Source organism: Pinus tabuliformis, chromosome 1_2, assembly GCF_031772625.1.
Source record: "Pinus tabuliformis cultivar Carrire ecotype Pingquan chromosome 1_2, CPIR1, whole genome shotgun sequence".
Taxonomy (NCBI): Eukaryota; Viridiplantae; Streptophyta; class Pinopsida; order Pinales; family Pinaceae; genus Pinus; species Pinus tabuliformis.
This window is the reverse complement of record NC_142298.1, coordinates 975,919,409-975,991,497: the sequence shown is the minus strand read 5'-3', so window position 1 is coordinate 975,991,497 and position 72,089 is coordinate 975,919,409. Positions and strand designations below refer to the sequence as shown.

The window sequence follows — 72,089 nt, the reverse complement described above, 5'->3', positions numbered from 1 at the left end:
ACCTGCTGCAATTCGTCTCTATCTTCTTTAATAAGAAACTTCTTTTTACACTGGTTCTGTACTGGTGCAGTTTTATACCAGTACGCAGGCTTCTACTTGCAGAAGGCTACAACCTTCTCTCGTTCTCCAGACTCTCCTGGAAGGGAGCTACAACCCCCTTAGCTCTTGTACTAGCCGATCCATTTACTAGTACGCAGGCGCCGACCTACTGAACTCTACGATCTTCTTTCTTCCTCCAGGGACCACGTTTCAGAAATTTTCATACTGGATACTCCTGAAGCACAACACTATAATCTGAAGGCCACGTTTCATCCAATTTTCATACTGGACCCATCAACAACATTGAAGCACAAAATTGATCATCACTGCAATACACCCATCAACTACACTTGCATCATCAATTTCTTTATCACCCAATACTGAAACACTGAAACCCTGTGAACAACACAGTCTCCAGAACACAGAACAGACAATAGAACTCTCCAGAGATCAGTCATGCCCAAATCATAACATTCATACAATAAAACATGCGTCAATAATTCAGATCTAGTCTATCCATAATCAAACCATATAATGATAAACATTCCAAGCCTTAAGACCTCGATCCATCTTTCATCATCATCCACATGAGAGCATCCTTGGTTCTGATCAAGCAAAACATCACAAACCCATAACCAGCTTATCAGATATTCATCACTTCCTCACTTGCCCCCTTGGCCTAATGATCTTCTCCTTATATAGGTTTAGGCTTCTCTCAATACCATGGTCCAAACCATTTAGAACCAATACTAGGGACCCAATACTTGGGTTCAACACTTCGGACGCAATACCAAGGACCAAATACCATTTCTAAATACCACGGACCCAAAAATAAGCTTTCCCACATGTACGCGCTTTTCCGTGCATGAAAGTGCATGCATACGCATGCGCGACTTTTGATCAGCAATACCGCATGTATACGTGCCTTTATATATAGTGAACCTGCGTGTATAACCTGCGTGTATACACTACTTGGTATATAGCGAACCTGCGTATATACGCGACTTGGTATATAGTGAACCTGTGTGTGTACACGACTGGTATATAGTGAACCTGCGTATATACTCTTCTTTTTTCATTCTTTGTAGTCTGATCATCAATTCTTTGCTACTGACCTGCTGCACTATGATCTGTCATCTGAGTGAGTTGCCATCAAGGACAACACTTGTATCATAATGCCAACAGAAGTTACACCCACAGTTTAGATTAATACCCATTAATTATTTTAATTTCCTAAGTTTAGACTTAGGGTCCCATTAATTAATTATTTTAATAAAACTGTCTCCGGGTGGAATTTCCCAAAACGATTTCTGGGCTTTGGAGAATGCATGTGTCCTTGCAAATTTTGAGACTTAGAGCACATTCGATGCCACCAAAAATCAACACTATGAAGATAGGAGAGCAACATCTCCAACCTTATGGGTAACAGATAGGGGTCATACCCTATTGTCCAGATTCCCTCAACCCCAGGAGTCCTCTATCTCAATTCCTCACCCTGGGAGCTCAGACAGGGAGGAAAGGTTGGCTCAGTGTCCTCCATCAATGTTGCTCTCATCATACTCAAATTTGGTATCTACTTGTCTCAAATAGCAGTTGTTCCCTGTTCATACAAGACATTTAATCAAATATCACGTTAGATCATAAATAATCCTATATATCACAAAGGGATACCATAATCGTCCTCCCTCTCAAGGAGGTGTTAATCACAAGCCTAAGCTTGTCTCGAACAGCTGCACTGTCTCAATATATGAAAGTATCTCGCTCCCAACTATATATATGGAATTTTCTGCTAATCGGATCCCACTCTTTGTCATCACAATGTATCCATGTCATATCCAGATCATGCTCAGACAACTCTCTAAGGAGCTTCTTCATCCTGCTTCACAGCTAGCCATGGTAGCAACATCGTACTCAACCTCGGCTGTGCTATGGACCTCTCATTAAGATATAATGGCAGATCTCAAAGCAGCATCCAAATGTGCTCATCAACAATAATCTCAAATATCAACATTACATCCATGAAGTCACATATCATATAAAGAATATTTTAGATCATCTTATGTAGATATCTCAAAGGATGCTTGGTGGCAACTCAATGTGAATGAAGCAACTCAATCATGAACTCATTCAGGTTCTATGCACATCATATATATGGACGAATGTTCAAAAACAGAACATCAATGCTTCAATCAAATGTCGGATGCCATGTCAAGTTCAACAACATCTTGGACTTCAAATCGGAGCATCCAAGGATTTGCATTCCCATTATTCTAAAACATTTTTCAATAGCTTTGCAATATAGAATTTTTCCCCAAATTCCAGAAATCGATTCATCATGCCATGATACATCATTTCGAGCTTCAGAAGCCATCTCCCTCTTACTTAGATCATCAGAGGATCATCACTTGTAAGAGTATATAAAACCAAAATCATACTCAAAATCAAACCCATACCTTGGAACACATCATCCTGACTTCACCAGATTACTGTCATATATGGACATATATAGATCAGGGAGCTTGCTACAAGCAATTCTCTTTGTAGACATAATGCCTTTCTAAGCCAACATAATCAGCCTTACATAAATCAATGTTGAACCATCACATCAACAAAGTCATCTTATGAAAGTTTAGAAGCCAGATCAAAACTAATATCAAAGTCATCAATATCACAGTATCAATTCTTTCAACCAGGTGACAAGTAGAGCTCATACCAAGTTTTGACTTCATTTATTAACATGCTAACAAGTTGTCATCAACCATGCAATATCAATCCAAAACTTCATCAAGTCATTCTTATGATCATAATACAAGTCATTTCTATCACTAGATACAAAGGCATATGCAAGTTCCATCTTCATACTGTCAATTGTGCAAGGAACAAGGAGGCCAATACCAAACCATTCTCGAATACTCATATAAGTCATTGGAAGTCATTATTCTCATATATCATTGTCATCAAGGAGAATCATTAGTCTTCAAATCGAATCACTAATCATTAGATCAAAACTAGATTTGATATTATAGAGTTCAGGCTTCTGTGATCCATATCAAGATTGTGAAAGATTTTTCAGCGAAAATCAAAACCAGATTTGATATTGTAGAGAGATTTGTATTCCAAAACATATTTTAATCATAAAGTCCAAGTTCTAAGTCATTGTCAAGCATCATGTCAAAGTTCCATACATTGCTCATCTATATCAATCAAGGAAATCATGTCAAACTCTTGTAACACAAACTATAAACATAATGACATATCTGCATCCCGTTCACCTGCAAAAACAAGTTTAGTCTACATATTCATATTATAGCAAACATTCAAGCTTTTCTCGCTTTCAAATCTTTCTGTTATCTGCAACACATCTGTAGTATTGACACCCTCTAGGTGAACCTCTTATTTCATGCACAAGACTTCATTTTTCTGTGATCTGCAGGCATAGACATACCCATAGGCCTTCTTCTATGTGACTGGGAACCACAATCGCACTCTTCAAGATGTTATGCGAGGGACTGTGGTTGAATCAACCCAGAGCTTATCTCAGGGCCTTGGACGCACCCTTGAGCTTGTATCCGTGCGAATGGGAGGCTATAGTCGCTCTTGTAAGCTTGCTTCTGTGTGACCGAGGCTTAGAGCAAGGGAAAAATTTCTTTCCACAGATCAGAAATTTGATGTAGATTAGCAATGTCAGATATCTATCCATTCATGCCCATAAACCATATTTCAACAATGCAAAATATCTAATGCAAATGACAATTGGAGAAGGGATTTGACTGGGAATCCACTTCAGTGATCTTCATCATGCCATCAACCTGTCTAATATGTAACAAAAGATCTGTTAGATCATAAAGTCAAACATATAACCATCATGGTCATAACATGCTCACATCAGCTACTACATCATCACATCATGACATCAATCTTTCATCAAGGGTTAGAGTCAAGTGATTAGGGCAATAGATAGATGTAACATCATATTTCAAAGATCATGATCATAAAACACTTTCTATCAAGTCACTCCACCAAGTTAGGGCACTTGGTTTTACCATATGCCATCAAGACATGACCACAGGTAGTAAGAGATCTAGAATATCAATCTCATAGTTATACCTCTATCATCATGGTTACCATGCTTATCATTATTAATAGGATCAAGTTAAGTCATTCAATAAAACTTTACCAAAACAACAGTGTCAAATTGTTAAAATTGGCAACTAGGGCCAAACTCCACATGGGTCATCTTATTTATGACAGCTGATATTTTTCTTGGATTCTTCTCTCCGAGAGGTGTAGGATTGGTCTAAAGATCATCCCATTTTGACATGTACAAATGAAGTTATGAATTTATTTTGATTATGGACAAATTGTCAAGGTCGGTCAACAATCTCATGTAGGCTCAGAAGCTCAACAGTCGCGTCTATTCATCCTCAATGTTAGACTATAAAGACATGATGCTTCATCCTCATATCGACATCACTCATCTTCACACATCTATCTCATCTGATTGGGTACACATTTCTAGGTAGCTTCTCTCTCCACACGTGCGAAGGAAAGGAATTGCAATTTTCTGTATCAACGTTGACCAGGTTTGACTGAATTTCTAGAAGGCTGTTTTGGGTTGTGTCGACCAAGCATTGACCTGTTTGATTGCGTTTTTGTGAGGGTTATCTTTGATTGGGTAGGCCGCATTTATGGGCACAAAAATAAGGGAAATCCGTTGATTGTTTGACCAACGTTGACTCTGGTAAGGGCTGACTGCAGGTTGACTGTTTGACCAGACTTCGACTGGACTGAATTTCACTGTTTTGAGGGCTGTTTCATCTTGTTGTTTGGAGGCTGAAGTTGATTGAAGTTGACCAAATCTTTGAGGGTCAAATCTGCCCTATTGACCAACGTTGACTTTTCTGGTCAGGGCTCTTTTGCTGCTGTTATAAAATATCAGATTTTTAAATTGTACTATCTCTCTCTGCTGAACTATTGAAGACTAAAAGAAGAATTGATCAAGGGTTTCCCCACATTGTGGTTTGTCCTTGGCTGGTGCCACATCTTGTGTCCTCTTGTCTTGGCTTGTCTTCTATTGTTTATGTTTAATGTTCCTATCAACATTTTTCTTACATGTTTATGTGATTGCTAAACTGAAATTGATAGTGGGCTCATAAAGAAATTGAAGTAAAATTTCTCTAAAGTGTAGAACATATCATTGTTGCCTAAAATTAACACAATCTCTCTTACCATATGCTTTCATCATGCTTATCACAAGCATTATCAATAGTATCATGTATAAGAATTAATGAGCTAACTTTCAATGTGAAATCCATCATGTCTTACGTATGGCAAGTATTAAGAGTACTAGAGTCAAGGTGCTAACCTTCTTTAGGATCAAGATATCCAATAGATAGATGTTAGCCAAAAATCAAGTATATTAATGTATCAACATTAGGTAGGCTCATAGAATTCAAGAAGATCAAAATGTTCAACACCATGTGCACCATATGCATGGACCATAGGAAACATAAATCCAAGTCACTTTCATATGCATGGACCATTTGAGAAGGAGACATTCTCATCATACCTTAGGGGCTTAATAGTTGAAACATAACATTGAAACAATACCTTGTAGTGTTCAAATACCTGTGCACCTTCTCATTAGACATAGGCAGCTTGTGTCACTTGTTCATATAATGTCTCTTTGCCTTTTCCAGTTCTAGGAATTCTCATTAGACATAGGCATCTTGTGTCACTTGTTCATATAGTGTCTCTTTGCCTTTTCCAGTTCTAGCCATCTTTCCTGCATTTCATCAAGGAGGTTAGAAAACATCCATATATTCAAATACATATGAAGTATAAACAATAAACATAATAATCAGATCCATAAGTCTAAACAAAAGTAAGAGGCATCATAAGTCAAGAAATACTTATCTTGAATGTGGTGATCCTCTCCCTCTTGAACCAGCGAACACAAACCATTGTTGCTTCAATCAACCAACCAGGCCTACTAGGGATTATCCCATCTAGGGCTTCATCAAATCTTTCACAAGTGCCTGAGCATCTTCACATTAACGATGCTAGATTTCATATCTCATATTGTTTCCATAAACTAGGGTTTTTATCAAACCCTATCCCTAATAACCAAGTTGCCTAGGGTTTTCTTTAAACCCTAGAATTCTTTTAGGTCTCCACCATCCTCTTTTTGCTTCCATCAAAGGTGTCGTCATCGGGGTGATCTCCATGACTTTTCTTCAGCCTAGCTTTGAAACCATGTTAATTTTTTCCGAGGGCTATATTGTTCTTTGCTTAGATAATTTCATTTCTTCATTAACACATTAAGTTCACCCCATATCATGATCACATTATTCAGATTTACATCATTATTCATTGAAGCAACAAAACTTATAGGTTGTTGGCTTTAAAGTAAAAATACATGAGGTATTTTGTAATAATAATTTATTATATATAAAAATGTATAAGCGATGATTCAATGTTACAATGAGGGCTTGCTTTATATACCTAGGTAGGTGTCCCTTTATGAACGGTCATGTCCTTTGGGGACACACCTCTTCACTAAACTAATCACTAATTAATCATTGTTTGATGTAGTGTTATTATCTATTTTTACATAATTTATGTTCATAACATTCATCAACATATGCAACTATGTAGAAAAAACATCATTATCATCAATGTAGCGGAACATAAAGGAACAATAGAAGAAAAGCATGCACACATAGAGAGACTAGGATTGGTCCGAGACCAGTGCAAAACCCATTATGGGGAGAAAACTCTTGCAAATTCTTCTTCTTTTGGATCATCATAAAATGTTTCAGCAGAGAGTACAACGAGCTCAGTACATAAACTTGCAGCAGAGATTTACATAACAGAAGCAAACTGCAGAACTACAGAACAACAGAAAGAAATGCTTTATCCATCAGACTGTTGAAGCCAACTGAAGGCAACTGTCAAACCTTAGATCAAAACTCTGGACGCTCCCATCAAGGCAGACTATGAGTGACTAAAACTTCCTGGACGCTCCATTAGCCACTGTGTGCAAGCGTCTGTGTCTAGCTCGGACGCTCCCTGGAAGACTGTATGCATGTGTCTGGGGACAAACACACACAAAACTGCTCCAAACACCAAGTCGCTCCGTTCCTGCTACTGTGCAAGCGACTGAGACTGCTCAATCGCACTCTTGACCTCACTGTGTGAGCGTTTGGGGACCAACACTCTTTGATCTACTCTAGAAACCCCAAATGCTCCCTTCAGGCTTATGTGCAAGCGTCTAAGACTTCCCAGACGCACCCTTGACCACTTTGTGTGTGCGTCAGGGGATGAAAATACTCAGTTATGTGCGTGTGACCAAGAAACAAAAAACCTAAAGCCGTGCGAGCTTCAACCTTGTAGTTTCAGACCCTTGTGTGAAATTTCTCTGTAAGACCTGTGCGAACCAAGACAATAGGAGAGAAGAGAAGATGGCTTGATCAATGTGTCCAAATGAGCTTGAGGTCTCTTCTATTTATAGCTTCCATGAGGGTCCACTTGATGTTGAGGACGACCTATCCAATTGTACATATGCATAGGGTTGACCTGATCCAATATACATGAGTGGGAACATAAATTCAAAAACCAACTTTTGCTTGTCCAAATGAAGTGATCTTTAGGTCGATTTTGGTCCTCTCAAAATGAGGATTCTATTGCAATTATTATCTTCATCATATGAGTTGTCCAAAGTGGAATTTGACTGCAGTTGCATAATTTTAATAGTTTGAGGTAGTATGATATGGTTAATGGGTGTGAGATTCAAGATTTTTCCTAGAACTTTGTTATGAAAGAAATGGAAAAGTTATATTGGGGTTCCCATGTTCAGGGCTTATTGTTTATGATTGCCATTGCTATAATATTAGCTAAGGGAGGGTAGGCATGTGTATGGTTGATTCATCACTCTGTGTATTTGTTATTTGAGCTCTCATGGTTTATTCGTGATCTAATATATAAATCTTACTTTGTGTAGTGATTACATTTGTAGTGTTTGGGAGGGTCTAGTGGAGAAGATATTTCAGGCAATGTACATGCAACACATAGGATAGGCGAGTCATGTTTGTTTTCCAATAAAATAGTGTTATTATTATTTGTTTGCTTGATGTTTTCTTCTTCTAGTATGGTTCTAGAGTAGTACCACTCAATTAGTGGTTTGACATATACATCAAATGGTATGTTTAAATTTATATGTTTTTTTGCTCGACATCACACACACACCCCCACACAACGTGCCCTAGAGAGCAGGATGGTAAGGTCAAGCAAGCAGGCATATTGAACCCTTCAACTAATTGACCACTGTGGTAATGGACAACATGGACAACACTACTGCCTTGTGACCCCTATGATTTTGGGTGTTCAATAAATTTAAAATATGCTTAGATCTCTCTTACAAAAGAATTATTTCTCTTATGATAACATTGGTTGCATTGTCACTAGAAGAATAACATCTAGTTTAGAAAATTTACATATTTTTAGATATAGCATGGAATATAAGTGGGCTAGAATCAAGTTGGATGACAAGTTTATGCCTTCAACTCTCTAGTTTAACTTTTGTTAGAATTTTAATATTTTATTTTGTACTATAGAAGATGGATACATGAAATACAAAATGGATTATCCCCCTTTATATAACAAAACTCAAAGACAAGTATGTTTCATATTATGATTAATTATTGCATTCAATTCTCTAGTTTAAATTGTATATTGATTTTAATATCTTATTATGTATTTGTTGTAGATGTCTTGTTCTCGTGAGCACGAGTAAGTGGAATACAAAATGGAGTGTTTATCATTATATAACAAACTCTAGAGGAGGTGTGTTTGCTATTATGAATAATTATTGGTTTTGAAATATGCTTACCATTACTATTTGTGTTTGTATTTTAATCTTATTCACCCCACTTTTTTTGGTTTTGAAATATGCTTACCATTACTATTTGTGTTTGTATTTTAATCTTATTCACCCCACTTTTTTTCCTTTCAGCTGAGGAAAGGACAACGCAATAGAGATAATGTGCAAAGGGGAAGTTTGCAATTTTTTGTTTATTTGCAATTTTTTGTTTGTTGTTGTCTACATCTTTTGTTTATGTTGATTTTAAGCGTATTCATGTTTGTTGTTGTACTTGTTTAGCTTTGTTTTACATCTTTTTCTGATTTCTTGTAGTTTGGTCTTGGTTTTGTTTATTGGATGTGCAATGGGAAAGGAAGGCAACAAGGAGAGAAAATGAAAGAGATAAGATGGAGGTTATCATTCATAAATGAAGGTGAATCACCTTAACTATATGTAATGCATTTCACTCACAATTAAAAATGAAAGAGATAAGTTGGAGGTTATCATTCATAAATGAAGATGAATCACTTTAACTATATGCAATGCATTTCACTCACAATTACTTTTTGCTCATTTGTGAATCTTTTTGTTTGCTTTTCAATTTATTATATGTTTTATATGTGGTCTCACACTCAACTATATTGATCTGCTTTGTGTAGTGAGCAACCACAATTGTATAGTCTATGAAGGTCAAGGTGAAGATACCCTAGACATTTTACCAACACAACTTGGACGATTGGTGAGCCATATTTTTTCCTACATAAGAATATTGTCCTTTAATTGACTGAAATAATTGATTTTTGGGAATCAATTTATCCTTTTGTCATGGCTTCATGGTAGTATGATCTTGTTAATGGGTGTGAGGTTTGAGATTTTCCAAGAAATTTGATACAAAATAAAGGGAAATGTTATATTGAGGTTCACAATTTCAGGGCTTATTGTTCATTGTTGTTGCTGCTATAACACCAAACAACGATGATCATGTATGTGTATGATTAATTTATTGCTTTGTATATTTGCTATTCATTTTCTCTCATGGCTTATTTGTTATCTCATATATAATATTACTGTGTAGTGAGTGACTATAGTTGCAGTGTTTGGGATGGTGCAGTGTATGTTTTCTTGTTCGACATCACATGTACACCCCCCACAACGTGCCTTGTAGAGGAGGTTTGTAAGGTCGAGCAGGCAAACAAACTGACCCTTCAACCAAATAACCATTGTGCTAAAATACAACACTATTGCCTTGTGGACCCTAGAATTTTCGGTGTTCAATATGTTTAGATATGCTTAGATTCCTTCTTCGATATGCTTAGATTCCTTATTCAATATGCTTAGATTCCTTTTCTGAAAAAATAGCATCTTATGAAAACATTGTTTGTATTACAAGTAGTAGAAGGACAACTAGTTTAGAAAATTTATATTTTTTTTGAGATATAACACAAAATATATTTGGACTTATCAGAAACACCAAATGCTCTCTTCAGGCTTATGTGCAAGCGTCTGAGACTTCCTAAACGCACCCTTGACCACTCTGTGCGTGCGTCTGGGGACTAAAATACTCAGTTACGTGCGTGTGACCGAGAAACAGAAAAACTAGATCGTGCGAGCTTCAACCTTGTAGTTTCAGACCCTTGTGTGAAATTTCTCTGTAAGATATGTGCGAACCAAGACAATAGAAGAGAAGAGAAGATGGCTTGATCAATGTGTCCAAATGAGCTTGAGGTCTCTTCTATTTATAGCTTCCATGAGGGTCCACTTGATGTTGAGGACGACCTGTCCAATTGTACATATGCATGGGGCCGACCTGATCCAATATACATGAGTGGGAACATAAGTTCAAAAACCAACTTCTGCTTGTCCAAATGAAGTGATCTTTAGGTCGATTTTGGTCTTCTCAAAAGGAGGATTCTATTGCAATTATTATCTTCATCGTATGAGTTGTCCAAAGTGGAATTTGATCGCAGTTACATAATTTTAACAGTTTTGAGGTAGTATGATATGGTTAATGGGTGTGAGATTCAAGATTTTTCCTAGAACTTTGTTATGAAAGAAATTGAAAAGTTATATTGGGGTTCCCATGTTCAGGGCTTATTGTTTATGATTGCCATTGCTATAATATTAGCTAAGGGAGGGTAGGTATGTGTATGGTTGATTCATCGTTCTGTGTATTTGTTATTTGAGCCCTCATGGTTTATTTGTGACCTAATATATAAATCTTACTTCGTGTAGCGATTACATTTGTAGTGTTTGGGAGGGTCTAGTGGAGAGCCCTCATGGTTTATTTGTGACCTAATATATAAATCTTACTTCGTGTAGCGATTACATTTGTAGTGTTTGGGAGGATCTAGTGGAGAAGATACTTTAGGCAACGTACATGCAACACAGAGGATAGGCGAGTCATGTTTGTTTTCCAATAAAATAGTGTTATTATTATTTGTTTGCTTGATGTTTTCTTCTTCTAGCATGGTTCTCGAGTAGTACCACTCAATTAGTAGTTTGACATATACATCAAATAGTATTTTTAAATTTATATGTTTTTTTGCTCCACATCACACGCACACCCCCACACAACGTGCCCTATAGAGGAGGATGGTAAGGTCGAGCAAGCAGGCATATTGAACCCTTCAACTAATTGACCACTGTGTTAATGGACAACACTACTGCCTTGTGACCCCTATGATTTTGGGTGTTCAATAAATTTAAAATATGCTTAGATCTCTCTTACAAAAGAATTATTTCTCTTATCACTGTGTTTGCCAGCTCCTCAGCTTGCAAACCTTGTGGTAGCCCACGTACATGTTGGGGATGGCTTCTTTATGAAGACCTGTAGAGAATGCTACAAATTGCGTATCTCTGGTCGATATTCCACTAGCATTTGACCTAAAGTGTTGCGACACTCTTATATTGAAATAGGCACGCTAGGGCAATCACAGTTTGGGGATAATGGTGTGATACACATAGTCATGGAAACCGGTCTCTAAAATCTATAATTTAACTGACGGTGGAGGCTCTAACCTCTGAAGTCCCTCAGTGGCTAGCCGGTGGAGTAAGTGGCTGCCTTGGACTAGCCTCCCTTGACCAAAGTACTCAGATTGCAGTAGAGTTGCTATAACAGCAGATTGGATTCCCTGAATTGCACGAGGGTGGAAGTATTCACTTCTGGATTCCCTCATTGGCTGGTGGGTGGAGGTGACCCACCTCTGGAGTCCCTGGACTGGCTTGAATCTGAGTGCTTTAATACCAGGAGGGTGGAGAGTTGGCCTCTGGAATCCCTCATGGCTATTGGGTGGAGGTACGCCTCTGGAATCCCTGGGACAAGTGAGGGTGGAGAATGGTCTTTGGAGTCCCTCATGGCTATTGGGTGGAGGTACACCTCTGGAATCCCTGGGACAAGTGAGGGTGGAGAATGGTTTTTGGAATCTCTCATGGCTATTGGGTGGAGGAAGATTACCTCTGGAACCCCTGAACAAGCTTGTAACTGATTATTCATAGGCAAGAGGGGTGGAGGTGTGGACCACCTTTGGACTCCCTAGTGTGTCTGGTGGACTGGCCAATGGGACAGACTTAATATGCTAGGGGGTGACAGCTGCATTACTGGCAGACTGTCAATGGTTGGGAGGAGAGTTATGAGCCCGGTCCCTTGCCCATTCCAGGTCACACATTGTTGAGTGTTTTAATCACCAAGGTTGTTCAACACATCTAAAGGGTTCCAACTTACCTATCTGCACCAAGTTACAGGATGGCATGGATGACAAGTAGAAGTGGGTTATGCGTTGTTCTTTCTTAAAGGATTTATGGCCTAGTTGCATAATACTGGAAGCCATGAAATCCAGTGTCATATCAACTCTGCTATATCAACCTTTTGACTAGCTTAGCTTATTAACTGAGGTCACTATGGCTCTATTCATAAGGTCTGATTGGTATAAGCTCAGCATTGCATTCGATTAATATAGTAGCCCTCACATGCACATAGTAAAGATGAGAAGCTGGTAATAATTTCGTTGCTGGCTTCCTTTGCTAATTACACTATTATCCCGTGCATTCATAAGGTGTTGCAATGTTATGTATGCTGCCACCATAGCAATTTTTATTAGTTGCAAAAAGTGCCAATTGCTGATATGAATTTGCTGACCATGATAGGGTTAGTTTAACTATATGGTTACATAACACGCTGTCATTATTCTTGGTGTCATGTGGATCCAATCAACTCCACATTGAGTTTGACACGTGGTCACCTGAATTATGCAGCCCTTGTGTTCTCATTCAGCAAAATACATCTTTATAACATCAAGTTGCTACATACACTTACATGTAGGCACAACGTATGGGCACTGAATGTTTATGGTTAGGCATGGGGATATGTGTAGCCATTTATTTCAATATTGGGCATGAGATAGGGTGCAACCTTGGTCACATTAATGGGTAGAATGTGGTGGGTTAACAGAAAGATGTTGAGTACATAATCACAGGAAAAAGGCATTGTCACAAATACATACTGCGTATTGTGGTTGGATAATGTGTGCATGTAATCATTACTTAAACACAGGGCGTGTTGTAACACACAGCCCTCTTGTTCCACCACTGACAACAAACCGTTGTGTAGCTTGATATAATGTGTAGTAACATGTGAATTGGGTCTTGCACTCTCTTTCCACTATTCAAAATTTTCCCTTCAAGCAAACACTGCCTTGGCACCAATAGTAAAAGGGCCTACCTTACCTCGCTCCATTTGTTTAAAGTCTACCTCAACAAAGTATGTGTATCAGCCATAAGTTATGGTGGACTCTTCCTTACAGTTATCCACTGGTTGAGAGAGTTGATGAGGTTCACCATGTCAATCTATTGTTTCTGGTGTACCAGATTAAATATGTCCCCTTTCTTTTGAGCCTTTTAGACATAAATTATTGGCCTTGTATTCATTCTTAAACTAGCTGCAAATATCCTCCCCATTAAACATTGCAAATTAAATAACCCGAGCTTTTTATTTATGTTGGATTTAAAGGAAATTGTGTTGGAATGAATCCAACAAGTGTTCTTCTGGTTTTGGTTACCTCAGAAACAAGCCCTGGCTGTAACTTAATCAGCATTTGCTGGTCAGATCCCATATCTTACTCTTAGTCCAGGGGTGTTTTAGCTGTAGCTTTCAGTATTTTCCATCAAATCAAAAGCAGTAAGATAGTGCTAGGAGAATCTGCTTTTAAGGTGAAACTTTCACTGTTTTTCATCAAATCAGAAGCAGGGAGACGATGGCAGAAGGATCTGCCTTTTGTTCTGATCAAACAAATGTAGAGCTGGATAAAAGGTAAGAGCTTTAATACAATGAGATCTAGATCTGTGCAGCCCACCAGATATTAAATTATTATGCTGAATGCATTTGAAAATTTGAATTTAGACATGAATTTATGAGAATGCAATTTTATTATTTAAAAAAAAATGATTGCCACTCCTTGACTCTTGAAGGAGGATTGTTACAAGTGGTATCAGAGCCCACGTTTCAACACTGGGCCTCGGGGTGAAGATAATTAGTATGTTAAAATAATCATACATATGTGGGGTTTTCTCAACAAATAGTTTTCCATGCAGAACTATTCAACTTGGAAGGACCTTTACTTGGTCTTGGTATTATGATTAACGGAGTTCATAATAGGACTGTGACCATACTTAAGAATGAGGGTGGCAACAGGATATGCCATCTGGTACAGTAGGAAATATATTTGTGAATCCCAATTTTAATATAGCACTCCATGGATGGCTTTCCAATTCATGTATCACATCAATTTGTTCTTTTTCTACGAAGGATTTCAGAATGGAATCAGGAGCACATGCTTCTAGATCAAATCGAACAGATTCTTAGTAAGGACTAGAACCCAATACAACTACAAACTTGTGCCAAACCTACAATACAAAATTCCAGCATGAAGGATTGCCATAACCAATACACTATGTAAGGGTGATACTTAGGCCTGAGAACAAGAATACATCTCCAAATTTCTTACCTCCAACGAGAATTAACGCTTCAACTGGATCTTATCCCAAAGATGGATGTAATTTTCTTAGAAGAACCTCCAAATGGTTTTGACATTAGCATAAAAAGTGCAGAGATATTTCTAGTGTCCAAGTCAAGTTTCAAGTCCATTGTATCTGTGATACAAAAAATGGGTGCTATGTGAAAGGCACCGGTAACTTAATCCTAATGTGAAGCTAAGGAAAACAAATCGTTGTTCCCTCTGTTACCTGGATTGTAAAGCAGAATTGAACAGAATAATATATATATCTCTGGTTAATAAACAGGTTTCCTGCTGTAGTGATTAGGTGAAATCTACTACATTGATTGGAGCTGTAACAAGAGTGATTTTCGTGATGATGTTGCCAAATCTAGCTCACGTAGCAGTAGTTATATAAGCTTTGAGAGGCCAACTGTAGACGGGAATCCTGAATGCTCAATTTCTAACAGGGATAATGGCTGCCTGGTGCTGAGTGATGGGTTGCAAACAATGCTTGGTTTACTCTGGAGACCCAGAGAAATAAAGTTGTGCTCTACAGGAAAGACTTCTTTTCCTGAAGTTACCTCAGTGGCTTCCAAAATGTATACAGGTGATCCCGAGCCAAGTACACAAATTGTACCATTTTGCAATTCAAGTGCTAGTGTTCCATAACAAGGACACAAATTGCACCATTTTGCAATTCAAGTGCTTGTGTTCCATAACAATCCAACCGAATTCCTGAAGCAGTAATAACCCTAGGATCCTTTGCCAAAGAACTCCCAATCATCATTCTTTTAACATGAAAACAAATGAGAATGCCCTTAAAGAGAGAAGTGGATGCCCCATACTCAAAGCATGATCCCATACTAGTTAATACAACGAGGGAATATCTTGACAAATAGTTTCATCTCCAGGTTGTCTGCTGCCAAGAAAAGTGCCCAGAATGGACCTTTTCCTAATGCAGCAAGTCTCTTTACCAACTGTCATTCACTTCTTAGGGAAGGGCTACTCAAACATAATTAACAACCACAAATAATGAATTTCCCTGGAATATGTGCAAAATTCAGAGATTGTCTAGAACAAACTATTACAAAATGAATCTAGAGTGAGGACAAGTGGCTATCATGAGTCATGGCTACTCAGAGATTGGGGTGCTGCTGTTCAGTACTGTAATATTCTCCTTATTTATCCTGGAAACCTGCATCCCTGATTTTAATTGAGGGCGTATGTTCTTGTACAAAACTGGGCTGCCTGCAGAGGCTTAGCCTCACCTTGTACAAAACTGGGCTGCCTGCAGAGGCTTAGCCTCACCTTACGTCTGCCCTCTTATATAAATAGAGCAAGGAGGGAGCCCGCTTATACATTGTTTTGACCATATTATCTTAGAGATGAGTAGCACATTGGACATGCTCCTTTTCTTGCCACTCTTCATCACCATATCTTCCTGTCCTGGGATACTAGGTCTTGGAGCAGTTCAAAGTTCCACTATAGATAATATTTGATCCTAAAGGAGGCAAGGAAACTGTGATTGTGACAAACCCTAAAGGATCAGAAAGCATAGTTCTTTTAGCTCTTGTGAGAGAAGAAAACTAGGTAGCAGTGAGGAAACATCCTGGACACTTCTGGAAGGGCAAAAAAAAATAAAAATAAAAATAAAAATTTAGATGTATGTCTCAAGGAGGTATGCCGATGAGAATGGTGCCCCTAAAATAGCACAGAATGCAATTAGCGGCCTGTCAGTGACTCTCATGCTGACCCTAAGGGAGATAATTGACCGAGTAGGTGTAGGATACAGACAATTGAAAAGCAAAAACATGCATTCAACAGGATTGAATGCCATAGCTAGACATCTGCATAATGGTTGTGGGAGTGATAATTCTGTATATATATATATTATATATATAAACCAGCATTTATTCTCATATAGTAAACTATGGTGCTGCTGATTCTAAACCCTTTTTTGGGTGGGAAGAATATAGAAGCTTAGAATACAGCTAGCAACATGAGAGAGACTTAGCCAGTTCTGCTACATTTTCTTCTGTAAATCCCATTTTCTCAAAAGCTCAACTAGCTCCAAAATCTCTTACAGCCTGTATTAGCCCCTTAGAGCCCACCTATTCTCTCCATCCCAGAGGAGAACCAGCTTCAGCATTCAGTCTCTTCTCAACACTTGGAAGAAGAATGGCATCCCTATATACTTGCTGTTGTTTGTCAACAATTCCCAACAAACTAAGGAGGCCACTCTTACCTTCCTTCCTCTTTTTGTTGAGTTTCTTGGCAGCAGCCTCACAGAGGCAGAGCTCTGATCCAGTTCCAATCAAAGATGAAGTCTGGTTCATCTTTGCCAGAATTATCACTTATCATTTATCACATACCCACACCCTCAATTGTTGTCTCTGCCAGGTTTGCAGCCAATTTTGCCCAGACAGTACAATTATAGATGGTCCTTCTCTGTATCCAATTGCTACTGTGTATGTGCCTGCTGTTTCATTATCATCACAAGGTCTCAAGACCAACAAATTCGGCACAGCTCACAGACCTGCAAGACGCTCGATTGACTGCTGTGTTGGACCATCTTCCACTATATCAATTGATTCATGGGTTAGTAGGTACACCACTCGAGTATGGCTGAGAACAGAGAGCCTCATAGAATGCTTCATGTAGTCTGAAAATACAAGGAAAATTGATATTCTTCAAACCATTCATCTAGTCATTTATCACAATACCTACATTTAACAAAATCCAACCATTTCACCTGTATTGAAAGTGGCTTATGTCGATGGAAACACGAGAAAGGCCAAAAAATCATACCGTGCACCTTTCTATTCAAATACCATTATTTTAGTCTTCTAAGTACAACAATTTGCACCAGTTCTGGTGTGTGAGACATATGGATTAAAACATCTCCAATCATTTCCTAACACACTGGTATTCCTAAATATTGTTTCTGTGTGCTGAAATTACTTTTTAGAGCCACTTTCCTAACAAAATGATCAATTTATCTTATTTTCTAAACTTTTAATAATCCAGCTTAAGTGACTTAACTTGTTCCCAACCCAAGATTATTTAGCCCAAAAGCTAGTACTTTTAGAGTTCAATATTAGAAATGCTGAAATCCTTCTCTCGAATCACTCTCATAACAAAATGAATAGCTTAGTACTCTGTTCTGAAGAATCAAGCTCTACGTTAAACCCACTCCACTTAAGTTTTAATTTATAACACCCTCAATTTCCTGCTGATATTGTAATTAGTTATATTAATGTTGCCTAGGAGGGAAAGTATATGTAGAATGGATTGACCCTGGAACAATATGTATCGTATTTTTATTTCAATAAAAATGTCAAACCAGTGGTGAAGGATGGAGCATTGATATAGACCTTGAGCCATGAATGGGAGATGGCAAGAATAGTCCTTGCAGTGGTGAAGGATGGAGCATTGATATAGACCTTGAGCCATGAATGGGAGATGGCAAGGCAGAATGGTAGAAACTTTGCCTACTGAAATAGTCCTTGCCATAATTATTTTGCCAACCTAAAATTGTAAAACCCAAGTTACAAGAAATCAGTTGGTGGATTAATTGGTAGTTGAACCAACAACTTCTGCAATTACGAGTAGTTGGAATTTGTACAAACCTGACCCAACAGTATGGGCAAAGTACCCATCCAAAAGTTTCTGAGGTGACCCAAAATTTTTGGATATCACCATTAAATTTCATGTTGAAAGGCCAAGAAGGCTATGGAACATGTCCCAGCTTTAGGACTGCTATGAAGCATAGCCTTGCAAGATCAATTGGGGAAGCATAAAAGCTATGAAGGAACTTGGGAAAAGCTATGACTTTTTATTTTAGCTGATAGGAAATCTGTGAGGGCTTTGTCTTCAAGAATTAGGACTAAAAATCTAGCCTCCCCAGCTCTTTTGTAACGGGCTTTGCAACCTTAGATCTACCTACATTAAGCCAAGTGATAGGTCTCCCTCAAATCTTGCTGGCCATGAAGTAAATTGGCCTTGATCTCAAATGGGCTTCTCTAATAAAGTTTGGTTACTAGCATGCCCTTGAATGCTTCATAAGATAGACACTCACTCTTATAGGAATATTATGACAACTATTTGTTTGGTTACTAGCATGCCCTTGAATGCTTCATAAGATAGACACTCACTCTTATAGGAATATTATGACAACTATTTAAATTCATCAGAAATTTAGTATTGTTAAGAGGATGTACATATTCACGACCAATTTGGTAGCTTTAGATAATCCCAAAAATGATATTTCAATATTGACCATCCCAAAGCTCCCAAAGTTTAAAACAAAAAATTGTTATTATGTTACTACGTGCAAGTCCCAGAAATCCATGAAAAATTAGTGATTATGATTAATTCTCATGAACTTGGGAAAAGTTATGACTTTTTATTTCAGCTGATAGGAAATCTGTGAGGGCTTTGTCTTCAAGAAGTAGGCCTAAAAATCTAGCCTCCCCAGCTCTTTTGCATTTGATTAGCAAGGGCTTTATTTAGAGGATTTATTGCCCCAACATATGAAGAAAGGCGGGGCGAAACAACTGATTAGGTTCACTGAAATGGACGAGAGGAGATGGACCCTAGTTACCAACTTATTAGAGAGAGAGGATATGGCCCCCAGGTGAGAAAAGAGAAGAAGGACACGTTCATTCATACCGGACTCTTTTGTAACGGGCTTTGCAACCTTAGATCTACCTACATTAAGCCAAGTGATAGGTCTCCCTCAAATCTTGGCTTTGTCTTCAAGAAGTAGGCCTAAAAATCTAGCCTCCCCAGCTCTTTTGTAATGGGCTTTGCAACCTTAGATCTACCTACATTAAGCCAAGTGATAGGTCTCCCTCAAATCTTACTGGGCATGAAGTAAATTTGCCTTGATCTCAAATTGGCTTCTCTAATAAATTTTGGTTACTAGCACGCCCTTGAATGCTTCATAAGATAGACACTCACTCTTATAGGAATATTATGACAACTATTTAAATTCATCAGAAAATTAGTTATTGTTAAGAGGGATGTACATATTCATGACCAATTTGGTAGCTTTAGATAATCCCAAAAATGATATTTCATATATTAACCATCCCAAAGCTCCCAAAGTTTAAAACAAAAGTTTGTTATTATGTTACTACGTGTAAGTCCCAGAAATCCATGAAAATTTAGTGATTATGATTCTTTTCTCATGAAATTGGTCATTATGATAATTCTTGCCCTAGAAATCCATGAAAAATATGAACAATCTAGATCAGAAAATGTGTTCAGGAAGATATCACTTAGATCTTGGTGCACAAAATAATATTTCAACCAGCAACGAACACAAAGAAAGCAAGGCTAATGGTGTATCACTCATGCCATAAATTTGAGTGATGAACTTTTCATATGAACCTTAGATCAAGCTACCTACCTAAACTCTCAACCAGCTCCTTGAACAATATGTCTAATACACTGCATGTTTTGTTTTACTCTATATGGTCATAGAACACCAAGGACGGTGTTCCCCTTAAGGGGAGGAGTTGTAATGACCCTAGTCACCTCGCATAACATGTAGATGGCCTTGGTCAAGATACATTCATGTATATAATGTAAAGGTTGTCTCAGCCACCCTGCACTTGTATGGTAACTGTAAATATTTCCTTAGTGACCATATTGAATAATAAATGTACTTATGTTTGTACTGTTGATTTGGGGTAGCATCGAATGTGCTCTAGCCATGAAAATTGGCGGAGATTGGCGGAGAGGTTGAAACACATGAGATCTCCAAGACCTAGAAATCGCTTCCGGAAATTCCATCCGGATGAGGAGTTATTAAAATAATTAATATTTTTAATGGGTTCCTAAGTTTAAACTTGGGAAAATAAAAATATTAATGGGCATTAATAAAGATAAGGATGAGAAGCTTCTAAGAGACAAGGATCAAGTCTGTTTTAATCTTAGCCATTGATTAGGGACTTAATTTCGGCCGTTGATTCAACAACTGGAAAAGTATAAGAGAAGAACTGAGGGTCATTTGGAGATAAACCAGCAGATACTCAATATTCCAAGGAAAATCGATTTTTCAGAGAAGGAAAATTGATTTCAGAGGGAGGGTTTGCAGGGTGGAGGAAGAGGGGGTGATTAGTAGCAGTCAAGAAGCTTAGAAGGGGTGACGTAGGGACTTTAGAGATAGCGCAAAGGGAGATGCAGTGAATGACACAATGAAGGACTGAGTAGCGCAGAGCCAAGCAGGATGATTCAGAGCTGATGCAGTTGGGAAAGGAAGTCCTCTAGGGTGTTAGAAAGTCTCGGAGAGAAGTCTTAGGTGTTTTCTCCCAGTGTCTATGTAAAATCTTTCTATAAAAGTGATTGTTGCTGAAGATTAATAAAACCCTCGTCTGCTGCACCGGTTTTCTTTTTCCGGGGACAATTGTCCAAAAGTAACTGTGTTGATGTGTTTGATTCTTGTGCATGTATTTGTTTCTGTATAATGGTGTGATATCTGTAGTAGAAATTGTTTTAATATTTATTGAAGAGATTTCGCAAATAACTTATTGGAAAATAAGTAGGTAAAATAAATCAGTTATTGTAGCAATAGAATTTCTGTTTATAAATTTTCACATGGTATCAGAGGAAAGATTCAGAGACAGGAAGGGAAAATCAATTATGGGTCAAGATCACGATGCAGAGACGTCCACGTCTGGAGACTCGTGCAGATTTTCAGAAGATTTTGCATAAGAGAGAAATTTCGATTTCTCTATGATAGCTTCTAGATTGGTAGAAGAAACTGCTTGCGTAGCAAGCTTTGCATCATCATGGGTATGTATATAGACAATGGATCCTCCTGGCATAGGACAGGAATTTGGGAATGTTTCTCAGATTATCAGGAGGAAAGAATGATTTTTCAGATCAACCATGGGGTACAAGGCAAAGTATACTCCAACAGGGAAGGGTACGATAGTTTTTCAAAAGGAAATAGGATAGCTATTCCGAGCTACCAATGTGCTGCATGTGCCAGGACTGGGAATGAAATTACTTTCCGTATCTCAACTTCAAAGCAAGGGCTTTGACCTTTTCTTCATTAAGGAGAAAGTATACGTCAAACACCTGAGTTGGAAAAAGAAGGTACAGATCGGAATCAAAAGTAACAGGTTGCAGGCTTGCAGCTGGAATCACCAATGGCACTGATAGGCAGTAATGGAGACAAGGGTTTGAATGAACTATGGCATAGAAGGATGGGACATTTGCATCATGGGGCTTTGAGGATTCTCAGGAAAACTGTAACGGGAGTTCCAAATCTTAGTACAGAACGAGATCAGTATGCAGAGGGTGTGTTCTAGGCAAGTATGCCAAAGCAGTGTTTCCTAGAAGTAAAAATAGGGCCAAGAGTGTACTAGGACTGATACACTTAGATATCTGCAGACAGATGTCCACAAAAGCTCTTAGTGGTGCCGAATACTTCGTCACCTTTGGTGGGCGCCAGTATTGTAGCAATAATGCTACAACTCCTGGAACTCCCTTCTTTAATTTTATCAACCCGGTAGTTCGTAACAAACTTGGAAGCGACGGTGCTGTATGCACAAGTACTAGCTCTTGCCGCAGCTGTCACTTGGTCAGCTGGCACAAGTCCACTAGGAGCTTAAGCCAACTTCTATGAGCTCTTAGAAGAAGCTTTTTAATTGATGGATGAAAGCTAACTCGAAGGAAGCTAATCTAATTGCGAAAAGAAAATGAAAGCCAAAAAGGAACGCAAACCCTAGCAAACCCTAATTTTACCAGCTAGTCCTACTGACGCAAAGGAGAGCATGCAAACTACTGAAAGAGATGCCATTACTTCTAGGAAGGTAAAATGCATGTGTCTAAGTTATCACTATCTAAAGAAAACATCTTTTTGTATTTTTGATTAAGTTATTAGAATTATCATGCATGTGCTTTTAACTAGCTTTTCACTGTGCAGAGGTGGATCAAGGAGGAGAAGCGCTTGGGAAAGGTTGGGAAGGTTCAGAGAGGGTCTAAAGGGTCCCTAACACCCTTCCAGAGAGTCTCACAAAGTTTGGCTGCCAAGAAACCGTGTTTATGAGCTTCTACAGGAAGTCTGCAGGGGTTCTACAGGATGTTCAGGATTTCTACAGGATGTTCTGTAATTCTTCTACAGGATGTTTTGAAATGGGATTTTTGAGGATGGGTGATTGATGGAAGATGCATGGATGGTTATGGAGGTAGGATGGGGGTCTGAAGTGACCCAGGAACTGATGGATGGAGTGGTGAGATGATATGTGGAAGGCTGATTTGGCTTTAAGGTAGTTGAGACAACAATGGAGAAGAAGGTAGGGTTACGTGGGCAAGAGGATGGGTGTGAAGTGAGAAGCCTAGATATGGGATGAATCAGATGGCTCTGATGAAGCTTGACCATGTGAGTGAGTGATAGAGATGCCCTGCACAATGCACATTCAACCGAATCAATGAATTCTTGCAAACAAACTAAGTCCTAGCTAACTTAATCTAACTGTCAATGAAATGAATAAACAACAGCCTCGTTTGGAAAGAGAACCATGTACATCACGTGAGCAAGAACATTCCGAAAGATCTAAATGCATGACAAACTCCTACCAATCGATTCCCAAACATAAAAAGCTACTTTAACCAACAAAAACAACCAAAATAACAAAGCAAGATCTAAAGAGCAGATTTTATTTTAAGAACGCAGCAAACACACATAAAGATAAACAGGGGAGGTACTGGGCGCTTGAGATGGGCCCAACCCCAAGAGCTACAGCCTCCCAAGAGAGAGATTTAGAGCTGGTGCAAAGCTGAATTCATCTTTATTAATCAAGAATGAAGAGTTACATCAAAACTGTCCACAAGGAGAGCTTGAGAATGAGCTGAAAGCAAAGCTAATCTATTGCATACAAATCAAATTACAAAATGACTACAACAAGACTATGAAATGACTAACTACCAGCTACTATCTACTGGCTAACTAGCTAACATCCACTGGCTAACCAAAATGAGGCCCTAAGCCTTCTTATTTATACAAATTGAGGACTCAACAGTCCTCCTAAACTTTAGGGACTCGGCTGCCCAAGACTTGTAGTTAACAGCAGTCCTACTTGACTTGCTTGGCTGCCCTTGTGCTGATTGATTCGGTGGCCCTTGAACTCCGAGCTGATGGTGGAGAATTCGAGGTAAGGGCCCATAAATGAAGGGGACACCTTCCTACAAATCCTCTAGCTTGTTCTCCCACGAATTTGGTTGCCAAGTGCTCATTAAGACCTTCAATTTTGTCTCCAAGTTGACCAAAAAGGCTACACAAAGCACCCATTAGAGTTGTTGGCATAATGACTAACCAAATTCACTCTATTAACATAAATATAATCAAAAACATGCAATAAACTAATGAGAATGGTGGATTAAGTCAAATTAGGAGGTTGAATGAGCCCAAATAATTGTCCATTTTTGGGGCTCATCAACCTTCATTGATGACCATTCTAGGAAGACTTGGATCTATTTTCTAAAAAACAAGGATGAGGTTTTCTGTCGATTCAAAGAGTTCAAGGTTCTAGTGGAGAATTTGACAGGAAAGAAACTAGAAGTGTTGCGCTTAGACAATGGTGGAGAGTATGTCAACAGGGACTTCACTGATTTTTGCGCTAGGGAGGGCATCAAAAGAGAGTGGACAACTCCTTACAATCTGGAGCAGAATGGAGTAGTAGAAAGAAAGAACATGACTATTGTGGAAGCAGTTAGGGCTATGATGTATGATTAGGATATGCCAAAATTCCTGTGGGCAGAAGCATGCAACACGATAGTTTATGTCCAGAACAAAACTCCTCATAGGGCATTGGGCAAGATTACTCCAGAGCAAGTCTTCACTGGGAAGACACCTGAAATTAGTCATTTTAGGATATTTGGGAGTCTAGCATATTGCCGTATCCCCGAGGAGAAGAGGAAGAAGTTAGATCAGATTGCAGAGAAATGATATCTTGTGGGATACAATGAGAATGCTAAGGCATATAGAATCTATCTTCTAGGGAGCAAGAAGGTAGTAGTTCGGCGAGATGTGAAGTTCATGGAAGATAGGGCCTTCAGAAAATCTCGATAAATGCCTTCCGAGGAGCAGTCAAAAGACGAGCCGTTGGTCAAACCTTTTCAACCAGCGGAAGCCAGTACTAGGAATTCTTCTTTAGAACAGGAGGAATCGAAGGAAGAGGAAGAGCTAACAGATGCACCTATTACCAGAGGAAGGACGAGCATGGAACTCCGACAGATTCTACGGGATGCAAAAGATTTCATTGGTGCACCCAGGAACAGTGAAATGGAGCGAAGACAGCCAGATAGATATCAGGCCTTAGTAGCTCAGGTTGGGGAACCTTCCAGTTTTTAGAAGGCCGCTCAACATCAAGTTTGGGTGGATGTGATGGTGGAGGAATACAACTCTATAATGGTGAATGATGTCTGGGAAGTATTGCTTAGGCCTCAGGGTAGATTAGTGGTAGGTTTGAGATGGATCTACAAGATCAAGTATGCTGCAGACGATAGTGTGGAAAAATACAAAGCGAGGTTTGTGGCTAAGGGTTATGCTCAGAAGGAAGGAATAGACTACGAAGGGACCTTCGCTCCAGTAGCCAGGTATACATCTATTAGAACCGTGATATCTCTTGCAGCATTGATGGGGTGGGAGATTCATCAGATGGATGTCAAAATGACATTCTTGAACGGGGTGATATAAGAGGAAGTATACATTGAACAACCAGAAGGTTTTGAGGCACATGAGAAGAAATCTCATGCATGTAGATTGAAGAAAGCCTTATATGGGCTCAAACAGGGACCTAGAGCATGGTATGGTCGAATTGATGGCTACTTGCAAAAGACGGGGTTCGTCAAGAGTGATGTAGATCCAAATCTCTACTATCTCGTTGTAGAGAACGAGCCTCTAATCCTAGTATTATATGTGGATGATCTCTTAGAACATTGTCATGCTTTATGTTGCACTGATCTTCATTTGTTTTGCATTTTTTCTCTCATTATTTGTAGTTTGCTCTTGGTTTTGTTTGTTGATTGTGCCAGAGGAAAGGAAGGCGGTAGAGAGAGAAAATGCAAGATATGAGATGGAGGTTATCATTCCTAAGTGAAGGTGAATTGCGTTAACTATACACAATGTACTTCACTCAGAATTATCTTTCGTTCAATCATGACTCTGTTTACTTGCTTTTCAATTTATTATAAGTTTTATATGTGGTTTCATACTCACCATATTGATTTGCTTTGTGTAGTGAGCAACTGCAATTGTATACTCTGTGAAGTGGTGAAGATACCGTAGACATTCTACATACGCAGGACAGATGATTGGTGAACCATATTTTTTGCGTACATAATAATATTGTGCTTTAATACATTGAAATAAATCTTGTTTACAAAACAATTTATCCTTTTGTCATGGCATCGGGGTAGTATATTCTTGTTAATGGGTGTGAGGTTTGAGATTTTCCAAGAACTTTGATATGAAATAAAGGGATGCAGATGATTGGTGAACCATATTTTTTGCCTACATAATAATATTGTGCTTTAATACATTGAAATAAATCTTGTTTGCAAAACAATTTATTCTTTTGTCATGGCATCAGGGTAGTATGATCTTGTTAATGGGTGTGAGGTTTGAGATTTTCCAAGAACTTTGATATGAAATAAAGGGAAATTTTATACCGGGGTTCACATTTTTAGGGCTTATTGTTCATGGTTGTTGTTGCTATATCATTAGCTAGTGGCGTGTAGGTATTTGTATGATCAATTATCGCTCTGTATATTTATTATTTAATTTGTCATATGGTTTATTTGTGATATCATATATAATAATACTTTATGCAGTGAGTGACTACAATTATAGTACCTGGGATGGTTGAGTGGAGAATATACATTTGGCAATGCGGATGCAACATAGAGAATGGGTGAGTCATGTGGTTTTCCAACAAAATAGTATTATATCATTTGTTTGCACGACTATTTCCCATTCTAGCATGGTTCTCAGGTAGTACTACTCAGTTAGTGGTTTGACATATACATCGAATGGTATCTTTAAATTTGTATGTTTTCTTGCTCCACATCACACACACCCCCCCACACAACATGTCCTATATAGAAGGTAGGTAAGGTCGAGCAAGCAAGCATCTTGACCCTTCAACCAATCATCCATCATGCTAACATACAACACTATTGCCTTGTGGACCCTAGGATATTGGGTGTTCAACATGTTTAGATAACCTTAGATTCCTTTTCTGAAAAAAAATTACCTCTTATGAAAACATTGCTTATATTATTTTTAGAAGTACATCTAGTTTTGAAAATTTATATTCGTTTGAGATTTAACACAATATAATTGTACTCGAACTAAATTGCATGACAAGTTCATTCATTCAAACTCTCTAGTTTAATTTTGATTAGAAATCTAATATTTTATTGTGTACTTATTGTAGATGGCTTGTTCCAGTGAACATGGATACATGAAATACAAAATGGACTCTCACATTTTATATAATAGTCTCAAAGAAAGGTGTGTTTCTTAATATGACTAATTATTGTATTCGACTCTCTAGTTTAATTTATATAACGATTTTAATATCTTATTGTATATCTGTTGTAGATGGCTTATTCATATGAGCACGAGTAGGTGGAATACAAAAGAGAGCGTCAATTGTTACAAAACAAACTCTAGGGGAGGTGCGTTTCCAATTATGAATAATGATTGGTTTTGAAGTATGTTTACCATTAATAATTGTGTGTGTGTATTTTAACCTTATTCAACCCATTTCTTTTTTTTCCTTTCAGCGGAGGACAACACATTGTAGGAGAGATGATGTGTAGTGAGGATGTTTGCAATTTTTCTTTGTTCTTGTTTGCATATTTTGTTTTGTTGAGTTTGAGCATGGCCATGCTGTGTTGTATTCATTTTCATTTGTTTTGCATTGTTTTCTCGTTTTTTGTAGTTTTGTCTTGGTTTCATTATTGGGTTTGTTGTATACTCGTTTTCCTTAGGTTTTTTCACATTTTTTGAAGTTTGGTTTTGGTTTCATTCCTTGGTGTGGAAAAGGAAATGAAGGAAGTAGACAGAGAAAATGGAGTTTATTCTTCATAAATGAAGGTAAGTCAACATACCTATATGCAGTACATTTCACTTAAAAGTATCTTTTGCTAATTTATGGCTCCATTTGTTTGTTATTCTATTTATTATGTGTTATCTATGCTCTCATAATCAACTATATTGATCTTCTTTATGTATTGAACAACTACAATCGCACAATCTACAAAGGTGAAGTGGTGAATATGCATTGGACATTCTGCAAATGTGGCACAGAGGATGGGTGAGCCGTACTTATCTTCTACAAAATACTATTGTGCTTTAATACCCTGAAATATTTGTTGTTTGCACAAAGTTTTATCATTTTGTCCTAGTTTTGAGGTAGTATTATATGGTTCATGGGTGCAAGATTCAAGATTTTTCCTAGAACTTTAATATGAAATAAATGGAAAACTTATGTATATTTGTTATTTGAGCTCTCATGGTTTATTCATGATCTAATATATAAATCTTTCTTTGTGTAGTGACTACATTTGTAGTGTTTGGGAGGGTTGAGTGGAGAAGATACTTTAGGCAATTTAGATGCAACACTGAGGATGGGTGAGTCATGTTGTTTTCCAACAAAATATTGTTATTATTTTTTTTTTGTTTGACGTTTTCTCCTTCTAGCATGGTTCTCGTGTAGTACCACTCTATTAATGGTTTGACATATACATCAAATGGTATGTTTAAATTTATATGCTTTTTTTTCCACATCACACTCACATCCCCACACAACGTGCCTTAGAGAGGAGGATGGTAAGGTCGAGCAAGCAGGCATACTGACTCTTCAACTAATCGACCATTGTGTTCATGGACAACACTATTGCCTTGTGGCCTGTTGTAGCGGCTACAACCACCCTCCAAAATTTTGCCTTACCCTGTTTTGGAGTCTCCCTACCAACCTTACACAACACTTTGTCTTGCTTCGGTAAGTACTCAATCTTCAAGTGTTTTCCTTGCACAAATTTAGCCTGTCGATCACAGTTGATCCATTCCCCTCATAGGCTGCTCACCCAGACTTGGTCCAGCTGCAGGCTGAGCCACTCCCCCTTGAAAATTGCGCATTTCTGTAGGGCAACCAGCCTTCCCTCTAGGAATTGCGCAGTCCTCTCTGACAGCCTGCTGGGCTCTAGGATTGCGCAATCCTACCAACCAACCCTCCCAGTGGGATTTGCGCAAATTTTCCCAACAGCAGACTATTTAGCCTAGGATTTGCGCAAATCTGGGCAGTAGTCAGTTGCTCTGCCCGGAAATTACGCAAATCTCTTAGGCAGCTAGCCCAACTCCCAGCCAAAAATGCACATTTTTCTCCAGCAGTCGAGCAGACTCTTGCATGTGCAATTGAGTTGACCGGTTCCCTCCGGGACTGAGCAAAACAAACTTGCATGCATGGGCTGCTTCTCCCAAGGCAGCATGCAAAGGCATCCCTTGTTTCAGGGGTCTATGTTTAGTAGTTGGAGGTCACATGCAAGGAGCAATTCCAAAACCTCCCACCAAGTGTCGCTTACCCTAGATTTGTGGCATGCACGTCACAACCTCGATGTTATCAAAAGTCATCAATCGGATGATGCAAAGCTCATTCCTCACATCAACCTTGCAGCTCTGACATCCCACATCACATGTAGGAGTAGTCGGCACATTCAACTCAACTGTTTTGGGGTAAGCCCGCTTCCCATGCCTTGTGCTGCATTTCTGTCGCTTTTTGTGTTTTCGCTTGTAGGAGTACTGCTTGCTGTCATTTACATAAATACTAGCTTGTCTTAGCTCTGTTTCAGTTTTCGTTCCTATCTCACTGCTGTCGCATGCATGAAACCGTTTTGCACGGACGTTCGCCCAACCAGCGAACTGCCTCACCCACATGCATGTTTGATCTATTTCTTGAATCTTTCATTCATGTTTTGCATGCACTGTCAATCACTTTTGCTATCACTTAGTGTCGCCATGCAGTCATTGACTTGCTTTCAGTCACCCGTCGATGAGTTGGGCCATCCTTGGTCCAGGCTCTGCCTTCACCAAGGCTGCATTGCGCAATCTGGGAAAGGAAGGCTCACCTTCCTCTCCAGATTTGCACATTCTTGCCCGACACTGGCCTCCAGGATTGTTTTGCGCATTTCTAGAGGATAGTGGTTGCTTGGCCCAAGAAATTGCGCAGATCTGTGCTTAGGCCAGCAGTCCTTCCCAGCTGGAATTGCGCATTGTGCAATCCCAGCAGTTAGTAGCCAGACTGGACTGTGCATTGCGCAGTTCCAGCAGTCAGCCAGTCTCCCAACAACCCAGATTGTGCCTTGAGCAGTCTTGGCAGTCGGTCTCCCGACCTCCCCGGTGAAATTGCGCAACCTTCATGATAATTCACCCAGGTATATTGCAAGTCAATTCTCATGTTCATTTTGGTTTTTGACTGACAAATTGGTTGCTATGAGTGTTGCCATGTCTCCAGGTATCGCAGGTGTTCATCTGCCTCTCAGCAGTACAGGTACAATGGTTTCTAGGAGAGCAGAGACGAGGACACCATTCAGAGCATGCTCGGGGATGTAGTCGATCAAGTGTCTATGAATTTGCCTACTCACGAAGACAACAAGTTGTTCGTAGACAAGGACATCAAGCGACAACATCACATCGAGTAACATCATGAACAACAGCTGAAGATAGCATACCAAATACAACGAATGCGAGAGGAGGGTTGTTGACAACACAAAGGTGGAACAAGGTTCCAAGCTCAAGCAGGTCCATTGATGATGAAATCAACTTTGGAGACTCCGACTATGGAGTGATGGCGCTACATGAAGATCGTGCAAAGGCAAAAGATGTAACAAAGAAGGAGTTGCATGTGCTGAAGCAGCAGCTGAAGAAGAACATGAAGTTGCGCAGACAATGAATCAGTGCAGCAGGATCAGGAATAATAGTGGGTGCAACGTGCACTCACAGATGAAACTGCGCCCGGACAAGTTAAAGATCCATCCCAACAGCTAATACGGAGCAGACATGGTGAACAGTGTGGTTGATCGCATGCAAGGGATTCAGCAGCATGCATGTCATTGTGCGTGCAATCCAACCCATTCAACATACTCACCAAGGCGAAGACAAGAAGCAAGTCCAATTGGAGCCGAACAGGTACTTCGACAAGTTGATGCGCATGACCACCACCAGGGTATTGTCCAGGCCTGCTGGAAGTGGAGCAACACCAGAGATGAAACTAAGACTCTAACGACTATACTACTTGTGCACCTATATACCCCTCAACCCCAATCGAAACAACTGTGTTGCCTTGGCTTGGAATGTGTGTCAATCGACCAAGATTTTGGCAGATGCTACATCTTACAATCAAACTAGTGTGAAGCCAAGATGAGCTGAGAGCTGAACAATACTTCCAGAGGTGTTAGACTTGCTTTTCACGAACAAGGTCCATTTAGAGAGTTGGAGTTCTACCAGTGTGTCGCCAAGTGTTGTAGTGGCTACAACCACCCTCCAAAATTTTGCCTTAGCTTGTTTTGGAGCCTCCCTACCAACCTTACACAACACTTTGTATTGCTTCGTCAAGTACTCAAGCTTCAAGTGTTTTCCTCGCACAAAGGCAGCCTGTTGATCACAGTTGATCCATTCCCCTCATAGGCTGCTCACTTGGATCTCTAGCTGGAGGTTGAACAACTTCCCCTTGAAAATTGTGCATTTCAGGAGGGCAACCAACCTTCCCTCCAGGAATTGTCCTCTTTGACAACTTGTTGGGCTCCAGGATTGCACAATCCTGCCAGCAAACACTCCCAGTAGGATTTGCACAAATTTTCCTAGCAGTAGGCTGTTTAGTCCAGGATTTGCCCAAATCTGGGCAGCGGTCAGCTGCTCTGCCCAGAAATTGCGCAAATCTCCCAGGTAGCCAGCCCAACTCCCAGCCAGAAATGCGCATTTTTCTCCAGCAGTCAGGCAGTCTCTTGCATGTGCAGTTGAGTTGACCAGTTCCCTCCGGGACTAAGCAAAACAGACTTGCATGCATGGGCTACTTCTCCCAAGGCAACATGCAAAGGCATCTCTTGTTTCAGGGGTCTATGTTTAGTAGTTGGAGGTTACATGCAAGGAGCCATTCTGAAACCTCCCACCAAGTGTCGCTACCCCTAGATTCATGGCATGCATGTCACAACCTCGATGTTACCTAAACTCATCAACCGGATGCTGCAGAGCTCATTCCTCACATCAACCTTGCAGCTCTGACATCCCACATTACATCTAGGAGCAGTCGACACATTCAACTCAATTGTTTTGGGGTAAGCTCGCTTCCCATGCCTTGTGCTGCATGTCTGTCGCTTTTTGTGTTTTTGCTTGTAGGAGTACTGCTTGTTTGATTTCTTTGAACGCTTGTTGTCGTTTACATATATACTAGCTTGTCCTACCTCTGTTTTAGTTTTCGTTGCTATCTCACTGCTGTCGCATGAATGAAACTGTTTTGCACGGACATTCGCCCAACCGGCGAATTGCCCCACCCACATGCAAGTTGATCTATTTGCTGAATCTTTCATTCATGTTTTGCACGCACTATCAATCACTTATGCTATCACTTAGTGTTGCCATGCATTCACTAACTTGCTTTTAGTCACCCGTCGGTGAGTCGGGTCAAACTTGGCTCGGGCTCTGCCTTTTACCAAGGCTACATTGCACAATCTGGGAAAGGAAGGCTCACCTTCCTCTCTAGATTTGCACATTCCTGCTTGGTACTGGCCTCCAGGACTGTTTTGCGCATTTCTGGAGGATAGTGGCTGCTTGGCCCAAGAAATTGCGCAGATCTGTCCCTAGGCCAGCAGTCCTTCGCAGTTGGAATTGCACATTGCGCAATCCCAACAGTCAGCAGCCAGACTAGATTGTGCATTGCGCAGTTCCAACAGTCAGCCAGTCTCCCAACAACCCAGACTGTGCCTTGAGCAGTCTTGGCAGTTGGTCTCCCGACCTCCCGGCCAAAATTGCGCAACCTTCATGATCATTCACCTAGGTATGTTGCAAGTCAGTTCTCATGTTCATTTTGGTTTTTCGACTGACAGATTGCTTGCTATGAGTGTTGCCATGTCTCCAGGTATTGTAGGTGTTCATCTGCCTCTCAGCAGTACAGGTACAATGGTTTCCAGGAGAGCAGAGACGAGGACACCGTTTAGAGCACGCTTGGGGATGCAGTCGATCAAGTGTCTCTGAGTTTGCCTACTCACGAAGACATCAATCTTAGACAAGGACATCAAGTGGCAGCATCACAACGAGCAACATCATGAACAGCAGTTGAAGACAACATACCAAATGCAATGAATGCAAGAGGAGGGTTGTTGACAACACGGAGGCGGAACAAGGTTGCAAGCTCAAGCAGGCCCATTGATGATGAAAGCAACTTTGGAGACTTCGGCTATGGAGTGACGGCATGACATGAAGATCGTGCAAAGGCAGAAGATGTAAAAAAGGAGGAGTTGCATGTGCTGAAGCAACAACTCAGGAAGAACATGAAGTTGCGCAGACAGACGAATGAGTGCAGCAGGATCAAGAACAATAGTGGGCACAACATGTGCTCACGGATGAAATTGCGCCCGGACAAGTTAAAGATCCATCCCAATAACTAACACGAAGCAGACATGGTGAGTACTGTGGTTGATCGCATGCAAGGGATTCAACAACATGCATGTCATTGTGCGCACACGTGCAATCCAACCCATTCAACACACTCACCAAGGCGAAGACAAGAAGCAAGTCCAACTAAAGCCGAATAGGTACTTCGGCAAGTTGATGCGCATGACCACCAAGGCACACTTGAAGATCAGCACAGACACTATGCATCAGTGTGCTGCCGATTTAGCCACACCCAAGAAGACCATGCATGTGTTAGTAGACGAGTTGGATGAAGGGGCCGAACCAATGCATTGGTTGCAACGAAAGCAAGAGTAAGCTTCAACAAGATGTCACCATGAGGTGCATGAATATCCAATCAAAAGTGAATAAAGAATTGCGCCACCCATCCATATAACACGAAAGGTTTGGTGCTAAATAATCTAATCCTAAATAGAAGGTGGGTCGAAGCAGGAAAGAGAGAAGGTGAGAAAGGAAGGGAGAAGAAGAAAAGGTCGAGATCAGCAGGTAGGTCCCACTATGGCTTTAGGTGAACCGTGTAACGATGGGGAACTTACTGTTACTTCTCTCTCGGGTCTGGATTGTACTTCTATAGACTTCACGTATTTGAACTGAACTGAATGTAATGAATAGAACTGAACTCTTTCATTGAACAGAACGTTAGTAGAGGTTCGAGTAGAGAGTATCGAGTAGAGATAGAGATATATAGATTGGTAGAGAGTATCGAGTAGAGATAGAGGGTAGGGATGGAGGGTAAGGATGGAGGGATGAGGATGAGGTAAAGGATGTTTGGTTTCCAAGGTGCGAAGCCGCTTGTCCCTCCGGGGGCAAGGATATTTCCAAGAATGAGTATGAGGTTACCAAGGATGGAGGTTAAGGATGAAGGTATCAAGGGCAGAGGGTAGAGGGACGGACGACCAAGCTTGGCATCAGCTCACTAGCTTCACCATCACAAGCGTGTGAAAGAGTTGGTCTCACCACAACGGATCGAGTGTCAGTGATGTCTTGCAAGGCTTGTTCAAGCCATGTTGTCTCAGATGAGTACATGTGCATTGTAATGTTGAGTCATGTCAAGTGTAAGTCAAGTGTCAACAGTTGCATGTAACAGTCAAAGTAGGTGAAGAGTCATGAGGTTAGTTGAACTGTCACAAAGGGGAATGTCAAGGGTCACCCCACCCTTTGCCATAAATAGTCCCTCATAACTCATTGTATAGGCTTTTGGTCGGCCAAGCTTCTACTAAGACTATCTTGTAGAAGGCTTGGATAGTATTGTAATGCGGCTTGGCTTCTCCACTGCACGAAGCTAGTACATCTCTTTGGAGGAGTAGGTGGATGTGGCTGAAACGTTCCACTGTTGGGGCTAGCAGGTTTACATGGATGTATTGTATGATTCAAACTTACACTTCTTTATATAATAAAAGCCATCACATTTTCATGCATATGTTTTTATTGTAGTTGGACTGCTTCGGTTGCCTTAATGATATATGTTGTTTAGCTTACATGCTTGTGTATGAACTGATTCACATGCAATTATATGAATCTTCTTGTTAATGTGTTGTATATGTTGTTAATGCTGTCACCGTCCCTGTCGACTGCTCTGCTGGACATCAGACGAACCTTTCACATGAACCTTGCTGTAACAACTGTCGCACTCGTCTCAGATTGATCCGTGAGTGTTGTACGTGTTATCGTACCTTGTATGATGTGACTGCCGCATCCAAGTGCACTACTCCGCCGAAAGTTGTGCATGTCCTTTTGTGTTGTGTGTTCTTAGCCAAGTTGGGACTGATCCCTTTCAACCTGGAACTCACCTTCACCTTCTTCTCCCTTTGAAGTGTTAGAACCTTTCATACACCTTCCTTGACTCACTGCACCAGTCACACCCTTGCTACTAACAGAGTTATCTTACTTGCCTCTGTGCGACATCGCGGTGAAGGCATTACCTTACGACCCAATGCTGGGACTCCTACACCAAACGGTCTGAGGTCTAATTGGGGCTTCTTACCAGGGAGATCCCCTTGACATGTTGGCGGGTCCAACACCGTCAACATGGCCCCTATGATTTTGGGTGTTCAATAAATTTAAAATATGCTTAGATCACTCTTACAAAAAGAATTATTTCTCTTATGATAATAACATTGGTTGCATTATTCCTAGAAGAGTAACATCTAGTTTCGAAAATTTATATATATGCTTAGATCTCTCTTACAAAAAGAATTATTTCTCTTATGATAACATTGGTTGCATTATTCCTAGAAGAGATATACAAAAGTGAATGTCCAAGTTTATCAAACAAAATCTAGGGGAGGTGCGTTTCCTATTATGAATATTTATTGGTTTTGACATATGCTTACCATTACTAATTGTGTGTATATTTTAACCTTATGCAACCCACTTTTTTCTTTTCAGCAGAGGAGAGCGCATTGTATGAGAGATGATGTGTAACGGGGATATCTAGGGGAGGTGCGTTTCCTATTATGAATATTTATTGGTTTTGACATATGCTTACCATTACTAATTGTGTGTATATTTTAACCTTATTCAACCCACTTTTTTTCTTTTCAGCAGAGGAGAGGACATTGTATGAGAGATGATGTGTAACGGGGATATTTGCAATTTGCATGTTTTATTTTCCGAGTTTGAGCATGGCCATGCTTTGCGTTGTACTTTTTTTTTGGGATCATTTTTTGTAGTTGGACTTCTTTTCATTTGTTGGGTGTGTTGTACTTGTTTTCCTTTTTTTCATGCTTTTGGTAGTTTGGTCTTGGGTATGTGGAAAAGGAAATGAAGGAAGAAGACAGAGAAAATGGAGGTTATTGTTCATACATGAAGGTGAGTCAACATACCTATATGTAGTGCATTTCAATTGAAAATATCTTTTTCTAATTTGTGGCGCCATTTGTTTGTTATTCAATTTATTATGTGTTATCTATGCTCTCATAATCAACTATATTGATCTTCTTTATGTATTGAACAACTACAATCGTACAATCTACAAAGGTGAAGTGGTGAATATGCATTTGACATTCTGCAAATGTGGCACAGAGGATGGGTGAGCCGTATTTATCTTCTACAAAATGCTATTGTTCTTTAATACCTTGAAATATTTGTTGTTTGCACAAAGTTTTATCATTTTGTCCTAGTTTTGAGGTAGTATTATATGGTTCATGGGTGCAAGGTTCAATATTTTTCCTAAAACTTTGATATGAAATAAATGGAAAACTTATACTGAGGTTCCCATGTTCAAGGCTTATTGTTCATGATTGCCATTGCTATAATATTAGCTAAGGGAGGGGAGGTATGTGTATGGTTGATTCATCGCTCATGGTTTATTCAGGATCTAATATATAAGTCTTACTTTGTGCAGTGACTACATTTGTAGTGTTTGGGAGGTTCGAGTGGAGAAGATACTTTAGGCAATGTAGATGCAACACTGAGGATGGGTGAGTAGTACCACTCAATTAGTGGTTTCACATATACATCAAATGGCATGTTTAAATTTATATGCTTTCTTGTTCCACATCACACACACACCCCCACACAACGTGCCTTAGAGAGGAGGATGGTAAGGTCAAGCAAGAATGCATACTGACCCTTCAACTAATCGACCATTTTGTTACTGGACAACACTATTGCCTTGTGGCCACTATGATTTTGGGTGTTCAATAAATTTAAAATATGCTTAGTTCTCTTATGACCATTATTCCTAGAAGAGCAACATCTAGTTTCGTTTTTTTTTATATTTAGCATGGAATATAAATGGTCTGGAATCAAGTTGGATGACAAGTTCACGCCTTCAACTCTCTAGTTAAACTTTTGTTAGAATTGTAATATTTTTTTTGGTACTATAGAAGATGGATACATGAAATACAAAATGGATCATCCCTCTTTATATTAAAAGTCAAAGACAAGTATGTTTCATATTATGAATAATTTTTACATTCAATTCTCTAGTTCAACATTTTTTATTCTAATATTTTATTATGTATCTATTGTAGATGTCTTGTTTTTTATTCTAATATCTTATTATGTATCTATTGTAGATGGACAAGTATGTTTCATATTATGAATAATTTTTACATTCAATTCTCTAGTTCAACATTTTTTATTCTAATATTTTATTATGTATCTATTGTAGATGTCTTGTTTTTTATTCTAATATCTTATTATGTATCTATTGTAGATGTCTTGTTCTGGGGAGCATGAGTAAGTGAAATACAAAATGGAGTGTCTATTGTTATATAACAAACTCTAGAGGAGGTATGTAAATCAAGGTGAATCACCTTAACTATATGCAATGCATTTCACTCACAAATACTTTTCGCTCATTTGTGAATCTTTCTGCTTGCTTTTCAATTTATTATATATTTTATATGTGGTTTCACAGTTAGCTATATTGATCTACTTTGTGTGGTGAGCGACCACAATTATATAGTTTATGGAGGTCAAGGTGAAGATACCATAGACATTCTAGCAACATAATATAGTTTATGAAGGTCAAGGTGAAGATACCATAGACATTTTAGCAACACAACTTGGACGATTGGTGAGCCATATTTTTTCCTACATAAGAATATTGTCCTTTAATCGACTGAAATATTTGTTCTTTGCGAATCATTTTATCCTTTTGTCATGGCTTCAAGATAGTATGATCTTGTTAATGGGTGTGAGAATTGAGATTTTCCAAGAACTTTTATACGAAATAAAGGGAAATGTTATATTGAGGTTGACATTTTCAGGGCTTATTGTTCATGGTTGTTGTTGCTATAACATTAGCCAAGGGTGAACAGGTGTGTGTATGATTAATTTATTGCTCTGTATATTTGTTATTCATTTTCTCTCGTGGTTTATTTGTGATCTCATATATAATATTACTTTGTGCAGTGAGTGACTATAGTTGCAGTGTCTGAGATGGTGCAATGACTACGTTTGTAGTGTTTGGGAGGGTTGAGTGGAGAAGATACTTTAGGCAATGTAGATGCAACACAGAAGATGGGTGAGTCATGTTGTTTTCCAACAAATTAGTGTTATTATTATTTGTTTGTTTGACGTTTTCTCCTTCTAGCATGGTTCTCGAGTAGTACCACTCAATTAGTGGTTTGACATATACATCAAATGGTATGTTTAAATTTATATGCTTTCTTGTTCCACATCACACGCACACCCCCACACAACGTGCCTTAAAGAGGAGGATGGTAAGGTCGAGCAAGCAGGCATACTGACCCTTCAACTAATCGACCACTGTGTTAATGGACAACACTATTGCCTTGTGGCTCCTATGATTTTGGGTGTTCAATAAATTTAAAATATGCTTAGATCTCTCTTACAAAAATAATTATTTCTCTTAGGACCATTATTCCTAGAAGAGTAACATCTAGTTTCGAAATTTTTTATATTTTTAGATGAAGCATGGAATATAAATGGTCTGGAATCAAGTTGGATGACAAGTTCATGCCTTCAACTCTCTAGTTTAACTTTTGTTAGAATTTTAATATTTTATTTTGTACTATAGAAGATGGATACATGAAATACAAAATGGATCATCCCTCTTTATATTAAAACTCAAAGACAAGTATGTTTCATATTATGATTAATTTTTACATTCAATTCTCCAGTTCAACATTTTTTATTCTAATATCTTATTATGTATCTATTGTAGATGTCTTGTTCTGGTGAGCATGAGTAAGTGAAATACAAAATGGAGTGTCTATCGTTATATAACATATTATGAAATTTTTTACATTCAATTCTCTAGTTCAACATTTTTTATTCTAATATCTTATTATGTATCTATAGTAGATGTTGGTGAGCATGAGTTAAGTGAAATACAAAATGGAGTGTCTATCGTTATATAACATATTATGATAAATTTTTACATTCAATTCTCTAGTTCAACATTTTTTATTCTAATATCTTATTATGTATCTATTGTAGATGTCTTGTTCTGGTGAGCATGAGTAAGTGAAATACAAAATGGAGTGTCTATCGTTATATAACAAACTCTAGAGGAGGTATGTTTGCTATTATAAATAATTATTGGTTTTGAAATATGCTTACCATTACTATCTGTGTTTGTATTTTAATCTTATTCACCCCACTTTTTTTCCTTTCAGCTGAGGAGAGGACACTGCAGTAGAGATAATGTGCAAAGGGGGAGTTTGCAATTTTTTGTTTGTTGTTGTCTACATGTTTTGTTTTTGTTGAGTTTGAGCATAGTCATGTTTGTTGTTGTACTCATTTAGCTCTGTTTTACACCATTTTCTCATTTCTTGTAGTTTTGTTTATTGGATGTGCAATAGGAAAGGAAGGCAACAAAGAGAGAAAATGAAAGAGATAAGTTGGAGGTTATCATTCATAAATGAAGGTGAATCACCTTAACTATATGCAATGCATTTCACTCACAATTACTTTTCGCTCATTTGTGAATCTTTCTGCTTGCTTTTCAATTTATTATATGTTTTATATGTGGTTTCACACTCAACTATATTGATTTGCTTTGTGTGGTGAGAGACCACAATTATATAGTTTATGAAGGTGAAGGTGAAGATACCATAGACATTCTAGCAACACAATATAGTTTATGAAGGTCAAGGTGAAGGTGAAGATACCATAGAATTCTAGCAACACAATATAGTTTATGAAGGTCAAGGTGAAGGTGAAGATACCATAGAATTCTAGCAACACAATATAGTTTATGAAGGTCAAGGTGAAGGTGAAGATACCATAGACATTCTAGCAACACAATATAGTTTATGAAGGTCACAGTGAAGATACCATAGACATTCTAGTAAACACAACTTGGACGATTGGTGAGCCATAATTTTATTTACATAAGAATATTGTCCTTTAATCGACTAAAATATTTGTTCTTTGCGAATCATTTTATCCTTTTGTCATGGCTTCAAGATAGTATGATCTTGTTAATGGGTGTGAGAATTGAGATTTTCTAAGAACTTTTATATGAAATAAAGGGAAATGTTATATTGAGGTTGACATTTTCAGGGTTTATTGTTCATGGTTGGTGCTACTATAACAGGGTGAACAGGCGTGTGTATGATTAATTTATTGCTATGTATATTTGTTATTCATTTTCTTTCGTGGTTTATTTGTGATCTCATATATAATATTACCTTGTGCAGTGAGTGACTATAGTTGCAGTGTCTGGGATGGTGCAGTGCATGTTTTCTTGCTCCACATCACATGGACACCCCCACACATCGTGCCTTGTAGAAGAGGTGGGTAAGGTTGAGTAGACAAGCATACAAGAGGTGGGTAAGGTTGAGTATGCAAGCATACCCAACCTTCAACCAATCAATGATCGTGCTAAAATACAACACTATTGCCTTGTGGACCCTAGGATTTTGGGTGTTCAATATGTTTAGATATGCTTAGATTCCTTGTTCAATATGTTTAGATATGCTTAGTTTCCTTTTCCGAAAAATTTACAGCTTATGAAAACATTGCTTGTATTACTCGTAGTAGAAGTACATCTAGTTTAGAAAATTTATATTTTTTTAGATATAACACTTAATATAATTGGACTCGAACTAAGTTGCATGACAAGTTCATACCTTCAAACCCTCTAGTTTAAATTTTCTTAGAAATCTAATATTTTATTGTGTATCTAGTGCAAATGGCTTGTTCCATTGAACATGAATACATGAAACAGAAAATGGACTCTCTCGTTTTATATAATAATCTTAAAGAAATGTGTGTTTCTTATTATGATTAATTATTGTGTTCGACTGTTTAGTTTAACTTATATAACCATTCTAATATCTTATTTTGTATTTGTTGTAGATGGTTTGTTTTGATGAGCACAAGCAAGAGAAATACAAAAGAGAGTGTCCAACGTTATAAAACAAACTCTAGGGGAGGTGCGTTTCCTATTATGAATAATTATTGGTTTTGAAATATGTTTACCATTACTAATTGTGTGTATATTTTAACCTTATTCAACCCACTTTTTTTTTTCCTTTCAGCAGAGGAGAGCACATTGGAGGAGAGATGATGTGTAACGGGGATATTTGCAATTTTTCTTTGTTCTTGTCTGCATGTTTTATTTTCTGAGTTTGAGCATGGCCATGCTTTGCGTTGTACTCTTTTTTTTTGTGATCAATTTTTGTAGTTGGACTTGGCTTCATTTGTTGGGTGTGTTGTACTTGTTTTCCTTTTTTTCATGTTTTTTGTAGTTTGGTCTTGGTTTCATTTGTTGGGTGTGGAAAAGGAAATGAAGGAAGAAGACAGAGAAAATGGAGGTTATGGTTCATAAATGAAGGTAAGTCAACATACCTATATGTAGTGCATTTCACTTAAAAGTATCTTTTGCTAATTTGTGGCTCCATTTGTTTGTTATTCAATTTATTATGTGTTATCTATGCTCTCATAATCAACTATATTGATCTTCTTTATGTATTGAACAACTACAATCGTACAATCTACAAAGGTGAAGTGGTGAATTTGTGTTAGAAATTCTGCAAATGTGGCACAAAGAATGTGTGAGCCGTACTTATCTTCTACAAAATACTATTGTGCTTTAATACCCTGAAAGATTTGTTGTTTGCACAAAGTTTTATCATTTTGTCCTAGTTTTGAGGTAGTATTATATGGTTCATGGGTGCAAGATTCAAGATTTTTCCTAGAACTTTGATATGAAATAAATGGAAAACTTATATTGGGGTTCCCATGTTCAGGGCTTATTGTTCATGATTGCCATTGCTATAATATTAGCCAAGGGAGGGTAGGTATGTGTATGGTTCATGGGTGCAAGATTCAAGATTTTTCTTAGAACTTTGATATGAAATAAATGGAAAACTTATATTGGGGTTCCCATGTTCAGGGCTTATTGTTCATGATTGCCATTGCTATAATATTAGCTAAGGGAGGGTAGGTATGTGTATGGTTGATTCATCGCTCTGTGTATTTGTTATTTGAGCTCTCATGGTTTATTCATGATCTAATATATAAATCTTACTTTGTGCAGTGACTACATTTGTAGTGTTTGGGAGGGTCGAGTGGAGAAGATACTTTAGGCAATGTAGATGCAACACAAAGGATGGGTGAGTCATGTTGTTTTCCAACAAAATAGTGTTATTATTATTTGTTTGTTTGAAGTTTTCTCCTTCTAGCATGGTTCTCGAGTAGTACCACTCAATTAGTGGTTTGACATATACATCAAATGGAATGTTTAAATTTATATGCTTTCTTGTTCCACATCACACGCACAACCCCACACTACGTGCCCTAGGGAGGAGGATGCTAAGGTTGAGCAAGCAGGCATATTGACCCTTCAACTAATCGACCACTGTGCTAATGGACAAAACTATTGCCTTGTGGCCCCTATGATTTTTGGTGTTCAATAAATTTAAAATATGCTTAGATCTCTCTTACAAAAAGAATTATTTCTCTTATGATAACATTGGTTGCATTATATTTAAAATATGCTTAGATCTCTCTTACAAAAATAATTATTTCTCTTATGATAACATTGGTTGCATTATTCCTAGAAGAGTAACATCTAGTTTCGAAAATTTATATATTTTTAGATGTAGCATGGAATATAAATGGTCTGGAATCAAGTTGGATGACAAGTTCATGCCTTCAACTCTCTAGTTTAACTTTTGTTAGAATTTTAATATATATATACATATATATATATATATATATATATTTTTTATAGATGGATACATGAAATACAAAATGGATCATCCTTCTTTATATTAAAACTCAAAGACAAGTATGTTTCATATTATGATTAATTTTTACATTAAGTTTCCAATTCAACATTTTTTATTCTAATATCTTATTATGTATCTATTGTAGATGTCTTGTTCTGGTGAGCATGAGTAAGTGAAATACAAAAAGGAGTGTCGATCGTTGTATAACAAACAAACTCTAGAGGAGGTATGTTTGCTATTATGAATAATTATTGGTTTTGAAATATGTTTACCATTACTTTCTGTGTTTGTATTTTAATCTTATTCACCCGACTTTTTTTCCTTTCAGCCGAGGAGAGGACACTGAGGTAGAGATAATGTGCAAAGGGGGAGTTTGCAATTTTTTGTATGAGTAAGTGAAATACAAAATGGAGTGTCTATCGTTATATAACAAACAAACTCTAGAGGAGGTGTGTTTGCTATTATGAATAATTATTGGTTTTGAAATATGCTTACCATTACTATCTGTGTTTGTATTCTAATCTTATTCACCCCACTTTTTTTCCTTTCAACCGAGGAGAGGACACTGCAGTAGAGATAATGTGCAAAGGGGGAGTTTGCAATTTTTTGTTTGTTGTTGTCTACATGTTTTGTTTTTGTTGAGTTTGAGCATAGTCATGTTTGTTGTTGTACTCGTTTAGCTTTGTTTTACACCATTTTCTCATTTCTTCTAGTTTGGTCTTGGTTTTGTTTATTGGATGTGCAATAGGAAAGGAATGCAGCAAGGAGAGAAAATGAAAGAGATAAGTTGGAGGTTATCATTAATAAATGAAGGTGAATCACCTTAACTATATGCCATGCATTTCACTCATAATTAATTTTTGCTCATTTGTGAATCCTTTTGCTTGTTTTTCAATCTATTATATGTTTTATATGTGGTTTCATATTGAACTATATTGATATGCTTTGTGTAGTGACTGACCACGATTGTATAGTTTATGAAGGTCAAGGTGAGGATACCTATACATTCTACCAACACAATTGTATAGTCTATGAAGGTCAAGGTGAAGATACCCTAGACATTCTACCAACACAACTTGGACGATTCGTTTTCCAAGAACTTTTATATGAAATAAAGGGAAATGTTATATTGAGGTTCCCACATTTTCAGGGCTTATTGTTCATGGTTGTTGCTGGTATAACATGAGCAAAGGGCGAACATGTATTTGTATGATTATTTTATCGCTTTGTATGTTTGTTATTCATTTTCTCTCATGGTTTATTTGTAATCTCATATATAATATTTCTTTGTACAATGAGTGAGCACTGAGTATAGTTGTTGTGTTTGGGATGGTGCAGTGTATGTTTTCTTGCTCCACATCACATGCACACCCCCACACAACGTGCCTTGTAGAGGAGGTGGGTAAGGTCGAGTAGGCAAGCACACTGACTCTTCGTGCTAAAGTACAACACTACTGCCTTTTGGACCCTAGGATTAGTGTTCAATATGTTTAGATATGCTTAAATTCCTTGTTCAATATGCCAAGACATGCTTATATTCTTTTTCCGAAAAATTTACGTCTTATGAAAAAATTGTTTGTATTACTCGTAGTAGAAGTACATCTTGTTTAGAAATCTAATATTTTATTGTATATATCTAGTGCAAAAGGCTTGTTACTTGAACATGAATACATGAAATACAAAATAGACTCTCCCCTTTTATATAACAATCTTAAAGAAAGGTGTGTTTTTTATTACAATTAATTAGTGTTCGACTCTTTAGTTTAACTTATATAACCATTCTAATTTCTTATTTTGTATTTGTTGTAGATGTCTTGTTTTGATGAACACGAGCAAGTGAAATACAAGAGAGTGTTCATCGTTATAAAACAAACTCTGGGGGAGGTGCGTTTCCTATTATGAATAATTATTGGTTTTGAAATATGCTTACCATTACTAATTCTGTGTATATTTTAACCTTATTCAACCCACTTTTTTTCCTTTGAGCAGAGGAGAGCACATTGTAGGAGAGATGATGTGCAAAGGGGATATTTGCAATTTTTCTTTGTTCTTGTTTGCATGTTTTTTTTTGAGTTTGAGCATGGCCATGCTTTTCGTTGTACTCTTTTTGCTTTCGTTTTTTTTTCTTTCTTTTGGGCTCATTTTTTGTAGTTTGGTCTTGGCTTCATTTATTGGGTGTGTTATACTCATTTTGTTCTTTTTTGTTTTTTCACGTTTTTTGTAGTTTGGTCTTGTTTTCATTTGTTGGGTGTGGAAAAGGAAATGAAGGAAGCAGACAGAGAAAGAAATGAAGGAAGCAGATGGAGAAAATGGAGGTTATTGTTCATAAATGAAGGTGAGTCAACTTAACTATATGCAGGGCATTTCACTTAAAAGTATCTTTTGCTAATTTGTGGCTCCACTTGTTTGTTATTCAATTTATTATGTGTTATCTATGCTCTCATAATCAACGATATTGATCTTTATGTGTTCAACAACTAGAATCTTTGAAGTGGTGAATATGCATTAGACATTCTACAAATGTGGCACAGAAGACTCAGATGGGTGAGTCGTACTTTTCTTCTACAAAATACCATAGTCCTTTAATGCACTGAAATGTTTGTTGTTTGCACAAATATTTATCATTTTTTCTTGGTTTTGAGGTAATATGATATGGTTCACTTAAAAGTATCTTTTGCTAATTTGTGGCTCCAATTGTTTGTTATTCAATTTATTACGTGTTATCTATGCTCTCGTAATCAATTATATTGATCTTCTTTATGTATTGAACAACTACAATCGTACTTCTATGAAGTTGAAGTGGTGAATATGCATTAGACATTCTACAAATGTGGAACAGAGGATGGGTGGATTGTACTTTTCTTCTACAAAATACTTCAATCCTTTAATACACTAAAATATTTGTTCTTTGCACAAAGATTTCTCATTTTTTCTTGGTTTGAGGTAGTATAATATGCTTCATGGGTGCGAGATTCAAAATTTTTCCTAGAACTTTGATATGAATGAAATGGAAAAGTTATACTGGGGTTCCCATGTTCAGGGCTTATTGTTCATGATTGCCATTGCTATAATATTAGCTAAAAGAGGGTAGGTATGTGTATGGTTAATTCATTGCTTTGTGTATTTGTTATTTGTGAGCAATGAATGAAATGGAAAAGTTATATGGGGTTCCCATGTTCAGGGCTTATTGTTCATGATTGCCATTGCTATAATATTAGCTAAAAGAGATCAGGTTTGTGTATGGTTAATTCATCGCTTTGTGTATTTGTTAGTTGCGAGCAATGAATGAAATGGAAAAGTTATACTAGGGTTCCCATGTTCAGGGCTTATTGTTCATGATTGCCATTGCTATAATATTAGCTAAAAGAGGGTAGGTATGTGTATGGTTAATTCATCGCTTTGTGTATTTGTTATTTGAGCTCGCATGGTTTATTCGTGATCTAATATATAAATCTTACTTTGTGCAGTACCTATGTAGTGTTTGGGAGGGTCGAGTGGAGAAGATACTTTAGGCAATGTAGATGCAACACAGAGGATGGGGGAGTCATGCTATTTTCTAACAAAATAGTGTTATTATTTGTTTGCTTGAGGTTTTCTCCTTCTAGCATGGTTCTCGAGTAGTACCACTCAATTAGTGGTTTGACATATACATCAAATGATATGTTTAAATTTATATGCTTTTCTGCTCCACATCACACACACCCCCCCTCACAACGTGCCCTAGAGAGGATGATGGCAAGGTCAAGCAAGCAAGCTTACTAGCCCTTCAACTAATATAGCACTGTGTTAATGGACAACACTACCACATTGTGACCCCTATGATTTTGTGTGTTCAATAAATTTAAAAATATGCTTAGATCTCTCTTACAAAAAGAATTATTTTCCTTATTATAACATTGGTTGCATTATTCTTAGAAGAATAATATATAGTTTAGAAAATTTATATATTTTTAGATATAGCATAGAAATTTTGTAAATTTTTAGATATAGCATGGAATATAAATGGTCCGGAATCATGTTGGATGACAAGTTCATGCCTTCAACTCTCCGGTTTAACTTTTGTTAGAATTCTAATATTTTATTTTGTATTATAGAAGATGGATACATGAAATACAAAACGGATTATCCCTCTTTATATAGCAAAAGTCTATGTTTCATATTATGTTTAATTATTGCATTCAATTCTTCGGTTCAACTTTATTGATTCTAATATCTTATTATGTATCTATTGTAGATGTCTTGTTCTGGTAAGCATGAGTAAGTGAAATACAAAATGGAGTCTCTATCGTTATATAACAAACTTTAGAGGGGGTATGTTTGCTATTATGAATAATTATTGGTTTTGAAATATGCTTACAACCACCATTTGTGTTTGTATTTTAATCTTGTTCACCTCATTTTTTTTCCTTTCAGTTGAGGATAGGACACTGTAGTAGAGATAATGTGCAAAGGGGAAGTTTGCAATTTTTTGTTTGTTATTCATTTTCTCTCGTGGTTTATTTGTGATCTCATATATAATATTACTTTGTGCAGTGAGCGACAATAGTTGGTGTCTCTGGGATGGTGTAGTGTATGTTTTCTTGCTCCACATCACATGCACAACCCCACACAATGTGCCCTATAGAGGAGGTTGGTAAGGTCAAACATGCAAGCTGTTGTGTCTGGGATGGTGCAGTTTATGTTTTCTTGCTCCACATCACATGCACACACTCACACAGCGTGCCCTAAAGAGGAGGTTGGTAAGGTAAAACATGCAAGCATACTAACCCTTCAATAATCAACCATCGTGCTAAAATACAACACTACTGCCTTGTGGACCCTAGGGTTTTGGGTGTTCAATATGTTTAGATATGCTTAGATTCTTTTTCGAAAAATTTACATCTTATGAAAACATTGTTTGTATTACTCGTAGTAGAAGTACATCAAGTTTAGAAAATTTATATTTTTTTGGAGATATAGCACATAATATTATTGGACTTGAACTAAGTTGCATGACAAGTTCATACCTATTGGACTTGAACTAAGTTGCATGACAAGTTCATACCTTCAAACTCTCTAGTTTAAATTTTATTAGAAATCTAATATTTTATTGTATATCTAGTGCAAATGGCTTGTTCCATTGAGCATGAATACATGAAATACAAAATGGACTCTCCCTTTTTCTATAACAATCTTAAAGAAATGTGGGTATCTTATTACGGTTAATTATTGTGTTCAACTCTTTAGTTTAACTTATATAACCATTCTAATATCTTATTTTGTATTTGTTGTAAATGGCTTGTTTTGATGAGCACGAGCAAGTGGAATACAAGAGAATGTCCATTGTTATAAAACAAACTCTAGGGGAGGTGCGTTTCCTATTATGAATAATTATAATTATCGGTTTTGAAATATTCTTACCATTACTAATTGTGTGTATATTTTAACATTATGCAACCCACTTTTTGTCCTTTCAGCAGAGGAGAGCACATTGTAGGAGAGATGTTGTGCAAGGGGATATTTGCAATTTTTCTTTGTTCTCGTCCACATGTTTTGTTTTCTGAATTTGAGCATGGCCATGCTTTGTGTTGTATTATTTTTCCTTTGTTTTTTGGCTTATTTTTTTGTAGTTTGGTCTTGGCTTCATTTGTTGGGTGTGTTGTACTCTTTTTCCTTTGTTTTGCACATTTTTTTGTAGTTTGGTTTTGGTTTTATTTGTTGGGTGTGGGAAAGGAAATGAAAGAAGCAGACACACAAAGAAATGAAAGAAACAACCAGAGAGAATGGAGCTTATTGTTCATAAATGAAAGTGAGTCAAATTACCTATATGCAATGCATTTCACTTAAAAGTATCTTTTGCTAATTTGTGGCTCCACTTGTTTGTTATTCAATTTATTATGTGTTATCTATGCTCTCATAATCAACTATAATGATCTTCTTTATGTAGTGAACGACTACAATTGTATAATCTACAAAGGTCAAGTGGTGAAGATACACTAGAAATTCTACAAACTTGGCACAAAGGATGGGTGAGCCATACTTTTCTCCTACAAAATACTATTGTCCTTTAATACACTGAAATATTTGCTTTTTGCACAACAATTTATCCTTTTGTAATGGTTTCGAGGTAGTATGATCTTGTTCATGTGTGTGAGATTCAAGATTTTTCCTAAAACTTTGATATGAAAGAAATAGAAAAGTTCACATCTTTAGTGCTTATTTTTCATGATTGTTGCTACTATAATATTAGCCAAGGGAGGGCAGGTATGTGTATGGTTAATTCAAGCGTAAGCTTGTTGATTTTTCCACGACACTCAAGAATCTGGTTTGAGTCTAAAATCACGAACACAAACACACTCAAATGTGACAACACTTCTACTTTGCACAACGAAATAACATACATTAGTGAATCAACTAGTGCACATGACAATTTTTAACTTTTTAAACCCTCTACTTGTTATATTACAAATTATAATACAACAGTCTTAGGGCTCCCATAGGGATCATGGCCCTTACAAACCTCATACAATGACACAACTAGGGCTCGGTGTCAACTGCCATGACCACCAATCTACCCTAAACAAAGTACACTTGACCTACTTGTTGGTAGTGCGCACTACAACCCTTTCAATCTACGTACCTTGAACACATCTGGCGTGTTCTCTTGCTTTCCAATCTACTGATTATTGCACCTGCATCTTCAGTTACCACTATCAATGATCACAACTCCTTTTGTGTCATTGAACTTTGGTTCACGAATCTGCTCGTTCGCATCCTTCTAGCTCCATTAAGAAGTCTACCTCATTGGGACTTTTGTATATGCCCTCTTATCAACGATATGGCTCCTTTCATAAGCTAAACTAGGGCTCCATTACTCTACCTCCTAACAACCCATTGATTCATTTCATGAACACTGTACTTTACGTCTTCTAAACTGCCCACTTGTCAACATCCTGAATGCTCTAGGGTGTTGAAATTTTGAAGTTCTATGTTAGAAAATCATACAGGCAATAAAGATTTTCTTGATCTTGATAATTACTTGTGATGTTTCTTATTATTACAATTCTTTATAACTTCTCTTTAGTTCATCAAGCAATTACCAAAAGCAGCAACACATAAAACAATAAACACCAGATGTAGGCACATGCCAGGGCAAAACCCCCCTCGAGAAGATAATTCTTCCTTTCAATAGTGTTCTTTGAGATTCTTCAGCCTAGACCAGACCTTTCCTCCACACCAAGTTAGCCTCCCAAAATTTTTACCTCTTCCCAGCAACTTCGACTATGAAGCATCTTACGACAACAGACAACTTATGACAACAATGGACTTGGAAGATTTCGTTCTCCCAATCCAAGACACGAAACAAAGAGAGAGAGAGACACCAAAATTTTGATTTTCCTTGTCTCTTTAGACTTCCCCAAACTCGCACTCACTTCGGCTTCCTGGCAACAAACTTTCCTATCTACAAGAGAACTTTGCACTTCTGCCCAACAAGAAGAGATTTTCGCACTTCTTCCCAGCTACAAGAGAATTCAACCTTGATGAGAGAATGATGCTCCAAATGAATTTGATGACCTTCCTTTTATAGGCTTCTTGTGGGGTCGAATGGGGTCCTTAGGCCGACTTGATCATCCCTTAGGTCAACATGGTGTGGAGGTTACATAATTCATATTTGACTCAATACTTAACCTTTTTACATGATTCAAAAGCCCAAGTAGGGTCTCTTTAAATGTACAATAACTGTATGGACTCATAATAAATCCTAGAAGTCCACAATGGGGACTTTGACCTAAAACACATGGTAACCCAAGCATGAAACCCACGCTTTAATAAGTCACAATAATAATAATAATAAATTCTTTTCTTTATTCTTTTGACAAGTACATTACATAATGACTCAAGTACATTATTGAAGACCGAACATAGTTATATTTTCCAACACTATGCTGCAACAATTATTTATTAAGTTATTCCAAAACTTCTTTCTTCTGCAATATTAGTTAAACAATTGTAGATAGAGCATACACCATATAAACTATATGTAAAATAGAAGACAACTAAGAACACAAGGAGACACGGAGAATTTAGGTCCAATGACTAGGGGAAAATCCACAGGAGGAAAACCCAACCAAACTTTTTTCCAACCAGATTCTTCTTCTATTAGTAATCAAATGTTCAATAGAGATACAAAATACAATGAGAGAAAGGAGTTCACCCAAATCTGAAGAAGATCTTTGATAGTTGTAGCTGATGCAAACACTGGATTACTTTGGTTCATCAAGATATGCTCTTACTCTTCAAGACTCTTTCTCTCACTCTCTCTCACAATTCTTCTCTACTCTCTCTAACTCTCTCTTTCTCAAGTTCGTATTCTCCTTTCCTAATGCACAAGTGAGTAATAAAGAGGATGTGAGGCATAAATATATAGGAAGAACAAGGAGGTTGAATTTATGAAGGAGTAATCCCATGCCTTATATATGAAAAAATAGGAGTGTAACTTATTCCATCAAGGGGAAGGCACGCTTGCATTAGTAATTCATGCCATCAAGGGTACGCATGCCTTATTAATTCAAGCCATTAAGGAGAAGTGTAACATATGCATTAAAGAGGTGTAAAGAGGATGTGAGGCATAAATATATAGGAAGAACAAGGAGGTTGAATTTATGAAGGAGTAATCCCATGCCTTACATATGAAAAAATAGGAGTGTAACTTATTCCATCAAGGGGAAGGCACGCTTGCATTAGTAATTCATGCCATCAAGGGTACGCATGCCTTATTAATTCAAGCCATTAAGGAGAAGTGTAACATATGCATTAAAGAGGTGTAAGAGGAATATTTTTATGACGAGTCATTAAAGTGTCTAAGGGAGAGTTAGAGGTGCATAAGAGCATTAAAGAGAGAGAGGAAGGAGGTTGAATTCATGAAGGAGTAATCCCATGAGTTGATCTGTTTCATTGCCCAAAAATGTGACTCAGTGGAGGAAACGGTTCAGTAGGCCGAGTTAGCCATGACTCGGTTGAGTCATTCAATGACTCGGCGACTCGGCCGAGTCATGGCTGACTCGGCCAACTCGGCCGTTTCTGTATTGACTCGGCCGAGTCATAACCAGTGGCCTGTAACCCCATCAAAACAACGATTTGACATTTTTTTAATGACATTTTGAAGTGTTTGCTGATTGGTTTGAACTCCAATGTGTTTTATGAATTAGTTAAATGTTATTTGGGGTCCATTTCCCCCTCCCAAACCCTATTTAACACACTCAAATGCTCTCTACTATTGATATGCTATTCAAATTTCATGGTAATGTTAAATTCTTAAAGTAAAAGTGACATTCTCCTTAATCTTCATTTTCATCCTTTTACTTAAATTTTTAACATTACCATGAAATGACTCAGGATGTTTGAGAGTCGTTTCGGCCTCATTGGATTTCATATGGAGAAAGTAGAATTTTAGATTTCATTCAAAATCCAGCAGACTTATCAGTTTTTCAGGATTTCAGGATTGGAGGATTGCAATGTTTCCATTGAATTTTGTCATGTATTAGGGTATGGAACTCGTATTTAATCAAGAGCACCAATCCCTCTATGTACCTTGATGTTAGTGACATTGGTTGTCAAACTCCTCTGGGATTCGCTCCCAAACCAGGAGCTTCTGAAAATGTCGTTCCCGCTCCCGTTTTCGCTCCTGCTCCCAAGTAACACAAAGAAGAGAAACCGTTTGGATAAAAAACGGTTAAATGATCTAGTTTATGTCCAATACAACCTCCGGCTCAGACGAAACCATTTGCTGAACAAAAGACCTGATTCAGATCCCATTGTGTTGGAAGACATTGATCCAACATGAGATTGGGTAGTGGAGAGTTGTCCAGCAGAGTTTGATCCTGATGAGGACCTTGATTTAGATTTAGATATTGAGACATCAGTTGAACTTGAACATGCTGTTCAGTTGAATGCACATCCCAATCCACCAACCTCAGTCTCATAGCCAGCAAGGACTCCAGTTGTAGGTGCTTCCTCTGCTCAGCCACGACAGAAGCGCAGCCGCATATCTACTCTATCTCAGCTTGCATCTGCTGCAGTTGCACAGCCTGCTAGTGGTACCACTTCTACAACTGCAGTTGGAGATGATGATGATGATGAGGAGCCATGGGGCCCCCTATCTGACTTTGATGATGATCCAGAGATTGATCGACATGATCTTGGCTCCTCTGGCAGTAGCTACTAGCCAGTAGTTGTAGTAGTAGTACTGGAGTCTGGTCACAATTTACTTTTGTTGTAGAGGCTATTTCTAGCCTCCTTGGTTATGTGTTTTTTGTTTTGAGTCTTTGATCATGTATGACAGTTGACTATGTATTGCCATTGGGTACCATTTTGATATAATGGATTGGTTCATGAGCCTACTTTGATCATATGTTGTCTTCCATCTATATTATAATGCTGTGTGTTTGGAAACATGAATGAAAATCTTTAAAATTATGTTTTTTTATAAAAAAAATAAATATTTAATGTATTTTTTACAACGACCGAGTCATTGAAATCGAGTCGGCCGAGTCATTACCGTTTCGGAGTCGGAGTCGGAGTCGATCCTCGGCCGAGTCGGAGTCGGAGTTTTAAAACTATGATCCCATGCCTTACATATGACAAAATAGGAGTGTAACTCATGCCATCAAGAGGAAGGCACACTTGCATTAGTAACTCATGCCATAAGAGTCCGCATGCCTTGGTAATTCAAGCCATTAGTGTAACATATGCATTAAAAAGGTGTAAGAGGAATATTTTTATGACAAGTCATTAAAGTGTCTAAGGGAGAGTAAGAGGTGCATAAGAGCATTAAAGAGAGAGAGGAAGAGAGAGTAATATATCATTGAATGAGAGATGGATTTGCCATAAAGGAGAGAGAGAGAGATGTGAAGTGACATGATTGAGTGCCCAATAGGAGAGGGTGACATGGAATTTCATTTTAATAATAATATTTAGTATCATAAGGATAATAATAATATTAAATATATATATTGATGATTAAATTAAAATTAAATAATTGAGATTGATTAATGGTAAGTTAAGTGATTTTCCATCATATATATATGATTACCAATTGAAACAAGGAGACTTATTAATTTTGGAAAGTCATGGTTACGATGATGGACATGACTTTTTATTTTTTGAAAGTCACTCTAGAATAGTCATAAATGAAATTTAATTCAAGGAAATTCATCTCCTAGCTACCAAATTTCAACACTCCCTCTCAGTTAGGGAGGAATTTGAGTGCCCAGTAGGAGAGGGTGACATGGAATTTCATTTTAATAATAATATTTAGTATCATAAGGATAACATATATATATATATATATATATATATATATATATATATATATATATATATATATATATATATATATATTATATTGATGATTAAATTAAAATTAAACAATTGAGATTGATTAATGGCAAGTTAAGTGATTTTCCATCATATATATATGATTACCAATTGAAACAAGGAGACTTACTAATTTTGGAAAGTCATGGTTGCAATGATGGACATGACTTTCTATTTTTTGAAAGTCACTGTAGAATAGTTATAAATGAAATTTAATTCAAGGAAATTCATCCCCTAGCTACCAATTTTCAACACTCCCTCTCAGTTAGGAAGGAATTTTTATCTGACACATGGATATTTGCTTTGGAACAATGATGTTACAATCTAATGAAGAAGAATCATCATAGGGGAGATTTATCCATCACCCTATATTCACTTGGGGCATTACGAACAAGGATCTCACACAACCAAGTCTCATCTCTGCTTGGGGGGATCCACTTGTCAACACATGACAGGGATCTCGCACATCTAAGGCTTGTCACTGCTTGGCGGGATCCACTTGTCAACACATGACAAGGATCTCGGACATCCGAGGCTCATCATCTATGACCACCCTCTTTAGAAAGGGTTACATCCGTTAGTCCAAGCTACTCTTTGAAAACCATGAACTTTCCTTTCGGCAAAGGCTTGGTAAAAATGTCGACAATCTAGTCATTAGTGGCTATATGATGGAGTATTACAACTCCTCTTTGCACCATATCCCGGATATAGTGATATTTGATCTCAATATGCTTGGAATTGTCATGGAACATGAGATTTTTCTAGCAGTCAAATGCCTTTCTTATTGTTGCAGTGAATTATTGTTTCGTCCAGAACATGCTCAAACAACTCTCCAAAGAGTTTCTTCATCTATACTACCTCACAGCTAGCCATGCTAGCAACAATGTACTCAACTTCAACCGTGCTTGAGTGTTGAGAAATCTAGGGGGCAACAAGTGTAGGTGATTTCTCTTACTTTGATAACTACTTGTAGATGATTTGACAACTACCATATCATAAAGATCAAATCTAATCCCTGACATTCTGGAAACCATCTTTCTCACATGAGGTAATGCTTTATAGTAAAAATGAGCGAACCTTCGGTGCCAAAGCTCACTTTGATGATCGTTGTCATGGATCAATGCATGAATAAGTCTTCCATTGGATTTATACAAACCTTCACATCTTGATCCCACAGTGAAGGCATCTCTCATGCTAGATCTTATCGGCCAAGTGAAAACTTCACCATTTATAAAAACAACCTTCATTCCTTTATCTTCTAAAGCAAAAATAGAACCAAAATCCTTTTTTAGACCAGGTTCATACAAAACTTCTTGAAGAGATAAGGTTTTACCATGATCCAAATGGAAGGAAACAAAACCAGATCCCCTTATAGGAGATGTAGAGTTGTCTCCAAGAATGATTTTCAAATCGATCTCCCTCTCAACCAGATTAGAGACAATAAGTGCCTTGAGGCACCACTATCAACAAACCAACTATCAAAAAAATCTGTAGGATAAGAACTAGAATGAGCAGAAACAAGAAAGAATTTTGATTGTGTTTCAACTGCATTGTTATCAAACCTTGGGTTCCTTGAAGGACGGAAATTCTCTTTACGAGGAGTAGCTTCTCTTCTTCTTCTATAATCAGATTTGATGGAGCGATTGTTGAAGTTGGATCTTGGTGCTCTTCTGTTTTCTGGACAATCACAGGCATAATGGTCATTCTTATGGCAGTTGTAGCATTTGAATTTTGATAAGTCTTTGCTCCATCTGGAGGAATTGATGGGAGCAGGCTTCTTCAAATAGTGATGGCCACTTCTTTTCTTCTTCTTTCCATGGACAATAAAGGTAGTAGGTTCTCCCTCCTCATGCTTGGGAATTCTTCCTCCGAAAATCATTCTGGCCTCTTCTTGACTGCACTTTCCCAAAAGCTCATCAAATGTAGGAAACTTGTCATTATTACTGATGGTAGTAATACAAGTTTCTTAAGAAGAAGGAAGACCTCCAAGCATAGTAGGTTCTCCCTCATGCTTGGGAATTCTTCTTCCGAAAATCATTCTGGCCTATTTTTGACTGCACTTTCCCAAAAACTCATCGAATGTAGGAAACTTGTCCTTGTTACTAATGGTAGTAATACAAGTTTCCTAAGAAGAAGGAAGACCTCCAAGCGTAATCAACACGATCTCTTTATCAGAAACAACTTCAGCAGAAGAAGTTGACAACTGATCTTTGATTTTTGATATCTTTTGTTCATCTTAACATCCTTGAGCTGATTTTTCAGAGCAAGAATCTGACTCAAGTTGTTCACTTGGTACATTCCAATCAGCTTGTCATACATTTCTTTGGCTTTCTTCAAATTGGAGACATAAGGATAATATTTTTAGCCTTGACTTGTCCTTTCTTGTATATGGCCTTGATAGCAGCATTTGAGTTTTCAGCTAGTTCTGCTACCTCTCCTTCAACATACTCCAGAAGATCATGTTCCTCAAGAGTAATATCCAATCTGGTCTTCCAAGGGAAGAAGTTTGAAGCATCAACCAACTTCGCTTCATTCTTAAAATAAGAGGAAGACATTTTTGATCTGCTAAAAAATTTCAGCAGCAAATAGAAAGAGACAACTAGAGATATTTCAACAATAAATGAGATATTTCAACAACAAAAGATATTTTAGCAGTAAATGAGATATTTCAACAACAAAAGAGAAGAAATATTTCAGCATAAAATGAGCAGCAAGTAGAAAGAACAACAAGAGATATTTCAACAGAAAGAGAGTTGCAAATGGAGTGGACAACGAGAGATATTTCAGTAGAAAGAGAGCTACAAATAGAGTGGACAACAAGAGATATTTTAGCAGAAAGAACTATGAATGAAGCTGCACAACAAGAGATATTTCAGCAGAAAAAGAGTTGTAAATGGAGCTTGTCTTCACCAAAGCTATGATAACATGTTGAAATTCTAAAGTTCTATGCTGCAACAATTACTTATTCCAAAACTTCTATTTTCTGCAACATTAGTTGTTAAATAACTGTAGATAGAACATACACCATATAAACCATATGCAAAATAGAAGACATCCAAGAACACAATGAAACACTGGGAATCTAATTCCAATGACCAAGGCAACACCTACAAGGGGAAAACCCAATCAGATTCTTCTTCTATTAGAAATCAAATGTTCAACAAAGATACAAAATACAATGAGAGAAAGAAGAAGTTCACCCAAATCTAAAGAAGATCTTTGATAGTTGTAGCTAATGCAAACACTAAATTGATAGTTGTAATCAGTGTTGTGAAAATCACGATAAATTGAAATTATCGCGATTTTTTCGATATGCCGATTTTATCGCGATTATTATAGGAAATTATCGCCGGAATTTTTTTTAGCCGATTTTTATGAAATTATTGCGATAAATTCGAATTTATCGCGATAACAATCGAAATTATCGTGGGGGTCTCCGGTAGCGAAGTTTTATAATGTTTTTTTTGGTTTTTTAAGGGATGCTAAATGTTTGAAATGCAATTTTTTTCTGAAAGAAACAAATAATTTTTGAGTGGGGCGGCTTAATGATCAAGTGTAGGCCCTAGTATTGATATGCTATTCATGGTAATGTTAAATTCTTAAAGTAAAAGTGACATTCTCCTTAATCTTCATTTTCATCATTTTACTTAAATTTTTAACATTACCATGAAATGACTCAGAGTGTTTGAGAGTGGTTCCGGCCTCATTGGATTTCATATGGAGAAAGTAGAATTTTAGATTTCATTCAAAATCCAGCAGACTTATCAGTTTTTCAGGATTTTAGGATTGGGAGATTGTAATGTTTTCAGGTGACACCACCTGCTCGGGCTACCCCTGCCACCAGTAGAGGACGTGGTCTACCTCCTATAGCTCCTACTTTTAGTTCTTTAGCTTCTAGAGCATAGCAAACTCCACTGCCAACTTCACCAGCACTAGCGTCTACATCTAGAGGGAAAGGGAAAGCTGTGGCATTTTTTTGCAAGAGGGACAGAGGAAATCAATAGTATTAGACTTTAGTTATTTTCTTCATTTTATTGTATATGACATTATGACATGATGAGATACATTATTATATTTTTTGTTGATATTTTGAGGCTGTGTTGGGACTCAGGAGTCAGGACTTACTATTCAGGACATGATTCAATGTTATGTGTGATTTTAGCATTAGAAATGATATTAAACATCTTATATATTAGTTCTTTTATCATATTCATGTGTCAATGTATTTATTTTATGTTGTAGATGGTTTAGATATTAAAAAAATTGAAAAAAAATGAAAGAAAATGAATATTTTTGTACCAAACGATTTTTTCCCGATTATTTCCCATTATTTCCCGATAATTACGATTTTTTCCGATTTTTTCTTCGTGCTGATATTATCCCGATAACGATTAATGCAACATTGGTTGTAGTTAATGCAAACACTAAATTACTATGGCTCATCAAGATCTGTTCTTACTCTTCAACTCTCTCTTCCTCACACACAGAATTCTTCTCTAGTCTCTCTAACTCTCTCTTTCTCAAGTTCGTACTCTCTTTTCACAATGCAAGTGAGTAATAGAGAGGATGAGAGGTACAAATATATAGGAAGAGCAAAGGGGTTGACTTCATGGAGTAGCTCCCATGCCTTGAGTTATATGACAAAATAAGAGTGTAACTTATGCCACAAAAGGAAGTATGCTTGCATTAGTAACTCAGGCCATAAAGAGGGAGTACGCATGCCTTAGTAATTCAAGTCATTAAGGAGAAGTGTAACATATGCATTAAAGAGGTGTAAGAGGAATTTTTATGACGTGTCATTAAAGTGTGTAAGAGAGTAAGAGGTCATTAAAGTGTGTAAGAGAGTAAGAGGTGTGTAAGAGCATTAAAGAGAGAGAGAGGAAGAGTAATGTACCATTGAATGAGAGAGTTCGATTTTCTATCAAGGAGAGAGAGATGTGGAGTGGCATGATTGAGTGCCAAGTAGGAGAGGGTGACATGGAATTTCGAGGGGAAGAAATATGGGCAAACAATAAGGGTTTGAAAGGTATTATTAGGTCCTGAATGAAAGGTCAATCCAGTGAAGTTTTCATTAACCCTTCTAATTTTAACCCGAAGGGCGAAGTAAACCCAGGGTGGCCTTCCAATGCCTCCTTACTTAATGCCCCAAAACATACAATATAAGAGTCACCATGTAAGCCGCGAAAACGACCACTAGAAGCAAGAAGCAGGACTGCTAAGACAAACGAGAAAACAACGTTAGTCGAAGATCAATAATTCCACCATCATAAGTACTAGAAGGTCAATCCAGTCAAGTCTTGATTAACCCTTCTAATTTTAACTCGAAGGGTGAAGTAAACCTAGGGTGGCCTTCCAATGCTTCCTTAAAGAATTTTTCCCGAGGAAAGTCTTTTAATGCCCCAAAAGATACAATACAAAAGTCACCATGTAAGCCCCCAAAAGATACAATACAAGAGTCACCATGTAAGCTGCAACAATGACCACCAGAAGCAGGACTACTAAGACAAACGAAGATCAATAATTCCACTATCGTAAGTACTAATAGCAATAGTACTAATAGCAATGGGAGAATGGGTAGGTGTTGCGATATCCTAGTTTAGTTAGTGGTTTGCAGCATTGGTTCAACATCAGTCGAAGATCAATAATTCCACCATCATAAATACTAATAGCAATGGGAGAATGGGTAGGTGTTGCGATATCCCAGTTTAGTTAATGGTTTGCAGCATTGGTTCGATACGTGCCAGCTATTGTAGCTACTTGGATCTGTGAGATCAACAATCGCTTCCGTGATAATCCAAGCAGCTAGAAAAGCAAGTTCATACTTAAATAAAAGAAAAGAAAAAGAACTAATGCTTTGCTTACTAAGAGAACAAAACTAATTACTCAGAATACTCCTTATTCCTATTCCAAAAACAGGAGAAGATCAACTCCTTCTAGATAGAAGAAATGCTAGATAAACAAGTAAAAGATAGACCTATACTAGAAGAATGAACAAATGGAAAATACTTAATACGAGATTAGAAGAAATAGTGACTTTTCCATCTCCTAATGATACAAAGTAATTTGCTAATTGACCTCAACATTATAACCTTGGGCCACTTGAGTAAATATTATATGATCAAAGAAAATTAACGAAGGCCTTGTACCTTTGAGTAGCTGGGAATGTTCAATGTTTTTTGGTGCAGCATTGTTACATATTGCCCTCTTCATTTTCGAACGAGGCAAGAAATCTGATTAAACAAGGTTCAAATGTTATGAGCATGGGTTTCCATCCTCTGCAGCAAACAATTCTGCTAGGTGATTTCAAATTCCATTCAATAAAATTCTTCATTTAGATAAATTCCTTAAGTTAATTCGAAGCAGCAAACAATTCTGCTAGGTGATTTCAAATTCCATTAAATACAATTCTTCATTTAGATAGATTCCAATTCTGCTAGGTGATTTCAAATTCCATTAAATACAATTCTTCATTTAGATAAATTCCTTAAGTTAATTAGGAGCAGCAAACAATTCTGCTAGGTGATTTCAAATTCCATTAAATACAATTCTTCATTTAGATAAATTCCTCAGGTTAATTCGGAAGATCAGTTGGAACAAACAGTGGCTAGTGGTTCGATCGGTTGGTGACATTGCAATTTGGGGAGTGGCATCTCGACAAAAATTAGCTTGCAGGACCTTTAAGATTTGGGAAATTTTTGCCTGTTCGATTCCCATCCACGTAGATGATTTTTTCATAAAATAGTTCAAAAATGTACATGTATGAATTGATCTTGAAAAGATTTTAGGGTTCCTTACTGAGTTGATCATTAGCATTGGCCTTGTGTAAACTCTTATAAATGTTTTATTATGTTTTCTTAGGTTGCTCTTGTGAAAAATCCAGCTATATATGGGGCAGTCCTTGGTAACTTAATCTATACTCTGTATTCATTAATAAGATGTTTTGATATCATTTCCTTCTTTATACAACAATGTGAGTGATTTGTAATAATGCCATCTGTTTTTTTTGGTTGCGTACCAATACAATGGTGTGCTATTGCTTCTATTCAGATATTGACATGCCTGCTTTTGTGTTATAAGAGTTGCGTTTTCCAAGCATATAGTTCACATATATTCTTATTCTGTGGCAGGCTTTTGTGTTATAAGAGTTTCGTTTTCCAAGCATATAGTCCACATATATTTTTATTCTGTGGCTTTTGTGTTATAAGAGTTGCGTTTTCCATGCATATAGTTCACATATATTTTTATTCTATGGTAGGCGATATATTTTTATTCTGTGGCTTTTGTGTTAAAAGAGTTGCGTTTTCCATGCATATAGTTCACATTTTTATTCTATGGTAGGCGATTTGAGACAACATCTAGAGGTTTGCTTGCATGCTTAAAGGCCAACCTATATATTCTTGTTTGCTTGCATGCTTAAAGACCAACCTATATATTCTTGTAGGTCTGTAAAATTAAGTTTGTATTGAAAGTATATTTATTAATATTGATATAATTTAAACAGATTGACGCATATGTTGGTGGTGTCAATGATATTGTTTTTTCACACCCTACCTACCAGCTCTTCATAATTAATTACATGTGGGGATGATAAGACCATCAAGGTAATCCGCTTTATCATGTGTCAAGACTCATTCTAATAGTTGTCGCTTATTTATCTGTATATGAAAATTAAAAAAAAAAGATTTTAAGTTTGTATTGAAAGTATATTTATTAATATTGATATAATTTACACAGATTGACGCATATGTTGGTGGTGTCAATGATATTGTTTTTTCACACCCTACCTACCAGCTCTACCAGCTCTTCATAATTAATTACACGTGGGGATGATAAGACCATCAAGGTAATCCGCTTTATCATATGTGTCAAGACTCATTCTAATAGTTGTCGCTTATTTATCTGTATATGAAAATTTAAAAAAGAAAGATTTTTTTTTGTCTGTGCAGTACGCATTTGAAGGTCATGAAGCAGCCATAGTACACATTTGAAGGTCATGAAGCAGCCATATGTTCAGTTTGTCATCTTGAATAAGAAAATATTCATGTACTTTGTTCATTGAAACCTGAAAAATTTATGTGCTAATTCTAGTTGTTTTGAAGTTACATTGCATATTCTATTTTGTTGGATGTTTGGTACGCATTTGAAGGTCATGAAGCAGCCATAGTACACATTTGAAGGTCATGAAGCAGCCATATGTTCAGTTTGTCATCTTGAATAAGAAAATATTCATGTACTTTGTTCATTGAAACCTGAAAAATTTATGTGCATTCTAGTTGTTTTGAAGTTACATTGCATATTCTATTTTGTTTGATGTTTGGCTTCCTGTGAATCTTTGGCCATATGACAAATACTTTATTGCACTAATGATAGATGGATTATGATTCTTTGTTCGAATCTATTTTTGTTTGATGTTTGGCTTCCTATGAATCTTTCGCCATATGACAAATACTTTATTGCACTAAAGATAGATGGATTATGATTCTTTGTTCGAATACAATTTATTTTTTGTACTCTTATTGATGGAAAGATCAAACCCTGATTGTATGATCTTGGGGGATCTAGGATGGACTATAATGCTCCAGGCTTCTGATGCACTACAATAGCTTATAGTACTGATGGAACAATGTAAAATGTTAATGGTGTTTACTTTGTAAAGTCTCTTCATGTGGATCGGAGTTTTACTTTATCCAATTTTCCATATTTGCTTTGTCAAGACTACTTCCTTTTGGAAGTATATAATCATTTGCAATTTTTATTAGGCTCTTTTCTGACGTATATAATCTTCGCCTTCGTTTCAGTGAAGATGGGCAGTCACAACAAATGACAATGGCAAAAATATCTTAATCTTAGCCAACGCAGAGGGATCCCGCTTAATTTGCATGCTGGAGAGTAGATCCTTCGAGGGAAGGAAGGTGCCACCAGAAATGGCAAATATATCTTAGCCAACATAGAGGGATTTCGCTTAATTCGCATGCTGGAGAGTAGATCCTTTGAGGGAAGGAGGGTGCCACCAGAGACAATGGCAACAAAGGTAACTTCCATGCACATGTACACGAACTACTAATTAATGGCATAGCAAAGTTTAAACTCTAACTGGATCATTTTTACTGTGCAGACTTCAAATTGTGAATGTCATGCCTGTCATGCCTCCTGTAGTCACTGCTCTTGGTTCCCTTCGCAGTGCTATAGAACTTTTGGATAGACTTCCACCTGCATTGTCAATGACCAATTTTGTAAGAGCTTTCTCCTAAAATTATTTCTTTAGAATTTTGTAAGAGCTATGTCCAGCCATATTCTTCAGTTTAGTTTGTTACACATATCTTATCATTTTCTAAACTTTCACTCCAGAGTCCAGATATTGTTGCTTTCAAGTTTCCATATAGCGTAGGATTTTGTTTTTTTCCCCTTTCAAATGCTCTATTAGCCATTATTTTGGCATATATAGGAATAAGATGATATGATTGTCTGACACTGGAGACAACATGTGTGCAGAGTAGTATAGACAGCAGGACCCAAATGTTAAACCAAGGCTTTTAATGAGGTCACAGACAAGAGTAAGAATTGAAAATTGACTGAGATCACTGATTCGGGTGAGTGTTAGGTCTCTCAGGTTGCCTAACACAATGCATGCGAGCAAGGTATGCAATCGTCCTATTACAAAAAAAAAAACATTAAAGGCTGACATTACAATTTTATGTGCTACAATTTCTTGCAGGTGGTAAAACTGATATACACCAATTCCGGTGTTGTTGTTTTAGCACTGACATCCAATGCTCTCCATAAGCTATGGAAATGGCCGGGGAGTGACCGGAATCCATTCGGAAAGGTGGGGTTCTTTAGTAGTAGTGGTTTGTTTCTTTTTTTAGCTTGTTTTATTAATTTATTTGATAGTTATAATTTTGGATATATAATTTGCAGCCGTATTTTATGTAATAATGATTGACAAGTAACTAAGAGTTAGTGTTTTGTTTACCGTCTACAGCGAGTATTCCACGATGTGGCAGCCAGCTAGCCAGCTAGTGGGATTGTTATGAATAATGACATTGGTGATACAAATCCAGAAGAAGCCGCTTATTGAGAATGATTCCTATGTGATGTCTGCATTCGGTGGCAAGGTCTCCTTATTCAATATGATAACATTTAAGGTAAGAGAGCCTTTTACCTAAAGACCAGTTTCATTTTGATGTTTGGAATGATTATTTAATTTCAGTTTTTAGTACATTGTTCTGCTTATGGCTGTACTGTCTCACCTTCAACTTTCAAATTATGAGCGTAGTGGGGTTAATTTCAGGATAACTCTACGTTCTTGCCTAATGTTCCTCACTATAGGCTAAGAATTCAAAGGCATGACAACTTTCATTGCAGGTCATGACAGTTTTCATGCCACTTCCTACAGCCACATTTCTGGCTTTCCACCCTCAGGACAATAACATCATTACAATTGGCATGGAGGATTCATCAATTCAAAAATACAATGTTCGAGTTGATAACAATTGGCATGGAGGATTCATCAATTCGAACATTTCATCAATTCAAAAATACAATGTTCGAGTTGATAACAATTGGCATGGAGGATTCATCAATTCAAAAATACAATGTTCGAGTTGATAAGGTGCTGCCTGCGAATATATCTTTGAATTTAAAATTCTTATCTTTTTCCTTCATTGTGGCATGCTCTGAACTTGCTGCAATTTTTACAGGTTTTACAGGTAAAAACAAAGTTCAAAGGCCAGGAATCCATCCGTAAAGGTGGGGTTCTTTAGTAGTTGTTTGTTTCCTTTTTATTTTAGTAATGATTGACGAGTAACTAAGAATTAGTATTTTGTTCCACCATCTATAGCGAGTATTCCACCACAGATGTGGCAGCCAGCTAGTGGGATTATTATGAATAATGACATTGGTGATACAAATCCAGAAGAAGCCGCTGCTCGTATAGCTTACTGAGAATGATTCCTATGTGATGTCTGCGTCCGGTGGCAAGGTCTCCTTATTCAATATGATGACATTTAAGGTAAGAGAAGCCTTTTACCTAAAGAGCAGTTTCATTTTACCTAAAGATCGGTGGCAAGGTCTCCTTATTCAATATGATGACATTTAAGGTAAGAGAAGCCTTTTACCTAAAGATCAGTTTCATTTTACCTAAAGATCAGTTTCATTTTAATGTTTCTGCTTAGGGTTTATTCTGTAATGTCTCATCTTCAACTTTCAAATTATGAGCGTAATAGGGTTCACTTCAGGATCACTCTAGGTTCTTGCCTAATGTTCCTCACTATAGGCTAAGAATTCAAAGGCTCCCAAGTTATCTAAATTACTGGTTTGATGGAATGCTAATTAGTGATTCATTGCAGGTCATGACAACTTTCACACCACCTTCTGCAGCCACATTTCTGGTAATACATTGCAGGTCATGACAACTTTCATACCACTTCCTGCAGCCATATTTCTGGCTTTCCACGTTTTTTTGGCAGTTGTCTCTGGGGCATAGATAGGTGGGACAAGCGAAAGTAAAAAATTTTACCGGTACAGCCGATCATCAGCACCAGTGGGGATACAGTTTCATAATGATCAAGTCAAACATAGACAGTTATGTAATGACACTTACCTTCTGTATCTGATTTTATGACCTTGGTTGTGTGTGAGAGCCAGCTTTCTATATATAATGCTTCCAACTTGGAGCGCTGGTTGTGTGTGAGAGCCAGCTTTCTATATATAATGCTTCCAACTTGGAGCGCTGGTTGTGTGTGAGAGCCAGCTTTCTATATATAATGCTTCCAACTTGGAGCGCTTGCTCTATGTAAATAATTGTAAGCAGTGTTGAATTCAAACATAGACAGTTTTTAATGTATTAAGTGCTATATACTCATGTGACAGCGTCCTAGTTTATGCGAGCTTCTGTGATGGTGCAGTTGGAGTGATAATGGAACTGTCAACCGACTCTTTATTTACAAGAATACCATGAATAATGGTATTGTGAGTGAGTGAAATCAATTGTTGAGGCATACTATCAAGGTAGTAATTTTCATCAGATATTGTTCAGCACTTTAGATGATACTAAATGAGTATCTCGGTGCAATCCTAGTCACCATTCTTACCGGGTCGTGTAAAAATTGAAAGTTTGTCATTGGAGCATAATTCATGACTGTTCTATCAAAGGGTTTCAGTGTCTATTTTTAAAACCCTTCTTTTTACCACGAAACTTTTTCCATATGTTCATGTGCATTCAGGCCAGCCTGGTTTATGCGGAAGCTTTGTCATTGTCAGACTCGTGAATATTATATTTTTCATATGTTCATGTGCATTCAGGCCAGCCTGGTTTATGCGGAAGCTTTGTCATTGTCAGACTCGTGAATATTATATTTATCAACTGAATGACTCTATTGTATTGTTTAAACATATGGACACATATCTATATCTATGGAAAGCAAGAATCTTTTAGTTGATGGGACAAAAATAAACATATTGAGACAAAAGTCTTTCTATGGAGAGCCAAAATCTTTCAGTTAATGAGATAATGCTCATATTTTTCTCCTTTGGAATTTGTAATGTGTCTATCTTTGGAATTTGTAACGTGTCTTCATAAATTTGGAATTTGTAATGTGTCTTCATTTCAGTTAATGAGATAATGTTCATAGTTTTCATTTTTTTTTTTCATAAATCTTTGGAATTTGTAATGTGTCTTCATAAATCTTTCAGTTAATGAGAAATCTTTCAGTGAATGAGATAATGTTCATATTTTTCATATTTTTTTCAATGTGTCTTCATAAATCTTTCAGTTTCAGTTAAATGAGAGAATGTTCATATTTTTTTCCTTTTGGATCATTTCAGTTAATGAGATAATGTTCATATATTTTTTTTTTTTTTTTCATAAATCTTTGGAATTTGTAATGTGTCTTCATAAATCTTTCAGTTAATGAGATAATGTTCATATTTTTCATATTTTTCTCCTTCCTTTGGAATTTGTAATGTGTCTTCATAAATCTTTCAGTTTCAGTTAAATGAGAGAATGTTCATATTTTTTTCTTTTGGGATTTGTAAGGGGTCGTCAGATTCTTTTGGAATTTGTAATGTGTCTTCATAAATCTTTCAGTTAATGTTCAAATGTGTCTTTTTATGGATCTTTGGAATTTGTAATGTGTCTCATAAATATTTCAGTTTCAGTTAATGAGATAACATTCATATTTTTCTTTTGTAATGTGTCATATTATTGTTATTGTTTTGGGAATGTGATATCAGTTTAACTCTTAATAAATATTTCAAATTTCATTGTTTATGTTTATGGATAATGTGAATCAGTTTAACTCTTAATAAATATTTCACATTTCACAGTTAATGAGATAACATTCATATTTTTCTATTTGTAATGTGTCTCATATTATTGTTATTGTTTATGGGATAATGTGATATCAGTTTAACTCTTAATAAATATTTCACATTTCACAGTTATCCTATTTGTAATGTGTCTCATATTATTGTTATTGTTTATGGGATAATGTGATATCAGTTTAACTCTTAATAAATATTTCACATTTCACAGTTAATGAGATAACGTTCATATTTTTCTATTTGTAATGTGTCTCATATTATTGTTATTGTTTATGGGATAATGTGATATCAGTTTAACTCTTAATAAGATAATGTTCATATTTTTCTATTTGTAATGTGTAAGTGTCTTTTTTCTATCAATGTAACGAGAGGTCTCATATATCATTGTAACGAGAGGATATCATATTGTTATTGTTTAATAGATAATGTTCATATTTTTTATTTGTAATGTGTCTTTTTTGATGGATATTAATGTAACGAGAGGCTTCATATTGTTATTGTTTATAGATAATGTGAATATCATTTTAACTTTTGATAAGATAATGTAACATAGGCTTCATATTGTTATTGTTTATGGGATAATGTGATATCAGTTTAACTCTTAATAAGATAATGTTCATATTTTTCTATCTGTAATGTGTCTATTTGTAATGTGTCTAGTGTCTTTTTGATGGATATCAATGTAACGAGAGGTCTCATATTGTTATTGTTTAATAGATAATGTGAATATTTCTTTATTTGTAATGTGTCTTTTTTGATGGATATCAATGTAACAAGAGGCCTCATATTGTTATTGTTTATGGGATAATGTGATATCAGGAGGCCTTACATTGTTTATTGTTTATGGGATAATTTAAACATATTGAGACAAAAATCTATGTTGATATTTTTTTCCTTCCTTATTGTTTATCAGTTTAACAGGAGGCCTCACATTGTTTATTGTTTATGGGATAATTTAAACATATTGAGACAAAAATCTATGTTCATATTTTTCTCCTTTCTTATTGTTTATGGGATAATGTGATGTTAATTTATGGGATAATGTGATATCAGTTTAAACATATTGATACAAAAATCTATGTTCATATTTTTCTTCTTCTTTTGGAATTTGTAATGTGTCTTTTTGATGGATATCAGTGTAACACTTATGGGATAATGTGATACTTATAATGTGTTATCAATTTAACAGAAGGCCTCACATTGTTATATTGAGACAAAAATCTTTTGAGACATATTTATGGAAAGATTTATAAAAATCTTTTTGAGACATTTATGGAAAGCAAAAATCTTTGCATTAATGAGATAATGTTTAAATTTTTTTTTGTTCTTTGGAATTTGTAATCTCTTTTTTTGAGATAATGTTCATATTTTTCTCCTAATGTTCATATGACTCTAAAGATCGATGTGCTTCACTTTTATGGATTTGCGGAACTTGTAATTTTGATGGATATCAGTGATTGTGTTTTGTTTTTATGGATTTGTTATAGGATAATATTCATATATTTTGCTTTCATGGACTTGAAAAGTTTGTAATGTACTTTTTTATGGATATCAGTAATTGTGTTTTGTATTTATGGACTTGTTAGAGGATAATGTTCATATTTTCATATTGTTGTAGACATTGTGTTTTGTTTCTATGGACTCTCTTAAGGGAGAGATGTGCTTCCCTTTTATGGACTTGTTAAGGGAAGAGATGAATAGTTTTTATGGATATGATTGTGTTTTGTTTTTATGGACTTGTTATGGGATAATATTTATATTTTTCGCTTTTATAGACTTACATAAGTTGTAATGTACTTTTTTTTTATAATGATATCAGTGATTGTGTTATTCCTATTTTTCATTGTTGTAGCCATTGTGTTTTGTTTATATGGACTCTCTAAGGGAAGAGATGTGCTTCCCTTTTATGGACTTGTTAAGGGAAGAGATGTGCTTCCCTTGACTTGTTAAGGGAAGAGATGAATAGACATAGTAGGTAAGCACTTATTTATTCAATCATATATTTTTTTATATGCCAGGGTTTTAAATGTTACCTTTCCTTTATCAACAAGGTAATAAAGGTAATAAGGTTTGTATTAATAGGACACTTATTTATTCAATCATATATTTTTTTATATACTAGGGTTTTAGATCAACAAGGTAATAAGGTTTGTATTAAAAAGTGATTTAAAAAAATTGATTTTGGTAGGAGGCATATTGCTAATGATGTATGTATAGTTTTTTTTGGGGAAAAGATAGGTATAATAAAGTTTGTATTAATAAGTTACTTTCTATATATTAAATATAATTTTATTTTATAATAAAAAAGATATATATATATTTTATTTTTACTTGATTTTTACTTATAATAATATTCATTAATACTATCTAACTAAATATGTAACTATTAAAAAAATTGATTTTGGTAAGAAGCAAATTGCTAATGATGTATATATGGGCATCTATAATGAATTTGTTAAAAAACAATGAATTAAGTCTAAATATGTAACTATTAAATTGATTTTGGTAAGAGGCATATTGCTAATGATGTATATATGATGTATGGATAGCCCTTCCCAAGGCAAACTCAGACTCTGTTAGTAGGAATGGAAGTTTGGGTAACAAAGGCCAAGCCCTGGTATTAAATATGTCTACGTCGTCGTGAAAGTAATTTGATTAGTTTATTCCCAAAATATATGATGGATGTGAAATTTTTGTTTCTTAACTTAGTTTTAACGTTTTTATTTTCCCTAATATTTGAGAAAGACTGTAATTCGACATTTATTTGAAAAAGAGGGAAAGCATTTATAAACCGGGATAAAATGGGATTTGGATTTTGAAATAAATTTTCTTCAAATTATTTAAACAATGTTAATGTTCTTTTACACAAATTTCCTTCGAATTACTTGATTTATGTTAATTTTTTAATATTTTTTATTTTTATTTTATTTGAAAAAGAGGGTAAGCATTTATAAAATGGGATTTGGTTTTTGAAATAAATTTCTTTCAAATTATTTAAATAATGTTAATGTTTTTTTCCACACATTTCCTTCAAATTACTTGATTTATGTTAATTTAAATTTCTTTCAAATTATTTAAATAATGTTAATGTTTTTTTCCACACATTTCCTTCAAATTACTTGAGGCATATTGCTAATGATGTATATATGAGCATCTATAATGAATTTGTACAAAAACAATAAAATAACCTTTATTCAAGACGTGTTAATAATTTAAAAAACAATAAAATAACCCTCAACCCTTATTCGGGATGTGTTAATAATTTTAAAAACAATAAAAGAACCCTTAACACTTATTCCGAGAGTTTATTAACAAATTAATAATGTTTGTATTAATACGAAGATTTAAGTTCAAAATTTTCATAATAGAAGTAAATAGTTATCAAAAAGGTAATAAGGTTTGTATTAATAGGAAGATTTAGGTTCAAAACTTTCATAATAAGAGTAACTAGTTGTAACTAGTTATCAACAAGGTAATAAGGTTTGTATTAATAGGAAGATTTAGGTTTAAAACTTTCATAATAGGAGTAACTAATATCCGTAAACATGTATTTTTTTTAGGCTAGGGTTTTAAATGTTGAGGTTATGACTTTCCAAGAGTATCAACAAACTTTCATAATAGGAGTAACTACCAACAAAGTAATAAGGTCTGTATTAATAGGAAGATTTAGGTTCAAAACTTTCATAATAGGAGTAACAATTATCAACAAGGTAATAAGGTTTGTATTAATAAGGAAGATTTAGGTTCAAAACTCTCATAATAGGAGTAACTAACATCGGTAAACATATATATTTTTTTTGGCTAGGGTTTTAAATGTTGAAGTTATGACTTTTTGAGAGAATTCCATGTTGCATTTGAACCATATTTTTAATGATTTTGGGGCTATAAATCTAGATGGAAAATACGATACATCACCTCGAGTGGATGTCCCTAGAGGTTTTGGATACATAATCTTAATTGAGTGGATGTCCTACAGGTTTAGATACATAATCTTAATTGAGTGGATGTTGTAGTGGTTTAGATAAATAATCTTAATTGATGAAATATTGAATCCATGCAAATTAACTTTTCTTTCTTTTTTCATGAAAATAAAATATCAATCTTCTTTTTTCATGAAAACAAAATATACACTTAAGTTTTTAGAATGACAAAATATACAT

The 72,089-nt window shown here is 36.7% G+C and overlaps 1 protein-coding gene and 5 long non-coding RNA genes across 18 annotated transcripts; all 6 read left to right on the top strand.

The window, feature by feature from the left end:
• Positions 1-27,340: 27,340 nt before the first annotated feature.
• Positions 27,341-27,719, top strand: LOC149209258 (uncharacterized). The gene is made up of 3 exons (XR_016252200.1): positions 27,341-27,418; positions 27,509-27,585; positions 27,694-27,719. It is a non-coding gene; the product is annotated as an uncharacterized LOC149209258 (long non-coding RNA).
• An 8,282-nt stretch (positions 27,720-36,001) lies between these two features.
• On the top strand, positions 36,002-36,370 carry LOC149209257 (uncharacterized). The gene is made up of 2 exons (XR_016252199.1): positions 36,002-36,037; positions 36,140-36,370. It is a non-coding gene; the product is annotated as an uncharacterized LOC149209257 (long non-coding RNA).
• Positions 36,371-36,571: 201 nt separating this feature from the next.
• On the top strand, positions 36,572-40,896 carry LOC149209256 (uncharacterized). 3 transcript variants are annotated; one of them, XR_016252197.1, is made up of 8 exons: positions 36,572-36,626; positions 36,942-37,017; positions 37,758-37,834; positions 37,962-38,120; positions 38,459-38,570; positions 39,509-39,585; positions 39,688-39,938; positions 40,714-40,896. It is a non-coding gene; the product is annotated as an uncharacterized LOC149209256 (long non-coding RNA). The 3 variants fall into 3 exon arrangements; XR_016252196.1 differs by lacking the exon at positions 40,714-40,896 and adding an exon at positions 40,100-40,354; XR_016252198.1 differs by lacking the exons at positions 37,962-38,120; positions 40,714-40,896 and adding an exon at positions 40,100-40,354.
• A 450-nt stretch (positions 40,897-41,346) lies between these two features.
• On the top strand, positions 41,347-48,894 carry LOC149209255 (uncharacterized). 6 transcript variants are annotated; one of them, XR_016252846.1, is made up of 15 exons: positions 41,347-41,451; positions 41,560-41,852; positions 42,558-42,633; positions 43,397-43,477; positions 43,580-43,642; positions 44,000-44,064; positions 44,226-44,294; positions 44,402-44,458; positions 44,590-44,694; positions 45,061-45,135; positions 45,241-45,586; positions 45,733-45,795; positions 47,486-47,562; positions 47,785-48,599; positions 48,708-48,894. It is a non-coding gene; the product is annotated as an uncharacterized LOC149209255 (long non-coding RNA). The 6 variants fall into 6 exon arrangements; XR_016252848.1 differs by having other exon boundaries at positions 44,226-44,458; positions 45,476-45,586; XR_016252847.1 differs by having other exon boundaries at positions 44,226-44,458; positions 48,711-48,894.
• Positions 48,895-62,157: 13,263 nt separating this feature from the next.
• LOC149209254 (protein TOPLESS-RELATED PROTEIN 2-like) lies at positions 62,158-65,220 on the top strand. Of its 5 annotated transcripts, none has more exons than XM_089396334.1 (9): positions 62,158-62,207; positions 62,341-62,449; positions 62,553-62,596; positions 63,405-63,637; positions 63,722-63,839; positions 64,099-64,196; positions 64,322-64,432; positions 64,589-64,751; positions 64,972-65,220. In XM_089396334.1, the coding sequence occupies exons 8-9, from the start codon at positions 64,644-64,646 to the stop codon at positions 65,212-65,214; spliced, it is 351 nt and encodes a 116-aa protein (XP_089252460.1). In that variant the 5' UTR covers positions 62,158-62,207; positions 62,341-62,449; positions 62,553-62,596; positions 63,405-63,637; positions 63,722-63,839; positions 64,099-64,196; positions 64,322-64,432; positions 64,589-64,643; the 3' UTR covers positions 65,215-65,220. The 5 variants fall into 5 exon arrangements, with proteins under 5 accessions (XP_089252460.1, XP_089252458.1, XP_089252461.1 ...); XM_089396332.1 differs by having other exon boundaries at positions 62,553-62,836; XM_089396335.1 differs by having other exon boundaries at positions 62,553-63,637; positions 64,099-64,244; positions 64,365-64,432.
• Positions 65,221-65,304: 84 nt separating this feature from the next.
• On the top strand, positions 65,305-67,079 carry LOC149209253 (uncharacterized). 2 transcript variants are annotated; one of them, XR_016252845.1, is made up of 3 exons: positions 65,305-65,355; positions 65,447-65,705; positions 65,955-67,079. It is a non-coding gene; the product is annotated as an uncharacterized LOC149209253 (long non-coding RNA). The 2 variants fall into 2 exon arrangements; XR_016252844.1 differs by having other exon boundaries at positions 65,447-65,617; positions 65,955-67,073.
• The last annotated feature ends 5,010 nt before the right edge of the window (positions 67,080-72,089 follow it).

Excerpts from the sequence above, each read along its gene's own strand:
- LOC149209254 (XM_089396334.1), top strand. The coding sequence starts at position 64,644 with ATGACATTGGTGATACAAATCCAGAAGAAGCCGCTTATTGAGAATGAT. Across the intron at positions 64,752-64,971 it reads TCAATATGATAACATTTAAG|GTCATGACAGTTTTCATGCC; the intron begins GTAAGAGAGCCT and ends CTTTCATTGCAG.